General features: G+C 44.6%; 8 protein-coding genes across 15 annotated transcripts; 3 read left to right on the top strand and 5 right to left on the bottom strand.

The window, feature by feature from the left end:
* Nucleotides 1–19,100: 19,100 nt before the first annotated feature.
* LOC100284955 (pectinesterase-1) lies at nucleotides 19,101–21,103 on the bottom strand. Its single transcript, NM_001364288.1, has one exon. The coding sequence runs from the start codon at nucleotides 20,966–20,968 to the stop codon at nucleotides 19,268–19,270; it is 1,701 nt and encodes a 566-aa protein (NP_001351217.1). The 5' UTR covers nucleotides 20,969–21,103; the 3' UTR covers nucleotides 19,101–19,267.
* Nucleotides 21,104–21,456: 353 nt separating this feature from the next.
* LOC103633597 (uncharacterized) lies at nucleotides 21,457–23,281 on the top strand. The gene has a single exon (XM_008655291.2). The coding sequence runs from the start codon at nucleotides 22,143–22,145 to the stop codon at nucleotides 22,515–22,517; it is 375 nt and encodes a 124-aa protein (XP_008653513.1). The 5' UTR covers nucleotides 21,457–22,142; the 3' UTR covers nucleotides 22,518–23,281.
* On the bottom strand, nucleotides 23,217–27,407 carry LOC100273174 (putative protein phosphatase 2C family protein). The gene is given in 7 exon segments (NM_001147619.1): nucleotides 23,217–23,901; nucleotides 25,623–25,855; nucleotides 25,942–26,067; nucleotides 26,176–26,283; nucleotides 26,385–26,602; nucleotides 26,717–26,888; nucleotides 27,006–27,407. Coding segments are annotated over 7 exon segments (1,290 nt in total). The 5' UTR covers nucleotides 27,216–27,407; the 3' UTR covers nucleotides 23,217–23,678.
* Nucleotides 27,408–33,176: 5,769 nt separating this feature from the next.
* Nucleotides 33,177–40,459, top strand: LOC100216554 (BRCT domain-containing protein). 2 transcript variants are annotated; one of them, XM_020540328.3, is made up of 10 exons: nucleotides 33,177–34,237; nucleotides 34,327–34,416; nucleotides 34,533–34,637; nucleotides 35,024–35,125; nucleotides 35,558–35,642; nucleotides 36,080–36,146; nucleotides 36,257–36,301; nucleotides 36,450–39,137; nucleotides 39,256–39,472; nucleotides 39,547–40,459. In XM_020540328.3, the coding sequence occupies exons 1-10, from the start codon at nucleotides 34,139–34,141 to the stop codon at nucleotides 39,631–39,633; spliced, it is 3,585 nt and encodes a 1,194-aa protein (XP_020395917.1). In that variant the 5' UTR covers nucleotides 33,177–34,138; the 3' UTR covers nucleotides 39,634–40,459. The 2 variants fall into 2 exon arrangements, with proteins under 2 accessions (XP_020395917.1, NP_001339373.1); NM_001352444.1 differs by having other exon boundaries at nucleotides 33,895–34,237; nucleotides 39,602–40,391.
* A 1,287-nt stretch (nucleotides 40,460–41,746) lies between these two features.
* LOC103633596 (Tetratricopeptide repeat (TPR)-like superfamily protein) lies at nucleotides 41,747–44,793 on the bottom strand. Its single transcript, XM_008655289.4, has 2 exons — nucleotides 44,091–44,793; nucleotides 41,747–43,817 (listed from the first exon to the last, which is right to left on the bottom strand). Exons 1-2 carry the CDS (start codon nucleotides 44,157–44,159, stop codon nucleotides 42,225–42,227), a joined length of 1,662 nt encoding a protein of 553 aa, XP_008653511.1. The 5' UTR covers nucleotides 44,160–44,793; the 3' UTR covers nucleotides 41,747–42,224.
* A 447-nt stretch (nucleotides 44,794–45,240) lies between these two features.
* On the top strand, nucleotides 45,241–48,649 carry LOC100191180 (uncharacterized). Of its 2 annotated transcripts, none has more exons than XM_008652546.4 (6): nucleotides 45,241–45,668; nucleotides 45,773–45,858; nucleotides 45,964–46,109; nucleotides 46,218–46,267; nucleotides 47,139–47,213; nucleotides 47,316–48,649. In XM_008652546.4, the coding sequence occupies exons 1-6, from the start codon at nucleotides 45,424–45,426 to the stop codon at nucleotides 47,833–47,835; spliced, it is 1,122 nt and encodes a 373-aa protein (XP_008650768.1). In that variant the 5' UTR covers nucleotides 45,241–45,423; the 3' UTR covers nucleotides 47,836–48,649. The 2 variants fall into 2 exon arrangements, with proteins under 2 accessions (XP_008650768.1, NP_001130087.1); NM_001136615.1 differs by having other exon boundaries at nucleotides 45,269–45,668; nucleotides 47,319–48,137.
* A 2,253-nt stretch (nucleotides 48,650–50,902) lies between these two features.
* LOC100281935 (negatively light-regulated protein) lies at nucleotides 50,903–53,204 on the bottom strand. 5 transcript variants are annotated; one of them, XM_008653212.4, is made up of 7 exons: nucleotides 53,059–53,204; nucleotides 52,786–52,879; nucleotides 51,799–51,855; nucleotides 51,655–51,702; nucleotides 51,485–51,550; nucleotides 51,318–51,397; nucleotides 50,903–51,201 (listed from the first exon to the last, which is right to left on the bottom strand). In XM_008653212.4, the coding sequence occupies exons 1-6, from the start codon at nucleotides 53,121–53,123 to the stop codon at nucleotides 51,344–51,346; spliced, it is 384 nt and encodes a 127-aa protein (XP_008651434.1). In that variant the 5' UTR covers nucleotides 53,124–53,204; the 3' UTR covers nucleotides 50,903–51,201; nucleotides 51,318–51,343. The 5 variants fall into 5 exon arrangements, with proteins under 5 accessions (XP_008651434.1, XP_008651431.1, XP_008651432.1 ...); XM_008653209.4 differs by having other exon boundaries at nucleotides 52,786–52,882; nucleotides 53,053–53,189; XM_008653210.4 differs by having other exon boundaries at nucleotides 53,053–53,165.
* Nucleotides 53,205–54,412: 1,208 nt separating this feature from the next.
* Nucleotides 54,413–64,039, bottom strand: LOC732810 (LON2 protein). Of its 2 annotated transcripts, none has more exons than XM_008653663.3 (20): nucleotides 63,442–64,039; nucleotides 62,390–62,455; nucleotides 62,091–62,282; nucleotides 61,931–61,996; nucleotides 61,801–61,848; nucleotides 61,508–61,630; nucleotides 60,957–61,055; nucleotides 60,547–60,612; nucleotides 60,114–60,200; nucleotides 59,719–59,758; nucleotides 59,439–59,610; nucleotides 59,234–59,358; nucleotides 58,597–58,727; nucleotides 58,413–58,517; nucleotides 58,085–58,198; nucleotides 57,404–57,571; nucleotides 56,729–56,830; nucleotides 56,244–56,480; nucleotides 55,380–55,886; nucleotides 54,413–55,082 (listed from the first exon to the last, which is right to left on the bottom strand). In XM_008653663.3, the coding sequence occupies exons 1-20, from the start codon at nucleotides 63,751–63,753 to the stop codon at nucleotides 54,894–54,896; spliced, it is 2,949 nt and encodes a 982-aa protein (XP_008651885.1). In that variant the 5' UTR covers nucleotides 63,754–64,039; the 3' UTR covers nucleotides 54,413–54,893. The 2 variants fall into 2 exon arrangements, with proteins under 2 accessions (XP_008651885.1, NP_001105895.2); NM_001112425.2 differs by having other exon boundaries at nucleotides 54,458–55,082; nucleotides 61,801–61,842; nucleotides 63,442–63,928.
* Between the last annotated feature and the right edge of the window lie 4,835 nt (nucleotides 64,040–68,874).

The following is a 68,874-nucleotide window of genomic DNA, read 5'->3' as shown; positions in this document are numbered from 1 at the left end:
AGCTCCCCCTCAATCGTTTCCCGCTTGGTGATCTTGGTGAGCTCATCACCTTCATGCGCTGTCTTGAGTAAATCCCAAATCTCCTTGGCGCTCTTCAACCCTTGAACTTTGTTATACTCCTCTCTACTCAAAGAGGCTAGGAGTATTGTTGTTGCTTGAGAGTTGAAGTGCTCGATTTGGGCCACCTCATCCTCATCATAGTTCTCATCCCCTACGGATGGTACCTGCGCACCAAACTCAACAACATCCCATATGCTTTTGTGGAGCGAGGTTAGATGAAATCGCATTAAATCGCTCCACCTAGCGTAATCTTCACCATCAAAAGTTGGTGGTTTGCCTAATGGGACGGAAAGTAAAGGTGTATGTTTGGAGATGCGAGGGTAGCGTAGGGGGATCTTACTATACTTCTTGCGCTCTTGGCGCTTAGAAGTGACGGAGGGCGCATCGGAGTCGGAGGTCGATGTTGATGAAGTGTCGGTCTCGTAGTAGACCACTTTCCTCATCCTCTTGTGCTTGTCGCCTTTCCGATGCGGCTTGTGGGAAGAAGATTTTTCCTTCTTCTCTTTGTGGTGAGAAGAAGATTTCTTCTCCTTCCCTTTGATGGAGGAGCTCTTCTTCTTCTCCCTCCTTTTGGTGCGGGACTCTTCCGATGAAGTGCTCCCGTGGCTTGTAGTGGGCTTTTCGCCGGTCTCCATCTCCTTCTTGGCGTGATCTCCCGACATCACTTCGAGCGGTTAAGCTCTAATGAAGCACCGGGCTCTGATAGAAAATTATGACAATCAAATAGATGTGTTCAAAGCTGAAGAGCGGGTTAGAGCCACTATAGCTGAAGCAAACTATAAATAATATGTGGATAGAATTAATGATAGTCGCCTAGAGGGGGGGTGAATAGGGCGAAACTGAAATTTACAAATATAAACACAACTACAAGCCGGGTTAGCGTTAGAAATATAAACGAGTCCGAGAGAGAGAGGGCGCAAAACAAATCCCAAGCGAATAAGCAAGTGAGACACTGAGATTTGTTTTACCGAGGTTCGGTTCTTGCAAACCTACTCCCCGTTGAGGAGGCCACAAAGGCCGGGTCTCTTTCAACCCTTCCCTCTCTCAAACGGTCCCTTGGACCGAGTGAGCTTCTCTTCTCAAATCAAAGCCGGGAACAAAACTTCCCCGCAAGGGCCACCACACAATTGGTGCCTCTTGCCTTGATTACAATGGAGTTTTGATCTCAAGAACAAGTGAGAAAGAAAAGAAGCAATCCAAGCGCAAGAGCTCAAATGAACACGGCAAATCACTCTCACTAGTCACTAGGGTTTTGTGTGGAATTGGAGAGGATTTGATCTCTTTGAATGTGTCTAGAATTGAATGCCTAGCTCTTGTAAGTGGTTGAGAAGTGGGAAAACTTGGATGCAATGAATGGTGGGGTGGTTGGGGTATTTATAGCCCCAACCACCAAATGTGGCCGTTGGGAGGCTGTCTGTTCGATAGCGCACCGGACAGTCCGGTGCACACCGGACAGTCCGGTGCCCCCTGCCACGTCATCACTGCCGTTGGATTCTGACCGTTGGAGCTTCTGACTTGTGGGCCCGCCTGGGTGTCCGGTGCACACCGGACAGGTACTGTTGGATGTCCGGTGTGCCAGCATGGGCGATTCTGACTTCTGCGCGCGCAGACGGCGCATTAAATGCGCGGCAGAGAGCCGTTGGCGCGGAGATGACCGTTGCTTCGGAGTCGCACCGGACAGTCCGGTGCACACCGGACAGTCCGGTGAATTATAGCGGACTAGCCGTTGGCGTTTTCCGAAGCTGGCGAGTTCCTGAGGCCGACCTCCCTTGGCGCACCGGACACTGTCCGGTGTACACCGGACAGTCCGGTGAATTATAGCCGAGTCGCCCTGGAAATTCCCGAAGGTGGCGAGTTTGAGTCTGAGTCCCCTGGTGCACCGGACAGTCCGGTGCGCCAGACCAGGGGTGCCTTCGGTTGCCCCTTTGCTCCTTTATTGAATCCAAAACTTGGTCTTTTTATTGGCTGAGGGTGAACCTTTTACACCTGTATAATCTACACACTTGGGCAAACTAGTTAGTCCAATTATTTGTGTTGGGCAATTCAACCACCAAAATTATTTAGGAACTAGGTGTAAGCCTAATTCCCTTTCAATTAACAATAAGTAAAAATGCCCCTCAAACTGAAGAGGACCTGCAAGAATTAGCCATTGAGGCTATAACAAATAAAGAGAGATTGGAGGCTCCTGTAATTACCCAGGAAGGCCCAGGGGGGCTGAGCCTGAGAAAAATAAAAAGAAAGGGAGGCCTGGGAAACAGTCTAAAAAGGATAAATGAAATTTCTCAGTTGGAATATTAGGGGAATGGGGCAGTTAGGGAGAATCAATCAACTTAGGGAATTTCTCACTCAAGAAAGAGTGGACATAATTGGGATCCAAGAAACCATTAAGCAAGAATTTTCGGTTAGAGAGCTTAACTGGATCTCATCTAATTGTTGTTTCCAATGGAATTGGATTTCAGCGAGAGGTCATTCTGGTGGTATTTTACTAGGGGTCAAGGAAGACTCCCTGGAGGTGGAAAATTGGGAAACCTTCAATTTTGCTATTAAGGCTACGATTGGAAATAAATTCAGCAATTACCGTTAGGTGGTGTTGTGTGTTTACGGGCCTGCTCAACACCACCAGTCTGCTAGTTTTTTGCAAGAGCTGTCGAAGATATGTGAAAGGGAGACCCTTCCTGTGGTGTTGGGGGTGATATTAATCTAATGAGGAATAGGAAAGAGAAGAATTCCCAGAACATCGATCAGAACCTCATGAACATGTTCAATGAATTTATTAATCACTACAAGCTGCGAGAAATTGCCAGGGGGGCTTAGTATACTTGGACTAATAATCAAGTTAATTCGGTGCTAGTTAAGTTGGACAGGTTCCTTGTTTCTACTGAGTGGGAGGAAAGGTTCCCTCTTTGCTTCTCTAAAGGATAAACTAGAGTGGGTTCTGATCATTGTCCTATTGTGCTTGACTCTAGTGAGAATAATGTTAATAAATCCCATTATTTTTTCTTTGAGAATAACTGGCTTCTCCAACAAGGCTTCAGATCTTTGATTTCGCAAAAATGGACTAAACTTAAGGATCGTAGGCCTGAAGATTCCTACTCGATGGATGGGTGGCATGGGAGCCTGGTTTCTATCAGAAGATTTTTAAGAGGGTGGAACATACAAAAAAGAGGTGAAAAAAATAAGATTAAACATGATCTTTTATTAAAGCTGAAAAACTTGGATGCTATTTTGAACATGAATGACAAACTTCCCCTAAATTGGAACGAAAGATATAGAGTTGAGAGAGAATTAGAGCAGGTTTATCATATGGAAGAAGTGTATTGGCAACAACGGGCCGAAAAAATTGGATTCTCAAAGGTGACTCTAATTCTAGTTTTTTTTCACCTGTTTGCTAACGGGCGGAGGAGGAAAAATAATATTCTGCAGTTGGTGGCAGATTCTTGTACTTTGGTGAACCAGAAAGATATTAGCAACCACGTGGTTGATTTTTATAAAAATCTTTTTGGGCCATCTATTCCTTGTGCGATGAAGTTACACGAGGACTTCTGGGAAGGTAGAAGTGAATTATCTACTGAGGAGGCCATTCACCTGATTAGGCCCTTTGATGAAAAAAAGATAAAACAGGCGATTGACCTTATGCATGTTGACTCTGCCCCTGGTCCAATTAGGTTTGGAGTGGCCTTCTTCAAAAACTTTTGGCATTTAATCAAAGGAGATCTTATGAAAATGTTTAGAGATTTCCATAGCGGAAATTTAGATATTCGGAGGCTGAATTATGGGGTCATCTCCTTGGTTCCAAAAATTAAAGATGCCACCTCGATTAAGCAATATCGTCCAATCTGTCTTCTTAACGTCGATTTCAAAATTTTCACCAAAGTCCTTTCTAATAGGCTTTCCCAGGTAGCCAAGGTGGCTGTTGGGGGCAATCAAACGGGCTTCATAAAAAACAGAAACATTCTTGAAGGAGTAGTGATACTTCATGAGGTAATTCATGATTTGAAATTAAAAAAGAGCTCTGATTTTGAAGATTGATTTTGAGAAAGCCTATGACAAGGTTAGATGGGATTTTTTAGCAGAGGTTTTAAAATTGAAGAAGTTCCCGGACAGATGGACCAATATGGTTATGAGAACAGTGGAGAATGGGAAAGTATGTGTGAACATTAATGGTGAGAGGAGTAAATATTTCAAGACTTTTAGGGGTCTTAGGCAGGGCGACCCTCTCTCCCCTCTGCTTTTCAATTTGGTGGCTAATGCCCTTAGTGTGCTTTTGGATGTAGGGATTTCCAAAGGTCACATCTCTGGAGTTTTGAACGATGTTCTACCAGGAGGTATTTCACATATTCAATACGCAGATGACACAATGATTATGATTGACGGGTCAAAAAATCAATTTTAAATCTGAAATTAATTCTTTACTGCTTTGAATGGTTATCAGGGCTAAAAATAAATTTTCATAAAAGAGATGTCCAATATGCTTAACTGTTCCTTGGGATCCTTTCCGATGAAATATCTAGGTATATCTATCTCTAATCATAATATTAACTCGGTAATTTTGGAGCCTATTTTGGAGAAAATGAGGAAAAGGCTAGACCCATGGAAGGGCAAGCACCTCTCTTCTAGGGGGAGATTAATTCTAACTAACTCTTGTCTCAATAGTCTACCTATGTATTGCATGGGTTTTTATCTCCTCCCTAAAGAGTTTCATTATAAAATGAATTCGATTAGATCTAACTTCTTTTGGCAAGGAGCTGAAAAGAAAAAATGCTATCACATGGCAAAATGGGAGATGGTAACTAGACCAAAAGACCAAGGTGGTCTCGGCATCCTTGACAGCAGATTGATGAATTAATGTTTGTTGATAAAATGGATATGGAAAATTGCTCTGGGGTCTAATGACACTTGGTTCAAACTTATCAAAGGGAAATACATGAGCAAGGGAAATTTTTCCTGTCGTCGGATAGAGATGCGTCTCAATTTTGGAAAGGGTTGCACAAGGTTAAACACCTGTTCAAATGGGGTGCTATTAATAAAGTTAGGAACGGGGAAGGTACCCTCTTTTGGAAAGATACCTGGCGGGGGATGTGCCCCTAAAATTAGTATATCATAGATTCTTTGACATTTGCATGGACAAAGATGCCATAGTTGTAGATTATTATGAGGACGGGGAGTGGAATATCGACCTCAAGCGGCCCCTGACGATTGCTGATTTTCAGGTTTGGGATGAATTTATAACTATGCTTGACGATCAGGAGCTCACTCATGGGAGAGATGAGGTGATATGAGCCCTAGACAAATCTAAAACTTTCACAACTCAGTCTATGTATAGGTTTATGACTGATGGAGGGATTAGAAAAGATATGTATAAAAATACTTGGAAGTTAAAGGTGCCCTTGCGGATTAAAGTTTTTTTGTGGCAATTATGTAACCGGAAAATTCAGGCAGGCGCGGTGCTGAAAAAAGGGTTAGAAGGGTAGTGATCTTTGTGCATTATGTCAAAAGCAAGAAACAGTGGATCATATATTCTTTCAGTGCTCCTTGGCATATTTTGTGTGGAGTTGTTTGAGGCAAGTTTTTGGAAGGAACAATATTCCCAGCTCGTTGGAAGAGATGTTTTGCTTCTGGATTGAAGCGAAACCTAAGAGGGCTTATCTTTTTCGTTTATTTCTGCTTGCAGGCATGGTCTAGGCCTTATGGCGTAATAGAAATAAGATGGTGTTCGAGAAAGAGTTCCCATGCAGCCCTTTTGTGCTCCTCCGTGATGCTGTTCCGTTTTTGCAGAAATGGAAGGTGTTGCTATCTGAAGATGAGCAAATCATGTTGGAGAAAAAGGTAGAGGAGGTGCATTCTTGGATTTTCAGCTTCAAGAGCATCGATGGAGGATGTCGGGTACCATAATTAGGGGTACCCCCAACACTCCTAAACTCGGCTGGTAATCACCATCAGCGCAAACTGCAGAGGCTGATGGGCGCAATTCAGGTCAAGGCTTCGTCTACTCAAGGGACGCGATCTCGCCTCGCCCGAGCCCAGCCTCGGGCGGGAACAGTAGTCCCAGACGGATTCACGCCTCGCCCGAGGGCCTCCTCAAGCAACGGGCGCTCCCTCGACTCGCCCGAAGCCCAGCTCGGGCAGGCTTCGTAGTGAAGCAACCTTGGCCAAATCGCCTCACCAACCGACCGTATCGCAGGCGCATTCAATGCAAGGATCGCCTGGCGCCTTATCCTGACACGCGTGCTTCAGTCGGCAAGGTCGAAGTGAACGCAGTCACTTCTCCCTCCCACTGACTGACCTGACAGGAAGACAGCGCCGCTCGCCCCTCTCCGACTGCTCTGCCACCCGCCAAGGTGAGGCTGACAGCAGCTGAGTCCAGCCTCAGGCGCCACAGGAAGCTCCGCCTCGCCCGACCTTGGGCCTCGGCCTCAGGAGAAGTCTCCGCCTCGCCCGACCCCAGGGCTCGGCCCCCGCCTCGGCCTCAGAAGGTGGTCTCCGCCTCGCCCGACCCCAAGGCTCGGCCTCAACCTCGACCTCGGAAGGTGGTCTCCGCCTCGCCCGACCCCAAGGCTCGGCCTCAACCTCGACCTCGGAAGGTGGTCTCCGCCTCGCCCGACCCCAAGGCTCGGCCTCAACCTTGACCTCGGAAGGTGGTCTCCGCCTCACCCGACCCCAGGGCCCGGCCTCAACCTCGACCTCGGAAGGAATCGCGTCCACGCCCGACCCCGACCTCAGCCTCGGGAGGGGTCTCCGCCTCGCCCGACCTTGGGCTCGGACCGACCACGCCGCAGGGGGTACATCATCACCCTACCCCTAGCTAGCTCAGGCTACGGGGGGACAAGACCGGTGTCCCATCCAGGCTCGCCCCGGTTACAAGTAATGATGGCTCCCCGCGTGCGTCCATGACGACGGTGGCTCTCAGCCCCTTACGGAAGCAAGGAGACGTCAGCAAGGTCCCGACAGCCCCGACAGCTGTGCTTCTACAGGGCTCAAACGCTCCTCCGACGGCCACGACACCGCGTATACAGGGCTCTAGCACCTCTCCGACAGCCACGTTGGCATGTACATAGGGCTCTGGCTCCTCTCTGCCGAACACGTTAGCATATTGCTACACCCCCATTGTACACCTGGACCCTCTCCTTGCATCTATAAAAGGAAGGGTCAGGGCCCTCATACGGAGGGTGGTCGCGCGGGACTCCCTCTCTCCCTCGTGGACGCTTGTAACCCCTACTGCAAGCGCACCCACTCTGGCGCAGGATAACACGAGCCGAGGTTTTTTCCCCTTCGTATTCCGTCTCGCGCCAACCCATCTGGGCTGGGGCACGCAGCGACAATTTACTCGTCGGTCGAGGGACCCCCCGGGGTCGAAACGCCGACAGAGGAGGAAGCGACATAGTAGTGATTTGAAGTATTGGAAAAATTAATGTTGAGATTTCTCAGCGCTTTCTGGAGTGATTCAGAGTGTTCTCCTCAAGCTGGTGGTACAACTTTGCTGGAGGAAATGCTCTGGAGGTTTTGTTCTTTTTGGAGAAGTTCATGGCTCTTGTGTGAAGACCGTGTTTCTGCTAGCAGATCGGTTCACTGAATATGTTCTTGCTTTGCTAGTCTGTTTGTTTATTTTAGAAGGTCTGGTGGTTTGGCTGTCTAATGACTGTAAACTGGCATCCTCAGTGTGTGTTTGAACAAATGTTATATGCTTTCTAAAAGTAGAGTAAAATCTCGATTCAAAAAAAAATAAATTTTAGTCCAAAGTAGTCACCGGACAGTTATTGTGTGTGGACGAATTTGATACTTCACCTCAAGTATACAATCATCTCGAGTTAAATACATTACGATCGCTTGCTGATTTGATAAAAAAAAACCTTTTCGAATTGTGTAGAAGTATATATGAAATGGTTTACGAATCATTAAGATTAATGGCCACCTTTGTAGACTCAACTGGAGAGAACATTTTAGCTACAAAATTTATCAAAATACATCTACGAAATACTACGAGAAGTTACTTGATCATATATTTTGATATATAATTGGTAGATATGACTAACTCTCATGATACAATCGGATCTTTTAAGTATGCAGTGGTCCTGACACGCATGCGCCACGTGGTGGAACGAAGCAGAGGGGCCCTTGTTGTCGGACGTTCCCAGAGACTACTGTAGCCGATGTCCAAGGTCAGGTCAGGTGCGTGGAATACGTGATGCGATCGCAAGAAGCAAAGAGGTGGATGTGACATGACGCGAGCTGGTGGTCCGGCGGCCACCGCCACCAGAAACCAACACATGCACACACATGACACACCCGGGGGAGTGTCATCCGTGTGGGGGTGGGGGTGGGGGGTCCCGTCTCATCATCACCATCATCCATCTGCTGCTGCTGGATCGGGGTCGGGGGTCCCGTCCCGTCCCGTCCTCCTCCGTCGTCGTCCGGGGAGCTACGCCGCCGGCGAGAGGGCCATGCATGCAATCAGCCATCCCGATCGGCGATCGAACGAATGAAGCTGCCGCGAAGCTTCCTCCCTTGCCGATGCACATCATCATGCTTTTACGACGGGGCCGGCTGTGCCGTGCTGTTGCAATAGCGACGCCTCCTAGCATAGCAGCAGCTACCTGATGAACCGCGTGCTGCAACGTCATCATCGGCCGCCGCGGCCCGGCCATATGGAATGGAATGGATGCCAGGATGCCAGCCATTCAGACCATGATGCGTCCATGCAATCCCCCAAGCTGGCAGCTGCACACGCGTGCGTGTATCCAAATACGGATGGAACACAGGAGTATGCCAGCCGTTCAGACCTTCTCTCACGTCACCTAAAGCTCTATGTATGCATGGAACACAGGAGTAAGCAAATTGGTTCCAAGCCACATCACATGTCCGTGTGCACTCTCTCTTGTGGCTGGAGAGGATAAACACCATATTAAGGAACACAAACATATTGGGAGAGAAGCACCAAGCAGGGAAGGGAGCGTATGAGGAGCACCATATGAATATCCATACTGATATGGATGAATGTATCAATAAGTGAATGTATGGTAGAGGAGGAGCTTCGAGAAAGAGTGTCGATGGTAGAATCATCATTGAGAGGAGGAGCATACATACAATGTCGATAGAGATACAGAGGAGGAGGACATGAGTATGAAAAAAAAGGTTGTGGGGTGAGCGAGATGCGGATGGACAGAAACATCCTCCCGACAACGATGTATGGGAGGAAGGTCATCAAATAAGACCTCCCCCACACTAGTAAGTGTGTCATAAAGTTATGGAGATTTGGTCGTTGATCTAGTTAGTGAAGGTTTTAAAGTTTGGGCTCCGCTTAGGATCCATATTGAAATACAGAGTGAAAGACTAAAATATGAAGGAAGACGAGCGAAATTTAGAGTTAGTGCTCTCAATGAACCCAAACACCCCTCTATTAGTGTAACACCTCGTCCACTACCGGACCGACGATACTTACACCTAGTAGCCCTCTAGGGTCATAGATCATCCCCACATACCAACACGAGTCTTTTGTGCACACTCTGTCCTCACTCATGCGCGCCCAAGAAAACTTCCCGGTCGTTCATCCGTCCCAAAATTACTCTATGCCAAGCATGCTTAACCAGAGGTTCTTTCGAGACAAGCTTCTGAAAAAGAAGATGCGTCTTGTTGATATAAGTACTCTATTAATTCTATTAAGCCTTAGGACAGGATATCACCATCCACTAGGGCCAAGATATCTCAAATCCACCCCCTTAGAAGACTGACGTCCTCGTCGGTCAACACCAAGCCAGAAAATTTCCCCTCTTAGCCATGTCTATGTGTCCATTGTCGTCATCTTTCATGCCTTGTGACTACTCTGTGCCCACATGTACCATGCGCCATATGCCTGAACCCCTTGCCTACACAGACCTTTGGTGTCACAATGTCCTTGAACAACCCTAGGCTAAGAAACGATTCACCATTGGGGGCACCCGTCGTCGCTCTGGCTATGACGAACCTTTCTTGCCGCTGTCCCACGCTCAGTTCTAAGAACTTTGCAAATATGCTTTATTGACTATCGTTGGAGGGGTTTATTAGTAGGTCGCGGATCCGCCCCGGCCGGACATCTACTTCGGGCTCTCATCGAAAGCATTATGTTCGATGATCTCTCTGTGTCCTACCATGTGTGGCGCCCCACTCTTTTTGTCTTGTTGATGGGGTCGTAAGAGTCGGTGGTCTTCGTTCTCCTCTCCTCTAGTGTGACCAAGCGGCATATAAAAAAAGAGTGAGCTCCTTTTCAACTTATATCTTTATCAGTGTATTGGCTAAGATAAGGTGTAATAATTTTTTTATCGGTTTAATATCTGATATGTGGATCATATTGTTTAATATTAAATTTATTTTGACATATGTTCTATATTAAATTTATTTTTGATTAGTAACAAATTTGATTATGTGCCATTCCTATATAAAAAAAGATGTGCTCCTTTTGAACTAATACTTTATTTGGTATTTTGGCTAAGATAAAGTATAATATTTATTTTTATCAGTTTAATGTCTGATATGTTGACCATATATTCACTTTGATATTAAATTTATTTTTACGCGTAACAAATATAATTACATGACGTCGCAACGCATGAATATTATACTAGTATATATTTATGCACGAGGGTCCAAAATAATCCCCAAGACGTACGTAGCATTGGATCGGTCGTCGATAGCTTATTATACGTTGTAACATCCATCACACGCAAGAGATTAAAAGGTTAGCCCTTAGCCGTCGTCGGTATGCGTGCGTATGTGACTATTGTTAATGGTTAATTTTCTTCCTTGGATCAAGACTAGTACTACTACTCTACAACTACTTGTATATGTGATGTCAATCCAATGCATTGCAGTATTTCCATAATCTACTCATGTAACTTGTTTGGAACTCTTTCAGCTCCGAATTACGATATAAAATCGTTTTTATTGTTTGGAATCTAGTATCAGTATAACCAGTTAGGATAAGCTCTTCCTAACCACCAAACACTAAGAACACAACTGTCTAAGATTTACCATAATTTGATTGATACCTTTCTATAACATTTATTGCATAGGAGATATTTAGCTAGGCATACCATACATGATGGATCCTATAGTTGAAGCGAAGTAATCGTTTTCATCCTTTCTTGTTCATCAATCAATTGTCTCCTGATGTAAAAAAATTATGTCGACGTAGATTTGTGTTTACTATAGTGGTGTAAATGTATTTTGCTTAAGGATGGATGCATGTGGCACGGAACAGTTGCGTCTGGCATGACGTCCAGATCCCTTCTTGTAATTATCATGTAGTATCATGCATTGCGCGATACATGTACGTGCTTATATATATAATATATGTCGGCCGATTAGCAAAGAAGACAAGCTACTATGACACATATTATACATGACATATTGCCGGAGAGAGATCATCAGTGGATATGCAGGCGCCAATTGCATGCGTCGTCTCTTGTCCACAAGTTAGAGAGAGAGAGAGAGACTCACACGCACAAGAAATCTTCATGTTCCGAAATGTCTCCCAGCTTATCTCGTCGAACGATAAGATAAGACAAGAACTAGATCTCAATTTTAAACTAACCCATCCAGTTTTTGTGCTACCCCAACACACGTACGATTTACGATTTTATAATTTAGCATGAGCATTGAAAATTTTATGGTGTTTCGAACTAACACTCGCGAGTAAACTTGTGCGTGCGCGTTTTAGATCCAGATGATGTGCTCGGTGGGTGAAAGAGTTATACTGTTTTGGGTAGAATGTCCATACTTCTTGTCTTCGATTGCTTGCGCTACCGACACCTGATCGATAGTATTAGGCGTTAGAAACGACCAAGAGAAGGAAGGATCTCAAGTCTCTATATATTGTTCGTCTAAAGGCTACCTTGATCTCACTAGCGGTTCTATGTCCTCTTGTGTTCTTTTCTCTCGGGGGCCTCCCTCCTTGAGACCGACCCTCGACTTTTATAGATCAAAGGGAGCTATTTATAGATAGCATATCCCAGAAGGGAGCGTAACATTAGGGTGAAAGGAGCGGTTCACCCCTGGTAAAATCTTGTCGTGTGTCGATATCCTTTCCTGCGTGGGTCTCGTGCTGCGTTTCTGAGATTATCGGAGGAGTGTGTGCAACCCGTTCTGACGACGGAAGTATAAGCGTCGTCATTACTCGTTCTAGTTTGCTTATATTCCAATGTTGACCTTCTACTTTCGTAGTTTGGCTGTTGGTCTCCTCTTGTCATTATGCGGGCTCGTGGACCATCAAGGGCATCAGGCCTAGAATCCATAGGTTATGAGTGAATAATCAGTCCTAGGGCTCGTAGGATGTCGGGGGCCTCAGGCCCAGTGTCCATAGGCCATGAGTGAGGCTCAGGCCTAGGGCCCGTAGGTTTTGAGCGGGGAAGTATGGCTTTATTTGCGTCGTGTCTTGCTTTCAGTCGTAATAAATGTGACGTGTGCAGGGCAGTGGGAGCAGTTTGATGGATGCGTAGAATCCACTTGATTGGGTTCATAGCGAACCGTCTGTCCCCTCCCACTTACCTCCACTCTTCTCGGCGCATAGGGGTCGTTCGGGGGCGGGTTTACCTGAGTGGGCAGACTCAGCGTCATTCTCCCACTGATTCGTGGCCCCCGAGGTCTTAAACCATTTCTTATATTGATTTTGGTGCTTAATGACCATCATAACCTTTCAGACTAACCAGTTTACCTAGTCTTTGATTAACAGGTTTATAAATTCAACATTTCAATTTTCTAAGTCTGAATTATATCAACTTCAACCAAGGTAAAACTTGGAATAGTTGAACTATGTCTAGTTCTATACTTTGGATAAGTTCTAAACACCTCTAGGAACATATTTAGTACACTTATAGAGGTTGGGGAGCTCAGATTCATAAAGTCACACTTTTGGAGCTACTAGTTTGAGCTAAATCATTAATATGAGTTAGAGAGAGTGAAACAACCAAGTTCCATGACTTACACTAGTTGGAAAGTTACTAGATATATTTGTCTAAATCATAGAAACACCCTCAAGTACAACCAAACTCATTTAAAGAAAGCATCGGACCGTCTGACAAGGGTTGCAACTGGTTTTTTAACAGAAGAAGCGTCGGACCGGTCCAGTGTACAAGGACCCAATCCGGTGTGGCATCGAACCAAAGTTACAAAGAGGTTGTATTTTGGGCAGTCTGGAGTAAGCGCACTGGACCGTCTGACAAGGTTCAACGCCTGACTAATCTTCAAACGACTATATCAACGTGGCAGGGTCTGATGGTCACTGGACCTTCACTGTTCATGGTCTGGTGCCTCTGACCAATTGGAACGGTAACCTGCTCCAATCAGAGACAAACGGTCTGGTGTGCACCGGACCGGTACTATGAACGGTCTGGTGCACATGCAGAAAATCTGATTTTAGCCCATTCGACTCCAACGGCTATATGGGTGGTTGGGGCTATAGATACTCGTGAACCAACGCATTGAAGACACAAGAGGAACACCAAAACTCCTTACATTCAAAGCAACATCTCACACGCATTCAAAGCCATACCAATGCCGCATCCGACCGGTTCGTGTTTTAAGAGACTTAGCGGCTTGTGCATTTGAGTGTTGTAAGTTCCTATGCTCTTGTTTTGGTTTTCAATCTCGCTCTCACCCCCTTTCTCATTGTTGTAAAACTAGCAAGAGATGCCTAAGTGTATAGTGATCGTTGCGGGACTTGATGTCCCTTTGAGAAGAGAAGAAAACTCAACCGGTCTCCATGACCGATTGAGAAAGGGAAAGGGTTGAAAGAGACCCGTCCTTAGTGGACTCCTGAACCAGGACGTAGGTACTTCGGAGCCGAACCTCGGTAAATAAATCGTCGTGTTCTTGATCATACTTTGCGATTTGGTTCTTCCACTCCCCTCTCTCTTGTTCTCTTGCTTGTGATTGATCCACATCAATCTAGTTTGCTCCCAAAGTAATCCGCAACCATTTGAACAACTTGTACATGAAGAACACCTCCCTTGCTCCAATTATCTTTATTCTCGTTCTAACGCTAACCAGGGGTTTAAAGTTGTGCTTAAAGTTATTAATTTCAGATTTCGCGTATTCATCCCAGGCAACTTTCAAAGCTGCAACATCCAAAATCATTGATAACTTTAACTCCTTTGACAAACTATAAGATATATTTTATGACAACAGATGTGGCCAGATCGGTATGTGTTTCAATATGTTTTATATGTCTATTATTTCTTGACGATACGCAAAGTGTTAGTATAAGGAAGAATCTACACCCTAGATGCCTATATGTAGTGGGTTGGTGGGTTGGAAAGGGCAAGCTAAAGCATACTTTATCTGTGTAGGCTAACTTACCTTTGTCATAGACACTCACTATCTTCGTTTTGACTAAATCTCAACGCCTTTACTTTAATTTTGGATAGTGGGAGAAATTATAACATAGGCAATCACGGTCGGGTGATAATCCAATTGCACCTGAATTTGTTTATTGTGGGTGCGATGTCCTGTCTGTCTGTCTGTCTCCGTTTCCTTTTCCCCTTTCTGATGCTGGAAAAGCAAAGTGCAGTCTGACTGATACTGCATATACATACAATCTGTTCTCACTAGCAGATAGAAAGATCGAGTAGGGTCTACATGCATGAAAAAGAAAAGAAAATTAAAACAAGCTGATTCTGTAAAGTAATTAGGCCGATCATCGTAGTGTCATGAAACTGGTAGACATGCACGCCTTTAATTTCTGTCAGCCTTACGTTAGGTAAATGTCCCTATTTTATTTTCAACAAGAGAAGAAAACTATCCACCGGCGAACCTAATAACTAACACAAGTGCTCGTATTGTCATCTCGGCGAAATGATGCAAGCGCTGCAGAAATAATGCGTGCACCGTGTAGTTTCCAGGCTAGGCATAGACCATAGAATAGCAGCTACTGGCTGAGGTCGGTTTGACTCGCCGTGGGGAGTTGCTTCCGCTCTGCTCTTCTCTGCACAGCCGCACACATGGCAACGCAAGAGTAGACAACTAGAGGGTGTTTATTTTTCTTCTCGTCAATGCGGAGAGGATTTATCATTATTTATTTGCTACATATAGTTACAGTACCACTGAAGGACCGAAGAATCTGGGTTGATAGTACGGTATATAGAGAGAGAGAGTTTATGTATTTTGTCCTCTTACGCTTTATTATGTAACCGAATCCGTGGGTTGCTTGATGATTATTCACTCTTCTCTGTAATATGATAGAGAGCTAGTTTTTTCTTCTCTCCCTTCCTCTATTACTGTTGGGTCGGAGGCCGAATATGATCTCGATCACATAGCGAAGGTTCTACCTTTTGTCTTCAACTAACCAGTGAAGGGACTTTGACTCCGCGACTGACAATCGACTGTGACGAGGGCACACATCGAGCGAAAACAAGGAGGGCGGAGGGCTCCAAGGCGCGAAGGCTCCGGAGGTGGCGACGAAGACTACGCAGCGTGACCCACTCGTCACCGGTCCACTCGGAGACTCGTCCGGAGGCCCACCCGTCGGTGCAATTTGCGGGTGTATTAATTGGTGCACACCACGAGATGAAGACGAGATACTGTTATTACCCTGTTATACGAATATTCTGTGGGTGCAGTTGGTGGCCCGAGTAGGGCCGTACTTTGGGTCACCTTCCCCCGGACGGCCCTATAAGTACTCCCGTCCTATAGCGGGACGGGGCACACAGAACAAGACACTACAGTTCCCATGTAATGTCCTGTCGTGCACCGATGTTCTCTTTGGCTCTAAGTGCTTGGGCCCACCTGACCACTTGTCGGTACCCAAAATTTGGCGTCCACTGTTTGTGCGACAAAGGCTAACCCCACAATGCGTCCACACTTTGGAGTCCCTCACGCCTTACCCAAAATGATCTCGAATGAGCACAGTAGTAAGGACGGAATAGTAACACACACAAAAGCGAGTCGCAACACTAACACACACACAAGACGAGAACGGGCACACGAAAGCAGCACAGAGGAGTTACAACTCAGAAAAGTGCTCGAATCTCTACCACAGTGAATCAAATGCGCGAATATGAGATCTCGGCGTCTTAGGATGTTCAAGATGTGTTTGGTGTATTATTCCATGCGCCTAGGAGTCCCTTTTATAGCCCTAAGACAGCTAGGATCCATTGGAGCTCCATTTGAAAGGTCATAGTTGCCTTCTATTCGTGGGCGCATCAGACAGTCCGGTGCACCACCGGACAGGGAACAGTGCGTGATTCCCTTCCTTTCCTAGCGAAGCCGACCTCCCCTTGGCACACCGGACAGTCCGGTGGCCAACCGGACAGTCCGGTGCGGCCTGGTGACCATTGGCAAAGTACACGCGTCACCCGCTGATTGCGCTGCCGACCGTTGGCACGGGCGCGGCTGCCACACCGGACAGTCCGGTGAATTATAATCGTGACTCCCCCAACTTTTTCCGAGAGTAGCGAGTTCGTCGAGCACGTCGGCTTGGGCACCAGACACTGTCCGGTGTACACCGGACAGTCCGGTGCACCCGCAGGCTGGTGCAAGTTTGGCTGGGCGAAGCCAAACTTCTCCAATCCAATTTTATTTGATTTGACAAGGTTCCTATCACTTAGAGAAATATGTTAGTATAAAAAACAATTCACTAAGGCTATAGTCATACATTGATCTTTGATTTGCATCTCCTTGACACTTAGTACATATCAACCAAAACAATGTGTTGAACATCTAATCACCAAAACATTTATAGAAATGGCCCAAGGGCACATTTCCCTTTCAGCAATTCTAGGCAGAGGGACAATCAACACCTTCAAAGAAGGAATCCATGGACTCTACTTGTGTATGAAGATACCTAGGCCGCGTGCGCAGGGTCAACACAGCCTTCGGGGACCAAGAAGTGGTCCGCAACATAGAGAGGGACTTTGTCCCGGGGCAACGCTTTGTTCACTTCCTAGGCATCAATGCACAGGACAATACTCTAGAGTCGTTAGCCAAGGTTGGCAAGCAGCTGAACCCTATTCGAAGCAACAAGGGGACTAGGAAAGTACCCCTTGATATCGCTCTCCCCAATCACTCGGTACTGATCGACGAAGGGCTAACTACGCAAGTAGAGGCCAGCTTGCCCGAATGCTTGCACAGGAATAAAGACGTCTTCGCATGGTCATCATTAGACTTGGTCGGAGTAAGTCGAAGTATCATCGAGCATAGCTTACACATCAATCCCTCAGTACGTCCTAAGAAGCAAAGAATTCACAAGATATCGGATGAAAAACAAGATGCGGCCAAGGCCAAGGTCCAATGGCTTTTGGATGCAAAATTCATCAAACCGATTGATTACCCCATTTATGTAACCACCTAAATCTGGGGGTATAAAATTTCTTGGGAATGAACTGCTGCCCCTGGATCCATACAGCCCATATCGTCCTGGGCCATTGGTCTGCATGCTTGACCATGCCTGATATCGTCCTGGGCCATTTAAATTTTGGACAGAGGGAGAGTGAGTAATTTGTAACACAAAGCCAATACAAGCCCATGCCTGATCCATACATCCCATATCGTCCTGGGCCATTGGTCTGCATGCTTGACCATTTACTCAATTACTCTCATCAGCCACAGCCAGCATTTGTTGAGGAGCTACCGCTCCTTGTGGTGCTCCCCCACCTCGGTAAAAATACCAAAAAAAAAGTGGCAATCAAAATATGGCTATACTGATTGATTGTAATATGCTGACACCATGAAAAATTTGAGGTGCAACAAAAACTTAATAGCACTTAACTAGTTGCGTCGCAACCTGCTACTATGTCAAAAATGCTGATTTCATTGTTTCAAATTTCCTTATACGAGTTTTCCTAACCCAACAACATATGTGTCTCCCAGCTAAGAAAACTAGGCTTCAAGTTGGGAGATGGAGAGTATAGAGGTTGATAGAACCGTGGTGCAATCATCTATTAAAAGTAAGAATATAAACTATAGTTCTGATTTTGACCTTTTCTAATCAAGTGAAAACGAGCCTACTTGGTCTTAAGCCATGTTTGTTTATCCTATAGATTATGTAATCCAGTTTAAATAAGTCGAGGGACAAACAAATAACATGGATTGTTATGTGGATTATATAATCTAGATACCTATATTATGATTATCCATAAACAAGTTATTAGATGCTTATATAATCTATAGGTTGAATTATATAATCCTAAAAGAAAACAAAGATGGCCTTAATACTGACCTAGACACAATGATTTGTGACCCTTTATGGCAATCAGAAAAAATATCAAAATATTCTTTTCGAGTCGTTATACCTCTCTGATGATGATGTTCTACCTCTCTTCCACTAAGCTTAATAAGGACATCTGGAATGCAGGAATTTTCATGAAGTGTTAGTTCGTTTTTACAGGAAAGAAAAAAAAAACCTTGGGTCTAATTTTTCTCTAACTTTAAATCAAGCTATTGAAAAAGAATTAAAAAAAAGATACATGTACATCACCAAATTGGTTCTACTAAATCTACCAGGAAAATGTTTTGATAGTATATTCATATAAACTTGGTTAGTAAAAATTACGTAATATTGATTTTGCGAAAAAGACCAACCAACCTATATTTCAATACAGAGGCAATACCTATCGTTGTTTCAATTAAAAGTAAGAAGAAAAGATGTGTAAATTTTCAGTCTCAAAATACTTGCATAAACTGATAATTTGTAACAAAGCCAATACGAGCCCAGGCCTGATCCATACAGCCCATAACGTCCTGGGCCATTTTTACAAGATACGATAACCATTTTGAAATGCATAGAAAACTGAAAAGAGTAGCGAAGAGTACGAGTATTATGTATATTTGCCTCGTATGTTCGAGATATAAGGGATTGTTGAGTATCGTAAATGTGCCGTATATTGGAGTACTATCGTATCGTATGTGATAAAGTCGATGAATTGGGCCAACGTATATATGTGTGTGTGTGTGTGTGTGTATATATATATATATATATATATATATATATATATATATATATATATATATATATATATATATATATATATATATATATATATATAGGACTAATAATAAAAGATGTATATAATTAATAATTGACAAAAGAGAAGAGAAAAAAGATTGGGAAATCGAATACTAGAGTACAGTGGACATATTAGTGGGCTGGGCCGGGGGTGACTCGCTGCAGTGCAGGTCCAGTCCAACTGATGTTAGGTGGTAGTAGTGACTAGTGAGTGAGTGAAGGGAAGTGAAGGCTGGATGATCAGTGTGTCCTGCCTTTTTGCTCCTGCGGCAGCAATCCCGGGATGAACGGCACCCCGAACTTGGGGATGAACTGCTGCCCCTGGATGAAGGTCTCTACGGTGAACTCCTTCTGTGCCTCCTCGTAGGTGACGGTCTTGATGCCTCCCCACTTGGCGCGCTTGCTCATGTCGGCGCCGTCGCCGCGGTTGTCCACCTCCGCGTAGAAGAGTGTCTCGAGGCCGAAGTCGCCGTTCCACTCGAGCCATCCCTTGGGGTCGATGAAGCCACCAATGTCGTTCTGGATGTAGATCGTCCGGGAGTACTCCTTCCAGGGCCGCGCCAGGTACGTGCGGATCTTCCCGCCGGCTTCCTCCTTGAAGTCCGGGTGGGGCTCGATGGTGCAGTTGTGCAGCACGGTGCCGCCCACGGAGCGCTTGTCCCGCCGCCCCTGCGCCGTGATGATGTTGGCCTGGTTCTCCATGGGCTTCCGGGGCTGGATCAGGCAGTTCTGCAGCACCACCTGGGAGTTGCCGAAGATGAAGTCGATGGTGCCGGTCACCCGGCAGTCGCGGAAGAACTGCCGCTGCGCGTGCGTGTACAGCGTGTCCTGGTAGCCGTCGAAGGTGCACTGGTAGAACACGGCCAGGTCGCTCTGCACACGCAGCGCCACGGCCTGGTGGTTCTCGGGCCCCGCCGTGTTCTCCACCCGGATGTCCCGCATGAAGAAGCCGTTGCCGATCGCCTGCATGGTGGCCGTGTCCTTGGTGGTCAGGTTCATCTTGAAGTTCTTGTTCCCCGTGATGATGGTCTTCTCGGCGCCGTCGCCGATGAAGGCCACGTTCGTCTGGGGACGGCCCACGGTGACGTACTCCTTGTACGTGCCGGCCTTCACGTACACCACGTATAGGTCCGCGTTCTTGACAGGCACCTTCTCCAGCGCCTCCATGATCGTCTTGACGTCGCCGCTGCCGTCCGCCGCCACCGTGACGTTGGGCTTGAAGTCCGGGGAGCCCGCGGGGCTGTCGGCGGCCAGGAGCCGCTGCCTGGCGGGGTCGGCTGGCTCCGACACCCAGCTAGGCGTGAGCAGCAGGCGGCGGCCGATACTGAGCCCTCCCAGCGTGTCGGAGAACTGGTCCACCACCGCCAGGATGTCCTCCGTCAGCTCCTGCGACGCGTTGAGCGCCTTCTGCATCTTGGCGGAGGCCTCGGTGGTGGTGGCGTTCGCGAAGCCGTCCAGGCAGGTGTCCTGGTACGTGAGCGCGGCGCTGAGCCACGTCTTGAGGTCGTCCACGGCCTTGTTGAAGTTGGTCATCTCGAAGCCGCCCAGCTTGTCGAAGGACGACTTGAGCTCGTCGATGGCGTACCCCAGCATCTCCTTGCAGTCGTGGAGCGCGCCCGACGTGCGCGGGTCGTTCTTGAGCTCTTCCAGCGTCGCCGACTCGCTGATGGCCTTGTGGATCTTGTCGGAGGTGACCTTGAAGATGACCTTGGCCAGGTCCGACGGCGAGCTGGCGTTGCCCGCCGCCTTGGACAGCTCCGCCTCGCACGTCTCCTTGTAGTCCGCGGGCTGGCAGAAGGCCTTCACCGACTTCACCGACATGGACAGGTTCTCGTCGCCATCGCCCTTGCCGGAGTTGCCCTTGAAGGACACCACGCACACGGCCGCGACCACCGCCACCACAAGGACGGTCGACGCGCCGATGATAGCACCTTTGCTCATTACTAATTTGATTGGATTGGGTGGATGGATGGAAAGAAGAAATGGAATGAAATCAAAACGAAACTAGCTAGAGGTGGTGCATGTGTACGCGCGTACGTGGATCGATCTATCGACCGGCCGATGCATGCATGGACCTGGACCGAGAGTGGGGGAGGGAGGGATAGCCGCGACCTCTTATAGCTAGCCTAGCCAGCGTGTCGTCGTCTAGCGAAGACGTTGGCCGGCCGTTGGTTGGTTGCATGCATGCGATACGCCCACCGCACACTCGTGTGAGACTGAACGGTGGGACCTAAGAGGAGACGACGACCGGACCGACCATTGCGGCGAGGGGAGCGCACAGCCCCACCCCCACGACACGACACAATTGACGGCGGTCCTGTCCTGTCCTTGTCAACCCACGCCATCGTTTCGTTTCACCAGCTGGACAACAACGTACAAGCTGTCCAAGTATGGTCAACATGGTTCAGGCGCAGGCGTTCTGGATGCAACAAAGCCGTGCCATTCCATGGTGATCTGATGGTTTCTGAAGAAGATGGCCTCTGCTCTGAGCCGCGTCTCAACTCTGCAGCTCATTGCCGATCTCAACTATACTCTGCAACTGCGTACTACAACGACAACAATATCCTGATGAATCAACTATACTCTGCAACTAACAACATTGAATAGATCAAAACTCAAGAGCAAAAACCAACTACTACAGTAACTGTGTTACGATGGTACACAATGCGACACGAAGATCAGATAAACCAGTATGGTTGAACCTCCCTAAAAAATAAATTTAATATCAAAGTGAACATATAATCCACGTATCAGATATTAATATCGAGACAATTGCATATTTAGGACTCTAAATAATGTGCTTCGCAATAATGCCATCCGAAAGATTTAATCTGTAAAAAAGGTACTACAAATCTTCTCTAATTGATTATACTACCATTCAACGTATATTCTTCCTTTTTATAATCTGATCTCATGTATTTTCTCCACAACAAGACAATTTTACCCCTTATTACTTATACACATTTTTTATTTGGAAATCCAGAAACAACCGTTCTCTTCATCTCCATACGGTCGTCTTTTCTTCAAAGCGAACTAACAGAACCAACTTTCCTTCTCTCGCCATGGATCCCGCGAGATCTCTGGATCCCGCACTGCAGCCGCCGCCAGGGATGAGATGCATAGGACCAGCCGCACATATCTGCCGGAGCGTTGTTCCTTGGAGGAGGAGCCCCCGTGGTCCGTGCAATCCGCCCTCGCGGCGCCGTTCGCCGAGGAAGCCCTCGTCGCGCCGTCCGCGGGGCCGGAGGAGATGCTTTTTGAAGCCACGCAGTCCGCCAAGGCCGCGTCTTACGCCAAGTCCGCGCAGTCCGCCAGGGTCGCCCTCGCGGCGCTGTTCGCCGAGGACGCCCTTGTCGCGCCGTCCGCCGGGCCGGAGGAGATGCTAGCCGAAGCCGCGCAGTCCGCCAGGGATGCCCTCGTCGCGCCGTTCACTTGTGCTCATGGAGACATATGCAAAGCAGGGTATAAACGAAGAAGTATTTCTCTTTAAAACAGTTAATTACCATTCCTAAAAAAAGCTAATTACTCCAGAGAAATAAAGCATGATCTGCAATGCTTTCTTATGGATTAGCACATGATGACGAAGGAAAATGAAAAGGGTTGCCAGTTGCATGGAATGGATGTGCCCATTGAACTGCTAAAAAAGTTAGTACTTGTGCCACCTGAATCGATCCAAGCATGAATAAATCACAGCAGCAAGTCCATTTTGAATTTTGATGCACCAATTGTACACTGAGTAATTGAGTAAAGCAAGGAAGTTTGTGGCGTGACGGCATGTCAGGCAATTATAGTACTCACCAATCAGTAATGAACAACTCACAATAGCATTAATTAGCAATCCATTTCAGCATGCGTCCATGAAGGAACTAGAGGAAATGAATCTGCTAATCTAAGTCGGGTGGATGCTCACTCGTTGCTGGGACGTTGGCCAGAGGAGGGATTTATAAGGGGTAAAATTGTCTTGTTCGGAGAAAATACATGACATCAGATTATAAAAAGGAAGAATATACGTTGAATGGTAGTATAATCAATTAGAGAAGGTTTGTAGTACCTTTTTTACGGATTAAATCTTTCGGATGGCATTATTGCGAAGCACATTGTTTAGAGTCCTAAATATGCAATTGTCTCATTAATATCAGATATTAAAGAAGTAGCGTATATGGCAACCAATTCAGCAATAACAGCCATTACACAAGGAACATTTTACACATAAGTACATCTTTAGTACGTACTTCAATAACCAAAAAAAAAAAAGAACAAACCTAGTAATACGATTCACTCTCGTTCCTGCACCAGGCATGTACTTCTTTCAATCCCACCAAAAAAATAAAAACATGTCCACGATTAATCACCCTCGATAGCTATTTTATAAAAAAAAACAGCAATAGGCAGGTCAATTTTTCCCTGCACAAGGCACGCTACAGGGTACATCAAAACTACAAGCTCAAGTTATTTGAGCTATGTCCTCAACGACAACAAACTTTTCCATTCGGATTGTGCGCAGGTAACAGACTAGTTAGGTCTTACTACCAGCCAAATATGTCTTTTACCGGGCTGGCAATACAGTTAGTTTCAGCAAACAATTATACTTGGGTCCAGCAACTTATTATCCTCTCTCATCGGTTCTTTTCTGCTTGAGGCAAGGACTGTTTCACCTGCATGCTGTGGAGCAGCTAGATCTTTTACCTTCCATTGCATCTTTCTTTTTCCGACAGTCCAAACAGAGATATGGACCACCCCATGGAGCGCATGGGGAAGAGCAGTAACCACCTCCATTATCTCTCATCAAATCTTCGAAGGGCTCTTGGTCCACTTGGCAGATTGCACAGCGAAAAGGTGCTGAAACTGCTTTCAAAGACAAATTCCTGCCCAACCTGCAACGGCAAGGCTTCAATGTTAATGACACCATAGGATGATACAATCCAGCAAAAAACATAGAGGCACTGCAGTTTAGCCTTTCTCAACAAAACGCAGAACAGCGATCCAAAATGAGTATTTGAGAACCATGAAATATTTAGCAAGAGACTCGAAAGTCTGAAAGCATTCCTAAGTCCTAACCAAAACTAGACAAGGGTTCCCTAAAAAAAGAGTTTATTCATCGCAATTCCCATGTTTCGAGCTGAAACATGTTATGTAGTTACAAGTTCAAAAAGTAGGTCAGAAGTCTTCAAGTAAAAGGCCATAACCAACATGTCGGAGAATATGGCAACCTGCATTTAGAAGATGGCCTCAGAGGTATGTGGAGCAACCAAAGAGAGCGGAGGAGAAGCTAAAAATACTTGGTGGTGGAATGAGAAAGCACAAAAGTACATGGTAGCAAAGAAGACCACCAAGTGAGTGAGATGTAAGTGTGGCAAAGGGTAGGGTGCACAAGATCTTTATCAACGTTTGAGTACGAATAAAGGAGAGAAGGGCATATATAGAATGGCTAGGGTCCATAAGAGAAATACAAGGGACTTCAATCAAGCTAATTGCAGTAAGGATAAAACAAAGCCGCTCTTGGTGAAGGAGGATGAGATCGGACATAGATGACGAGAGTTTTTCGACAAATTGTTCAGTGGATCCAATAGAGATCTCCAGAGACACAAATGTGTAGTGGAATTCTAAGACATGATAGTAACAGAAAGAGAGGCGTGTGAATGCTGAAATTGACATGGGAAGAGACAATAAAAGAAGACATGAGAGGATGGAATATACTTAAAGATCTAGCCTTGAATAGGAGCAAATCAAAAACAACTATCCACATGTCTGAACCTTGATTTGTGGCTTCTCTTGGATTTCAACTCTAGCATACCCCAACCTGCTTGGGACTAAAAGGCTTTGTTATTGTTGTTGTTGAAGAGTTCAAAATGTAGAAGGGCAGGTCTAGTCACATGTTCAAAGCAATCTCTCTGCATTTGTGGGGGGAAGGCTTGACTTGGTTTACCCTTTTTCCAAACCTCACTCATGTGGGAGCCTCTGGCACTGAATCTACCCTTTTCTAGGGTTCAAAATGTAGATCTAAATCTGATAATGTATTACATATACACCTAGGTCAATTGTAATATTGTAAAGCGGATGCAAAAAAACAAAGAATGTGCATTGTTAACCTTGTATACATGTAGAGAGAAAAAATGAAAAGACAACGGAAGGAAGATAAATCATACTCCTAAGATTGATATACAGGTCATGGTTATGGTAGCACACCAAGTTCAGGTAAACACTCTTATGATTTATACATAATACGAGTAAAACTTGGTTGTGTTTGAAAGGTCTAGATTAACCTTTTTCCACGAAAATATCTCAGACATCTCAAATAAAATTGACAAGACAGGTCAATGAAAGCTTCGCAGAGCACGTATAAAAGATAATGTAAGTCGGTAGTGGGAATAGGCTTAAAAGGCAAAGCCCCTAGAAATGAAACAGCTGCCCAGATATGCTAAGAAACTAACAAGGTTTACTATGCCACACATTATATACGTTATATCAAAATCTATATAAAATCCAATATGAAAACGAGCTGAGCGAGTAGCACAAAAGAAAATTATACTGGTCATCTATGACAAAGAAATTAACACAAAGACGAATGCAGTGAGCATTAGAACAGCAGGCATACCTTTCTTCTAACATTGCAGAGCCTTCTTCAAATAACTCCTCCACAGAACCAATGGAGGCAGACTTGCCCCCGAGCTTTCCAACAGAACTATGCGACCTTCTACGAAAAAGTGACTTCAACTTGTTATGATTTTTCTTTGGAGACAATTGTGGTGATGTCAAATGATCGGATGGGATAATGTCAACTACAACACAGGTGGTGTCATCCTTTAGCCCGCTTGTTTTCAGAGCTTGCTGCATGGACATTGAAAATAGAAACTGAGCCAACCATACCTGCACCATTCAGGGCCACAAATTAATACAGCTAAATCCTGAATTACCTTAACGACAAGCTTCGCTGCCAGTTCTGCAGGCAATCCTCTGCATGCTTTTGCAGCTGCTTCATTGGATAATGCATCCCATATGCCATCGGATGCTATTATCAGCCTTCCTCCAGCGTTTGATAGCTGAAATTACAAAAAAAACACACAAAGAAGCAACTTTGACAACTCAGCATAACATGTGCCACAGAGAAACTAAAATGCAGATCCCTTCATTTCGTAATTTATATCAACCTTGACTTGCTTGACATGTGGAATGGGCACAATGTACTCCCCAACATCCATGTCCCCAATGGATCTTGAAAGGCACAAGCCACCAGGCCAGCACCGGAGAGGACCAACCTAATTTCCCAAAAAAACATACAACAGTGCATCAGCAAGATGCTCGTACGATTGATTGAGGATAAGGAAGTTACTAACTGACTCGAATTGAACTGGTTTACCTCCTGACCACCGAAGAGATTGAGCCGGCCTACTTCCCCACCGCTGGCCGTGACGCGCTCCCGCTCCTCTGCATTCTCCTCCAGGCGGTGGTCCACGGTTAGCAGCTGCAACTCGCCGCCCTGCGTGTCCAGGATGCAGCGCGAGTCTCCCACCGACGCCACTGTGACCGTGAACCCATCGATGACCACCAGTGTCGCCGTGGTTCCTGACACCTCCCCTGGATACGCACAGACAGGGACGATAATGGGCTAATGGCGTTGAACTCCAACGGTCCAACCTCAACTGCAGATGGTATTGTACGTGATCGGGGTGGCAGTGGCATGGCACTCACCCTTGCGCTGGAAATCAATGTCGGCCTTGACAAAGCCGGCGACGAGAGCGCGCGGCAGCGCCTGCAGCCAGTCGTCGCGCCCGATGTCCGGCGGCAGCGCGCTCATGACGTGCTCGAGCAGATGCTCTTTGCTATAGACCGCCGCCGACACGCCGTTGTGGCCGTCGAACACCTGCCGCGCCAGATCCAAGCAAAGGAAACGTCAGATCAGGGCACAGCAGAGAGAGAGAGAGAGAGAGGAGAAGGGACATTAGCAGTGGAGAGAGAGGGAGGGGCGGGCGGTACGTACGGCGAAAACTGAGAACGCCGATGCGGGGTCCCCGGGGACGCGGACGCAGTCGGGCTTGACGAGGAAGTAGTCCTCGCCGCGCTTGGCGAAGCCGGCGTGGCCGTAGCGCAGGGCCGGGCGCTCGGAGCCCCCCGCACGGAGCTCGCGACCGATAAGCGTGGCCAGGGGCAGCGTCGGCGGCAGGCGCCTCTCCCTCGCGGCGGTCGTCATTGCCGCCCGGTCCGGTGGTCGCCTTTAGACTTTTAGCTGGTACCTACCGCCTTGGGTTAGGTCCTCGGGAAAAGACAGCGGCCAGAGAACACCATTCGTGGCGCGGAGGAAGGCCGCGGCGATGTGCGGACGGCTAGGATCCCGAGATTGCGCGGCAGGCGATGAAAATCTCGGAGGTGATGAGGATTGGTGTGCTCTCGGTAGCGACTGGGGTTCGCGGGACAAGAGGATTAGAAGAAGCAGAAGAGACGGCAGTGGAGTGGAGTAATGATAGAGATTGGCAACGGGTAAATACCCACCGCCTATACGCGTTCTGTTTGATCATTAGTACCAAAGATTAAACACCTATCAAAATAATACATTATACAACATCGAGTATATCAATTCTAAATACCATTATAAAATTTTGAGCATCATTGAATCATTCATTCAACAACACTATAAATAATTAAATAAAGTAGCAACACTAGGATAATACTACATAACATATTACATTACATGTTCCATTATATGGTCATCAAATAGTTATTAAACATTCCATGACATTATCACCAAAAAGTTTCTTATATAGTCAAAATAGATAGATGATTGAAGCCCAAGTTCACGCTTTTTATACTGGATAATTTATACCCATGTGTTAACAGGTATGAGTGAGGGCGGGACGTTCTAATACCCATTTATCCACTGGTTGAAGGTTATCCATGGATAGAATATCGAGCTCGTACAATACCTTAATGGAGTAAATATCCATCGAGTATCGAGTCGCGGGTACTCATTGCCATCTTTAAGTACTAGAGTAGGACAGGGTCCCTTCCGGCTATCTCCAACAGTCCATCTCTCTTCCAAACTCAATACAGTAAATAGTGCAATTACAGTGCAGAATAATGCTTTACTGGTAGTCAGCGACTACTATACAAGCAACCATTACACTGTTTTCGGCAATTCACTTATATGGTCATAAAAAACATAATTTTACGCTATAGATTATATTGTTCTCAGTGGAGTTTTAATACGAGGATGTAGATAAGTAATCTGCTAGAGATAGTGTTATGTGAGAGCATGCAAGTGAGTCTTGGATCCAACCGTGAACTGTATATTATATTTAGCACTTAAACCCTTCCACCACCACCTTGTAGATTTATAAAAAAACCTAACAAACTATGGTTACATCTATAGTTGGGTCCAGATCTAATGTATTAAGAGGCTCGCTTGCATCTAATGACTGCTTGTATAGTAGTCATTACCTTACTAGTACAGTGTCGATATGTTGCGACAGCACACTAATCACATTTATAGTACATGATGCAGTGCGAAACAATGATTTACTAGTACACACCAATCAAATTTGATATTATAGTGCAACGACCGTACAACACACGAGGACCCAGTAGCAGTGTGATTGACTCTCTCAAAAAATAAATTTATAAATAAGTGGTCCATCCCTAAAAAATAAACTAAAAATTGATAAAAAAATTCAAAATGATTGTTTTTAAAATTTTGGATACATCGTGTAAAACCTGAACTATTAGGCCAACTCCAGGAACACCGTGTATGTGGGTCTGTATAACACTATTTTGCACTATATGTATTGTTTATACTGTAGAAAGGAACTTGGAATAGAAAGTGATATAAATAGTAAGATAGAAAGTCTGCTCTTAGTACTCAAATTTTTGGATAATATTTTTTAGACAAAAATTGGATGACCATTTTTAATACCTAAACTAGATATGTGCCCGTGCGTTGTCACGAGAGTTAAAAATTTGTATGAAACATATATATGTAACGATAACTGTCACTATAATATGAAAAATCTGTGTAGCAAAATATCACCTTAACACTAATATTATATTCTAAATATAGATTGAATGATTTGGTATCTATTCACAGTCGAAGATTTAACTGGGAAAACTTGATTAATCATTCACTGCCCAGATGCAACTGAGAACACAACAAGAATCCAATTTAGAAGGACGAGAAAGAACCAAATGCACACGGTTCAGCTCATCCTTCTGAATTGAACATCCATCAAAGCTAGCATAGCATAGCCATATGCATTGATAAGTACGCTAAAATAGATCAAACAATCTGGGAGATAAATAATGTACTCCTGTGAGTAGCTAACACGACATTTGGTATAAGTTTCATATCCTTACTTTTCACATATGAGCATTCATATCTGCTAGTTATAAGCAGCATGTTGTAAAAGTGTTGTGAAAATGATTAAGTAAATTTGATGGTGGTTGATAGTTAGTCACCATTTTCTATATATTGTGCACAAAGAGAAGTATGCTTAAGAAACGAGGTATATTTATTAAAAAACTTGACCAACATAGAAGGGTTTTTAATTAAGAACACATATAAAAATTTGCGTCGACAATGACTTGGACTTGAGGGATCGGGTGTGTGCGTACATGCATACTATCCAACTGAGCTACATTTAGCTTCTTCGAATTTTCATTTTAGTTAAGAACACATGTAAAAATTTGCCTCGACAAGAACACATGCGGCGTGAGCGGAGGGAGCCACAGGGCCTAGCTTCGGAGGCTAGATGCATGCAGCATGAGTGAATAAGGGGACACCCTTAGCTTGCATAGTTGCATGCTTGCATGCAGTGTGAGTGGGAGAGTAGGTGCATGGTGAGGGGGTTACGTTTTGGTCTACATTACCTTCTTAATAGTTAGTAGAGATATAAGTTTCATATCCTTACTTTTCACATATGAGCATTCATACCTGCTAGTTATAAGCAACATGTTGTAAAAGTGTTGTGAAAATGATTAAGTAAATTTGATGGTGGTTGATAGTTAGTCACCATTTTCTATATATTGTGCACAAAGAGAAGTATGCCTAAGAAACGAGGTATATTTATTAAAAAACTTGACCAACATAGAAGGGTTTTTAATTAAGAACACATATAAAAATTTGCGTCGACAATGACTTGGACTTGAGGGATCGGGTGTGTGCGTACATGCATACTATCCAACTGAGCTACATTTAGCTTCTTCGAATTTTCATTTTAGTTAAGAACACATGTAAAAATTTGCCTCGACAAGAACACATGCGGCGTGAGCGGAGGGAGCCACAGGGCCTAGCTTCTGAGGCTAGATGCATGCAGCATGAGTGAATAAGGGGACACCCTTAGTTTGCATAGTTGCATGCTTGCATGCAGTGTGAGTGGGAGAGTAGGTGCATGGTGAGGGGGGCACGTTTTGGTCTACATTACCTTCTTAATAGTTAGTAGAGATTACCCTATTTGAGTCTTTGAATAAAGATCAGGCCTACTCACACTCGCTCATAATCATAGGGAAAAGAGGTCTAGGCCAGTGGCGGACCTACGTACGTGTGAGACTCTGAGTGTTTTACCATGAAGTCACTGCCCAACTCTACTTAGATGTTTTTGTCCGTTATTTTGGTACTATCCTTGGAATTATGTTATAGGTTCGTCTCTGGTCTAGGCACGACCATCTCTACACACGGTGCAACTAGGGATTAATCAAATATCGTATCCTTCGGTGTGGGCGAACCTTAACTGTTTTATATATTTATATATTTTATATTATATATACTCAACTGTAGTATAAAATAAGGTAGATATGCATACTATATAGTACTCCCTCTCTCCCATTATATAGATAGTTTTAGATTCCGTTGTCCATGTTTAAATAAATAATAATAAATCTAGATACATGTATATATCAAATTTTGTTTGAATCTATTAACACCCTAAAAACGAATAATATTTTGGTGGCTCAAGAGAAACTTCTCCATGAGGCTTAGCCGCTTAGCCGATAGGGGCGGAGGCAAAATGATGCTAGCGAATTGCAGAGAAAGTGGCAGGCAGAACACCTGAACTGCAAAGCGTGTCAATCCATTCGTTGGTTCTGATTCGTCAGATCGGAGGAAGAATGAAAGCCAGAACCGCATGCATCATTTTTCTTCTTTTTTGATGTACATGAATGGATGGAAGTGGGTGACCATAATTTTTATATTGTTTAGATTATAGTCACGCAGAGGCGATGTAAACACCGAAATAATTTTTGATGCTATCTTAAAAAATCGACGAGACGATGTCGTCCCCGCCTCATCCTATTTTGACCTGAAACGAAACACGTCTTTAATTTGATTATCTATATAATGCACATATGCAACACCTACTCATTCCCCTCCGTGTTGATGACGATTATCTAACTGGATGGACCAGTTCATGGAGCTAGCTAGACAGCGGCTAATTGATCACTAGTCAAACTTTTAGCTCTAAACTAATGGGGCTAGCTAGCTGGAGTATGTTATTATGTTATCTGCCGGTGACACCGATAACAGGTAGTACCAGCTGATTGTCGTTGGTCACTGGTCAAACTCTAAACTAACTAATGCAATGCATGATCGTGCCATAGCTGGTTGTAGGCTGGAGGTAGACGTGTGGGACCTGGGCGGTGCCAGGACAGCGGCAGCTCTGTCCGCATTCAACATACGCCTGGCCTCCTTGGAGATTATCTTGGCTGAGAATCGCAGGCAGCTGCTCTGTGTTCTTCCTCGTCGGTTGGTTGAATCAGTAGGATCGGAGGCGAGCAGGGAGACCGCGACTCCGTTTCACCACCCAACAAATAACACATACAGTACTATATTGTAACGTGTACGATGCAACGAACGACAATCATATTTAATATCCTTATAAAATCTTAATATCAAAATAAACATATGATTCATATATCAGATTTTTAACTGGTTGTCTTATGCAAAAGTATGAGAAAGATATGAGTTAAAAATGAGCTCGACAACTTTTTTTATAGCTCGTTTGGTCATCCGTGCTCCTTCAGCTAGCGAGATGATTCTGTATGAAATCGCTATACGCTGTCGTCGTGATAAGTTTACATGGTTTCTCACGGTCCATCTATTACATACAATATAGTATTGTAGGGTCGGTGAGACGACCAGATAGAGTGAATGTGAACCACTAAAAATTCTCGTCGTGTGTGTATCCCAAAAATCAAACCGAAATGTCCTGTAGGGACTCATAGCAGCAGATCAGAGCGCAACACAAACCAATGTCGTTTGTATGTACCAAAAGCCCTAAGGGTACGACAGTGCCACACACACGGGCGACAGTGCCAGGCAAACAAAAATACTCAGAACGATCTCAAATTTGGTAGACAGTTTTGCGGGGGGGGGGGGGGGTGATAAGTTCTCTGGTGCAGTACGAACCCGAACAAACAAAAGATCAAATCGCATATCAGAATTCTCGAGATGTATGGGGTTTTGAAGGGGTTTCTCAAAACGAAGTATAAGAGGAATCTATTCGGATCACGACTAAAAACTACATCGTATGAGCGTACATAGTGATCCAGAGAGTGTACTTCTCCACAAATCAACCCCGAATAGAATCCATATAATAAAAACTCAAAGGTTTCTCCACAAAACCACAAGTTAAGAGAAAGGGAGAAACTAAAAACACGAGGCTTCAGAAATTCCAGCAAGGTTACAAACTGAGGTTTGAAACCAAGGAGCCCCGTGCCCCCGTGGGCCGGACATATGACCCTTTTTCTGATTAAACTCAAAGATTAAGAACACAGTTAAAGTACAAAATCGCCGCGGATCTCTCGGCTCAACTGGTGTCTACTTAAAGAGAAAAATAAAAGCTATAGAATAAATGTTCTGAACAAATGAGAGCCAAGAGACACTGAACCAATCAGCCACCCTCTCTATTTATAAAAGGTTATTATCACTTCCTAAACTACTTTTATTTACATAAAGCATATTCACTCCACCGAGCGAAATTGACCAACTCCTAGGTTTTCGATCCGACAGCCACATCCTTTGCACGGACTTGCTTCGCCTTGACACACCCTCCGCGACCACGCCACGTGTCGCCACCGGTTCCTCCGTAACCGCCGTCGCCGAGTTTTTAGGCCCAAACTTAGCAAAACCCGCGCATATGTAGCGTTGAGCGGTTTTGAGGCCCAAACTACCAAACATGTTGTGAGCACCACACTTATTCCTCCACAACCAGACTCGTGTCTCGCAAGTTCTCGACCACGCCGATAACACGTTCCAATCCACCACGTCCTCGCGCGAGTGCATGTCCCAGGTGTCAGCCACCATGACTGGTCACACTGTTGTTCTAGTCCGTCAGTCAAGACCTAGCACTCGCTCTTCACCGCTCCCGGTTCATCAGCACGAGCCCTGACCTTCACCTCAGGTGTCTCTGTGCTCCACACCTGTACACCATAAGCCGACCGACATGGTTGCACAAGCATAATTTCACACTCTGGTCAGTACACTGACTACCCCAAAGTGTTATCCCGTTGACAACTATTCATCATCAATGAAAACCATAATGAATAAGTCAATCTTATTTTCGTAAATATAACGGGTTAGTAGTGAATGAGTGGTAGGGAATAGGGACATATCTAGGTGACTCCTGTTCATGGCCCCTTCGAATCGCTACTGTGCGGCCGGCCGGCCGCCCGCCAGGACCATAACAGCTCCCCTGTTCGGGCTTGTTCGGTTCTACCTCAATCCATATGGATTGAGGGAGTTTCAATCCCTAGTAAGTTAAAATCTATTCTAATCTGTATCAATCCCCTCTAATCCATATGGATTGAAAATAACCGAACAAACCCTTCATGAGCCTTCACACTCACCATTGTCCCAAAGTCCCACATTTCAGGCTTGTTGCGTGGTGGTGCCCATAGTCTCGTCATCCAATCCAGCACAGTAGCTGGCGACTGGAGAGAGAAGACGCGCGCCGCGAAATCCAAAATTCCAAATCCCGGCCAGTTTCTAGCAGCAGTGTTTTCCCTCCCTCCCAAATTCCCACTCTCTCTCCTCCTCTCTCCCTCCATTTTTCGAGACAATCCAATCACCCAGCGCCAGCGATCCCAAACAAACCCTAGCCACCAATCTCCGCTCCGGCCTGCGCCCTCGCCATGCCCCCGCACGGCCCCGAAGAAGACGCCGCCGACGCGCACCTCTTCGCTGGCGTCCGCTTCGCGCTCCACGGCTTCGACCAGATCTCCGCGTCCCAGGTGCGTGTGCCGCCCTCCGAACCTCGTTTGCCCCTCCGCGTGCTCATCTCCTGCCGATGTGATTTGACGCGGTTCGATCCCGCTCGCAGTTTCGGTTGGAGATAGAGCGGTGCGGCGGCGTCCACGCGGGAGGTTGGGACGCAGACTGCACCCACGTTATAGTTTCCAACACCTTATATGTGAGTCCAACTCTACTTCTAGATGCCTTGTGCTGTTTGTTCGGTTGGTAGCTTGCTGATTTTTTTCCCCTGTCGGTCCATTTAATGAAAAAAATTTAAATAAAAAATAAACGCAGGATGATCCAGTGTGTGTGGCGGCGAGGAAGGCCGGGAAGAAGGTCGTCGTTGATCAGTGGGTGGAAGACAGCTTTGATCTCGGAGAATTGGCAGATGCAGATCGGGTCAGTCTCACTTTTCTGTCTGCATTCTGTGGTGTGCTACAGCTGTCCTAACCTTTAGGCTCTGTTTGGTTCCGAGGAACTGCAAAGTAATCTAATAATAATGATAATGAAATGGGAAGCATTTGCCAGACATTGGTTTCAATTCATGGGATCCAAACAGGCCCTAGTGGTTTCCTTCCGAACGATAAACTAGTGGTTTTCAGTGGGGTACCAGTACCAGTGTGCATAAGTGATCTTCATTTAAAAGAAAAACTTATATGCACACTGTCCGTTTCATGGGGATTAGGGTTTGGGCGGAGGACCTGTGTTTAAGGCTATCACATTCTACTATCTTCTAGTGATTAGTCCGAGGATGTGAAGATACTTTATTTTCTTTCATTTCACAGGTGCTATATGCTCCAGTCAGAGATTTTAAAGGCATTCCAGGTTGCGATAAACTTCACATTTGTTTGACAGGGTACCAGAAGAATTGGCGCGACGACATAATGGTATGTATGGTAATTGGTAAACGACGCTGCTTTGATCCCTTCCTCATGTCTCATTCAGAAACAGTGAATGGTCAAGTTATACTTTTTATTCATTCATTCACTTATTATAAATTTATTTGATCAAGATGTCATATGTTGGAGGCTTATTTTGTTGTTATCTTTGCTATTGCACTTATTTTTCTGTTGATCTCTTAACATGCTTTACTAGTACGGCTAATCTTATTTACTGGCACCAAACATCTTCCAAGCGAATATTCTCACCAAATGGCACATGTTCACTACTCTATAGCCCATAGGAGTAGATTCACATGAGACAGATGCGTGTATTTTCACTCATTTCCTTGTTGGCACTAGTTTGCTTATTTTATTGTGAGAATCAAGTCTGAATACCAAAATTTCTAGTTCTCACTATGGATCTGATACCAATTGTAGAAAATGGTTTCTTTGATGGGAGCAAACTTCTCCAAGTCTCTGGCAGCAAACATAATTACCCATCTCATTTGCTACAAATTTGAAGGTATTTCTTCCATACATTTATATACTGTACCCTGAATTTACCTTTTTAGTCTCCCTATGTCTTTTTTTTAATAATCTGTCCATTTAGACTTTAGAGGATAAAGAGCTAGTCATCTAGAGATGTCTATCTATTCATATCATTGACTTGACAATTGTGGGGCTAATTTCGCGATTATTTTCGTCTCCTTTTTCTTCTGAAAGTGCTGACATGTTGATTTATGATGGCTACTGGTAGATACTTGTATTGGCAATACAATCTGATGTTTCTTTCTAGCCTTTGGTTAGGGTTAATTTCAACAAGAATGCTATAATTAACCTAAGATTACTTTGAACGTTCTCCTGAAAAGTTTGAACCTGAAAATTCTGCTTCTTCCAATCATATGTAGCTTTTTATGAATGCCAATTTATTGATCATTTTTTTCTTCTGAATTATGATAGGTGAGAAATACGAACTTGCTAAAAGGGTGAATATAAAGCTTGTCAATCACCGGTGGCTGGAAGAATGGTATATGCATTGAAGATTGAACCAGCCTAACCCCCAAAGATAGTTGCTGTACCTTTATTTTTATTTTTATTTGCTGAACTGCTGAAGTATTGTATATGTTGTCACCGCAGCTTAAAGGCTTGGGAAATCCTTCCGGTCGACCATTATACGAAAAGGTAAGTATACCATAATATATATTTGTTTTTGATGTTTTTTTATTTTACATCTCATTCAATATACTGAGGGTCAGTTTGTGTTTATATGCCAGTAACAGTAATATAGTATATGTATTGTAATCTAACTCTGGTAATTTATTTCATTCAGTGGTTGGGAAGTAGAGATAATGGGAGCTCAAGCTAAGGACTCTGAAGATGAAACAGAATATGCTGGTACATGCTCATTAAGTAGCAGACGTATTGACAGAAGGACCCCTATTAGAGAGATCAGCACAAAATCTCATGTTGACTCTGCTCTACATGCACCCAGTGGAGGTCCTACTGTCTCTGCTAGCAATGTAGTGGGTGCTACTGGAAAACACTTGAGCACTCCAGAGCAGTTTATGAAAGCACACGATGCGAGCACAAAATCATCTGACATTAGAACTGACTCAGGAACTGCCCCTGACACAAAGTGTGCTGCAATGTCTGTTGATAATGATACTCTTAAACCTACCCGCTCTCACATTTACCACAATGAGAATGATGAGGTTCCTGCAGATAAGGCCAGTAGGGATGAAGCTAAAGATGATCACAGAAGGGAACTTGACACCAGGGATAGTACCCTTCGTACTCCCAGTGTACATAAAAGCATTGCACCCACTATTCCAGGAGACAATATAGAGAACACTAACAGGAATTGTTTCCATGGTTTCAGTCAGATCAATGTCAACAGTGATCTTCAGTTAAACTCTTCTGAAGAAAATTTCTCCAAGAAAATATTACACTCAACAAACTTGAGCAGAAAGGTAGACCAGAAGGATGACGGGCATGTACCTGATCCCAAACCCAACATTTCTCAGTCATCAGTTGAAGAAAACCTAAACATGTGTGAGTTTAATCCAAGATCAGAAGGCAATTCAGCATCAAGAAATGATCAACCCTTAGGCTATTCAAGAAGGCGATCTTCAAAGTCAGGATCACTTAATGTTCATAGGAAGAAAAGCATTCTTTCTTCAGTCAGTTCAAAGGCACCAAATGAAGCCCCAGACTCGGGAAGTGGAATATCAAGCGCAACTGCTTCTGATGTGGGTAGAAGCCCCACCGAACCTACCAAAGTTGATGGTCATGTAAACAGTGGTCCAACTATGAATTCAACAGAGAACCAGATGTCCGGTTGTAAAAGCAACCTGTTAAGTTATAGGAGAACATCTTTGAAGCTTGTAAGCTCTGCTGAAGTAGAAAAGCTTCCTGAAAATTCTGTTAATGATAAGAACATGGTGGAGCCAGATGTAGTAAAGACACCAGCACTGCACGAGGCAACAACTGAGGAGCCTTCCCCTTCCGTCTGTTCTGAAGTTAGAAAAGAAAGTTTAGGTGTTCATCAGAATAGGGACGCTGAAATGACTGATGCTCAGCTGCTAAGCAAAACTGAAGATGCAGCTCCTTGCTCAAAACCTGATAAAGTGGTTTCTTGTCAGAACTCGGGACTAGAAGGTTGTAAAGATGTCCCAGTTAACAAGATCACTGATGAACATGGAATATTTCCCTCGAAAATATCAACTTCTAGAGTGAAGAAGGTTGGTGCCAAGCGGTCTCGCAATGCCGGCAGTAAAGCTGCTAGTGAATTTACAAATAGTAGAAGTGAGGTTGCAGCTTTGAAGCCTAAGCATGATAAAGTTGCTTCTCATGAAAACGTGGAGGCACAACAGGGAGAAGGATGTTGTAGTCCAAATGCTGCTGAATGTACACCACCATCTCCTGCAGAAGCCCTGAACAACAAATCAACGAATGAAGTTCTAACCAGCTCCCAGGGCCCCAATCATAAGACAAACGAATCACTAGTGGCTTCCAAGGCGGAGTCTGTTAATATGACTCTGCAAAGAAACAAGAAGGGGAACCGCAGAAAGCTTCCAAACACTTCAAATGCAGATGAAAATCAAAGAAGTTCATCTCGGACAGTACCAAATTCCAAATCAGGTAATTTGGTTGCAAAGGGGTCTCGGACTGCTGATTTCAATATATCTGACTCACCAACTGTCGATGAAACTGAGACAGTGCCATCAAATTCGAGTTTTAATGAGGCAGTTCCTCCAGGAAATGGTGAAGAAAAACATAAAAGGCTTTCAAGCAGTGCAAACGCAGATGACCCTGAAGCATGTACAGCAAATAAAGTACCAAACAATAGAGTCCGTAAGGTCGTAGCCAAGAGGAAGCTATCTGATGTCCAAAGCCACAAATCTGGTAGTGAGCCTTGCAAGACTGCGAAGGTATTGGTATCTGAAGTTAAAGTTGTGTCACCAGCCAGAGTTGCGCAGAGTTCTAGAAATGCTAACAAGGTAACAGTGGTTCAAGACCTGCAGAACACCAATACTGGTAGGACGAACGATACAGTTGGATCATTTTGCAAAGATGTCACGGAAGACTGCTCAAAAGACATGCAGAGCTCTAAAACTAGAAGCAGCAGGAGACAAAAGATTGCAGATCTAGTGGATGGTTCAACGGACCATGACAAGGAGAACATACTAGTCGATAGTAATTTTACTTCCAATACAAAACGTGGAAATAACAGCATGAGTTCCAAATCCAACACAAAGACATTACAAAGTAGCAAAGCTGTGCTTGATGAGAGTAGTGTGATCAAAAGGAATGGTTATGGAACCTTGGATGTGCCAGAACCAACATGGTTTATTCTAAGTGGACATCGCCTGCTGAGAAAAGAGTATAGGGCTATACTTAGACGTTTGAGAGGTAGAGTTTGCAGGGATTCACATCACTGGTCTTTCCAAGCAACACACCTTGTCACCACTGAGATGCGCAGAACTGAAAAATTCTTCGCAGCTGCTGCGGCTGGCAGGTAATACCATTTGTCTTAGATGACTCTGTAGTAGGTTGCCTTTAACCTGTTTCCACTGTGTGTTTAAATGTTGAATAATCACTCCTGTTCTGATGGAATTCCTTTATTGCTAAAAAAGGTGGATACTGAAGCCTGATTACTTGACTGCTAGCAATGAGGCTGGCAAGTTCTTAGAGGAAGAGCCATTTGAGTGGCACGGTGAAGGCCTTAATATCGGTGATACGATCAGCTTGGATGCTCCAAGGAAGTGGCGCCAGCTGCGGCAGCGTACTGGCTATGGCGCTTTCTATGGGATGCAGGTCATCATATATGGGGAATGCATTGCTCCAACACTGGTAAGTCTAATCAGGCAAGTTGTGTTTTTTTATCCATTCATTCATTCATTCATTATCTGTTGTGTGTCTTGAAGCGGCGACATGTTTTCATTACCATCTGGTTGAGATGTCCTCTTTCTGTCGTGCCAGGACACGTTAAAACGCGCGATCAGGTGTGGTGATGGCACCATCTTAGCAACCTCCCCACCTTACACCCGGTTCTTTAAGTCCAGTGTTGACTTCGCTGTTGTATCCGCGGGCATGCCAAGCGCGGACGCGTGGGTGCAGGAATTCATGCGGCATAGCATCCCCTGCATCAGCGCAGATTACCTGGTGGAGTACGTGTGCAAGCCCGGGCACCCCTTGGGCAAGCACGTCCTCTTCAACATGCACGATCTGGCCGAGAGGTCCCTGCAGAAGCTCATGAAGAACCAAGAAGATGCTCCCGGGAGCTGTTCCGCTTGTGGGTCAGACAACCGGGAAGTGCCGATGCTGGTGTGCGGCGGCGACGGGAGGAGCCAGTCTTCCGGCTGTGGGGTCCGGACGCATGCCGATTGCTGCAACCCTCCCGTGGAAGGCTGCGATGGTGGCGAGTGGCTGTGCGGTAGGTGCGACCAGCAGAAATCTGCAAAGAAGGCTAAGAAGACCGCTGCGAAACCGAGGGTGCTGAAACAGAGATGATTCTGGTTTGGCCCGTACAAGCGATGCAAAAGGTCGTCTCCCAAGGTAACGACGAATGATGGCAGCGGGGGTGCTCTTGCTCTCTACAAGTTGATGACAACTAGCTCGTTGCCTTTGGAAAGCACCCGTGCATGTGATCTGATGAATGAAAACAAAGTGATGGGTGTAAACGTATAAGGACTTTAGACTGGTGCCAATAAATATTACGTATTTATGTAAATGCACGGATCTGATGGAATGCTGTGATCAACTTGAACATATATGGTGCCCATCAATCTGGGCATTGGGCGCTGTCGAATGTCCGGTAAAGCGCGCTATTTCCGGATCGTCCTTCATGGTTGTGTGCGTCCGAGTAAAGGCAATGGCCGTGCAAAAGTTTCTTCGACGGATGGTTGCAGATGTTAGCAGTACAGAATGCTTTCCTTGCAACATGCGTCGTGGTGGTGTGTGAATTGATGCATGGCCAGCTGCTTTGGTTGGCCCGGCCTCACCAGGTTCAACGTCAATTGAATTTGGTGGTGAGCTGGAGTGGGGTGAGGTCACATGTGGTACTGGGGTGTAAAAAGTTGCTAAAGAACGGGGCATTCGTGAAAAGCATAATTCTCTACACAATACCGCTAACTCCGATATTAGTTAGGTACTATAATAAAACCGTGTTAATTTTGCGTCCACTACTCCCTCGTGTTAATTATACGCTTCTTGATTTGTGCAACTACTTTAGATTAAAACCAGATGTTTAGATTAAAACCAGATGTTCGGACTGCTGCAGCTGTAATATATAAAGACAAAAACTGTACAAACAATAGAAACCGTTTGGATTAAAGTCAAGTGAACAACTTGCATGTTCAAAACGACTATTTTATGAAAACCGACTTTTTATTAAACATAATTTTTGTACATTGTGTGAGAGAAAGTAGAAGGAAAAAAAATGGTGTTCTCTCATTTTGTTTCTCCCTTACACTTCTTGCTCGGCAGTAGCGGTACTCTCCACCGACGGTCACCATCAAATCATTTTCTTATTCAGGGTTGGGTTTGACAATGTTGTGGTTGTCAGAACAGAAGACAACAGAAAAGGAATGACGACAAGGCTACGATTCTCAGCCAAGAGTGAAAAGAGTTTTGATTGTGCCCTGTAGCTGCAGTGCAGCAGATGCACAACGATGCAGAGCCACCACCACACCACCAGTCTTTGCTGCTGCTGCCACAGCCATACCATGCCATGCTCCAGTTCCACCACTGCACCACGTGACGCAGAAGTATCAGGTGCAGTGCATACGACGTGCTTCGCTGCGGCGTGATCTGATGGACGATCTGCTGCCTCTGCCTGCCTCACATCATCTTCCGTCACACAAGCATGGCCATGGCCCATGGGACGAGAGCTCAGCTTTTTTTTTATATCCGCATGTGTGTGAGTGTGACAGACTGACTGACACTACTCTCTATCCATCCGCCTTTTACCTTTACAGCCTTTCGTTGCCATTGCCTTTGCCTTTGCCTCTCTCATCGATTTTTTTTTTTTGCACAAGAAACCTCCCTGGTTAGATCTGAATGCTGCCATTGCCACCTCCCTTTCTCTTGCATTCTCCCATTGTGACCGACTTGAATATGAACGGATGCAGTCCAAACAACGAGGAAAACTTCACTATACAAGGACAACTGTACAAAATTTGCACTACCAAGGAGCATCTAGAGTACATGGCCAAGAGATGACGAGAAGCTGACCCAGTACTGCACTAAAAACGAACTCGGAAACCAAGGGCGTGTTCGGCTGGCTACAAGCCGACACTGTTGCAGCTGTTTGGACTGCTGCAGCTGCAATCCATAGAGAGAAAAATACTGTAGAAGCCGCAGCCGCAGCCGGATTGCAGCCGCAGCAAGCCGCAGCGAACAAGCTGCAAATACAAAAAAAACTGCAATCTCCCTGACGCTTCTTGCACTCGCGTTCATTCCTATTTTGTGCTCATGCATCTCTTATTCCCAAACTGTACAGCGCTTGCTACTACTACAAGCAAATTCGAACCTCCACTCCAGTCCCGCCAACTCCAGGTTCTGCTGCTGCTGCTTCACCTTCCATTGGACCCGCCTCGCGACATCAGCAGCTCATCGCCTCGCACTTCACCGGAATCGGCCGGTCGAACCCCCCTCGGGACAGCAGGGTGTCGCGGCAGAACACGAACGGTTGGCTCAATGGTGTCGCTGCAGCCACTGCCGTTCTAGGCATTGGAATCGCTTCCGGCTTCGTGGTGACCACAACGTTGCCACCGTCTTTTCGAGTGGCATTCTCTTGCACTGTTGCCACTTCTTCTTCTTGCTCTGCAATGGCAGCCGCCGCGTCCTTGGCCCTCTGCCTCTCCGCGTCCAGCACCGCCGACATGATGCACGAGTAGCCCTTCTGCAGCATCCGGTACAGGAACAGCGCCGACATGCGCGCCTGGTCGCGCACGGCCTCCAGGTCGCGGTGTTCGTCCACGAGCTCAAGCCTCTCCGCGAACGACGCCGACCGCTCGGGCTTCAGCTTCAGCGTCAGCACCAGGTGCGCGCGCTCCAGCTCCGACCGCGTGCACCCGCGCCGCACCCCGAGGAGGGCGTAGTAGTCGACGCCGCACCCCTCGCCGGCGGCGACGCGGCCGCGGAGCAGCTGGATGCGCGCCGTGAGCGTGCGGTGCGCGCCGGCGATCTCCCCGAACTGGACGCCGCCCTGCGGCCGCAGCTTGCCGCCCCGGAGCGCGGCGTCGTACAGGAGCTTGAGGTGGTCCAGGTCCCGGAGGCAGTCCGGGAGCGCCCCGACCGACTCCAGCAGGTCGGCGCGCGCTCGCAGCGCCGGGATGGAGGCCGGGTCCAGCGCCAGCGCGCGGTTGCAGTCCGCGATGGCGTCCGCGGGGCGCCCCGCCGACCGGAACGCGGCGGCGCGGCCCACCAGGCAGGCCGTGGCGAAGGGGTGCGGCAGCACGCTGCGGCGCGTGTCCAGCACCTTGTTGAAATGCCGCACTGCCTCGCCGGGGAGCCCGGCGTCCAGCGCCGCCACCGCCGCCGCGCGCCGCCGGAGGAGGAGCTTCACGTGCGCGAGCAGCTGCGACACGGACTCCGCCTCGGACGCTGCGGCGCTGTTGGCCGTCAGCGGGTTCGACGGCGAGAAGCTGTCCTCCGACCAGCACACGCTCTCGCGCCGGAACGCCGCGGTGGCGAGGCGGCGGGCGGTTTGGAGGAGCACCACCGCGTCTTCCATCAGGCCGAGGTGGAAGCAGGCTCTGCCCAGGACCAGGTACCTCCACTGCGCCTCGGTGCTCGAGCTCCTGCAGAAGCTGGCGACGAGGCGGCGCTTGAGGTCGGACACGTGGAGGCAGCAGAGGAAGCGGGCGGCGCCGGCGCAGGCGTCGGAACGGTCGCGGTCCCCGGAGGCAGACGAGCAGGACGAGGATGACGAGGCGCAGGTGGCGTCATCGTCGCCCGAGCACGACCTGGCGTAACTGGGGATGTAGTCGCGGAGCATGTCGGCGACGTCGCGGTAGCGCCTGAGCGCGAGGAGCGCGCGCGCCCGGAGCTCCAGCGCCGCCTCGGCCCGCGGCGACATCTCCAGGGCGGCCGTGACCAGGCCGAGCGCCGCCGCCGCCGCCGCCGCGTCGTCGGTGTCCTGCGCGGCCGCAGCGAGAGCCGCCCGCGCCTCGCTGAGGTACGTGTCGAACACCTGTCGCACATGGACGCATCGCCATCAGATTCCATCCAACCACCAAACCGTACGAGGAGGAAAAGGACAACGAAATAAATCAAGCCGCGTCCTCGAACAAGTCAAACAGAAAGAATGCATCACACACACGGCACGGAAGAGCCATCTGGAGACGAAAGGCGAGAGCGCCTGGTGGATGGAAACAGCAAGAGTGGCACCTCGGGCTCTCCTCTCGCTCTCGGGATTGCAAAGGCGAAATCGGGGAGAGCAATGCAATACAATGCAGGCACGAACCTTGTTGTTGCCTCTCAGCCAGTTAATGCGTTTCTTGGCCGGAGCGGAGGAAGGGGACGGCGGCGCCATTGCGTCCCGCCAGGCATCAACAGCGGATCAAAAAAAAGGGAAGAAGGGGGAGTTCTCCCCTCCGTCTGTGTCGTCTGGAGTAGATTGGGCTGAGGGATGAGTGTTTTTTTGTTGTTGTTGCTTTGAGCAGGCAGAGGCAGGTGTGCTGCTGCTGCAGTATACTAACCCTAATTCTTAATAAAGGGAAAAAAATAGAAGTGCATTGCATGGTATTCACATGTGGAGGGTAGTGTGAGCATGGTCTTTCCAGCAGAGCAGAGCAGGAGCAGGAGCAGGAGCATTATCCAGCCTAAAGCCATGTGTTTAGCAGCTCAACATCCACCACACCATCGCTCATGGGATGCTCTGCTCTCCGCCGCCATCCTGTCCTGTCCTGTCCTCTGCTCTGCTCTCCGTCTCCTCCAGTCCACCCACCATGGCAGGCGGCAGCAGTTGGCACCACCGTGTCCATGTGATGAAAATCTACAGCTACTACCAGTACTAGGACAGTGATAATGATCTAGCATTCATAATAGTACTAGGACAGGAGGTCAACGATGCTGACAGCACGTCGTCTCCTGAATCTGCACCATGTAAACGAGTAGTTAAAAGAAGTAAAACTTGATTCGTGAAACAAGAAAACTACAGCTATCTTTCACTACCCTCGGATTTGGGTGTACTGCTGTAAAAGTCTCGGTTACTAGCAGCGGTCAGTAGGCTGCCGTGGTCAGTCCCAGCAGCCAGCACGGCGGCCGGGCAAGGGCAGCATGGCGGCTGGCCGGAGCGAGCGCGAGTGAGTTTGAGCAGGCAACGATTTACGAGACAATCTAAATTAAAACGTCCCAATTACGGCATTCTATTTTTTTCGACCAAAAGCATTCAATTTAGGTTTGTACCAAAAATGTTTACAATTGTTATCGAAATGCACGGCATTTCCCGATCTTTCGACGAGAGGCGTGTTTATGTAAATTTAGATCTAAAAATAGAATATTTAGTAGGATCTATTTAGAATACAAATAATAATACTCTCTTCTATATCTTAGGTAAGATAGAACAGGTTAAACTTTAAAATAGAGGGTGTATACAAAATGATACTCCTACAAGATTATTTTGAAATTTCGACGAGATTTGTCGGAACAATGCGACTCCACTTCAGCAGTGCGCAGCAAGCCGCCGCCGCCATTTCGAAACTCCCGATCGCCGACCGTTGCTTTCTTTCCCCTCAGCCTCGCCACTTCAGAGAGAGAGAGAGAGAGAGAAGAGAGAGAGAGAGAGAGAGCTAACGATGGCGTCCAGAGACGCGGCCAGCAGCCCCAAATCAGCGCCGCGTCGCCATGGGCCGGCGGCGCCCAAGAATGGCGCCGACCTGCTCAGCCCACGGTTCCGGTCGGCTGCCGCGCTGGCCGGCTGGGACGAGGAGTCCGTCCTCCTTGCCGCGATGGTCGTCGACGACACCCCAGTCCGCGACTCCCGTCGCAAGAGGCGGGCCTCCACCTCCTCCGTCGGCGGCAGCGCCGGATCCAGCACCAGGTACGGCGGTCTACCCTCCTGATTCTGAGACCTAATTCTCCATCCTTTTCCCTTTTCACGCTCGGGTTCATCGTCCCTGACATCTGAATGCCGCCTTCTCGTAGGAAGAGGAGGCCGCGCAGGCTGTCTCCGGCCAAGATCCCGCCGGTGGTTTTCGCGCTCGACGACGAAAAGTCGGACACTGCGGCAGGTTTCTTCCTCGGATCGAATCGATTTTCTTGGGAAAATTCTTGCTATGAGTGAGTATAATATTCTTTGGAGTTCTCAATCTGGCGTTCATTTGGAAATCTCCTAGATAGCAAATCGGAAGTGAAGGCCGCCAAGGAGGAAGAGAAGCCTGTCCTTGTGGGCGACAAGGAGGCGTCCGGTTCTGGCGAGAAAGCAGTGGCCGCGGCAAACATGCCGTGCATGGATCGGCTCCGGGAGGAGCTCTCTTGCGCGGTAATGGTGCTTCTTTTCTTTTTCTTTATATGATCTGAGGTTACATCTGTGATTTTATACTAGATGCTACTGGGGATTGATTTGGGAGCTTCTTTTTTTTTTTGGCAGATTTGCCTGGACATCTGCTTTGAGCCGACCACTACGCCTTGTGGACACAGGTAATTTATTGTTTCCTTTTTTTTTAAAAAAAAATGTGGTTGCTCGAATTCTTCATGCAAAAATAAGAGATTAAAAAAATTCCTTAGTTGATTCTGTTTGTGCCCGTGTGCAACCGTAGGATTCCAGTTGCTTTCCGTGAGTGGCACAATCCATTTTGTATGCTGATTGGCTGTCGAAAGTGATTTCTTGCGTTGTCGAAACTGCAGTTTGGTTAGTGCCTGTTAATTACCACGGGAAATGGACCACAAAAGCTTCTTTGCATTGTACATGCCCGCTCCTTGCGCATTTGCAATTCCTTTATTTTCCTGATTTTGTTTATGTACAAGACTGGGAGTGCCATGATCTTCGTTGCTACTTTGACTGCTCTGAGTAAAAAAGGTTACTGAAAGCATGTGTCTGGCAGGGAACGCAGCAAGAATTACTGTATAGTTCATTTTAGTTCCTGTAACCATACAATGCAGTTGCTTTCTCAACATATTTGTTCATTTTGGTTGCTGCCTGCTATTCTGCTAAGGAATGCGAAAAGATGATAGCTTCAACTATTTGAAGTGTGCATTCTTGCTTCAAAGTTCAAACAAGGATTAGGCTGTCAGTTACACGGCAAAATTTGGGCCACTGAAACCTTGTTTACTGTGTAGACGGTCAGTTCACAAATCTTTGTTTTTTTTATTTTATATATAGAACTATGGGAACACTATTATCATTGTTAGGTTGGAGTAGAAAGAAATTACTATGGACAAAGCCTTGTATTGTTACACTGGTGTTACCTGAATTTTTTTTTGAATTGGTCATTCTTTGAGGTAGTTATGTTATTGACAATTTTAAACCGAACATTTCTGAAACTCACATTACTGCTACTCTGTTTAACAGCTTCTGCATGAGATGCTTAAGACACGCTGCAGCCAAGTGCGGGAAACGGTGTCCCAAATGCAGGCAGTTCATCAGGTAAGTCGGTTCTTGGAAGCTGTGCAATCTCGACAAAAAGATGTGTGTTTGGTGAACAGACTCTAGAGGCTTTGTTGTCTAAATGATTGGCGCACTGTGCAGCAGCAGCTCGAAATCGTGCACCATCAACACTGTGCTCTGGAACACCATTCAGCTCTTATTTCCCAGTGAGGTTGAGGCAAGAAAGGGTTCGAGCTCATCACCTTCACCATGCGACAAGGACGATGTGAGAGCTAATAGGTTCTCACAAGGTGGCCCCGGTATGAGAACTAGGAGCAGGAGCAGCGGCAGCGGCTTCATCAGCAGCGAGGGTAGGACAAGAAGCAGCTTCATCGAACCCGGCGCCAGTGCGAACTTCATCGTCAGCACATATGGCAGCGCAAGAAGCAGTAACAGCAGGAGGGGCTTCGTCCCTGCCTCGCAGCTGCTGTTGACAAGATTAGAGCAATCTGAAGATGCCGCGGCGTTGGCGTACAGGTTGCAACAGGAGGAGTTCGTGAATGCCTTTGAGGAGCCTGAGCAGGAGAGGCAGCCACGCGACGCCGTGTCCACAGCACGAGACACCCTGAGAGCCATGGCCTCCCGGGCCATCCGCCTCCGTGCTAGAGGCTGGCCTGTTTAGTACTACTATTGCTCTGCTCTGCATGGAAGTTGAGACCTCTGAACATATAGGCATCGGTGGGGTTGATAGCTCTCGACATTCACTAGGGACTCTAGAAGATGTCTGCCCCACGATTGTTCACGGGAAGGCCCAGCGACAGCTATGGGCTCCCAACTAGAGGAGAAGACGCGTAGGCTCAAAGCTGCTGTCGCCGGTGAGTTGTAAAAATGCTAAAAATCTCATTCTCTAAGTTTTCAGATGAAGTGCACCTAGTAAGACATCTCTAGCAGCTTATTCATACTCATATTTAAAATAAACTCTACAAACAATATAATCTACAGTGTAAAATAGTCCAAAATGTGTTTTTAGTGACCATATGTGTGAACTATTGTACATTGCCCTTATATGGTCACTAAAAATATCATTTTACATCGTTTTATATTGTAGATTGCACTGTTTATAAAGTATGGTTTGAATATAGATATAGGTATAGATAAGCTGCTGGTGATGGCCTAAGGCATTAGTGTTGTCAAATGCTGAGTCAGGGGGCACATGAGACTAATAGTGTAGACCTTCTCTATTTTGGTCTCGATCCTTGGTGAGACACCAGGAAACCAATGAGTGAGCTTGTCCGAAGATACCCTGAAGCCACACTTCTCTGGGTTAACCATCATGCAGATTTGATGAAGACATTAAGGGGGTGTTTGGAAACAAAGTTTTTCTGCAGTTTTGGAAGAATACTGCAGTATTATAAACAGAATGGTGTTTGACAAGCTGGCTAAAATCTCTGTTTTCAAAACTGAAGTATTGTAAATACTATAGTTGTTTTAAGGTATTCTAAACTTAGGTCTGGACATCAGTTTCCAAAACTATAGTATTATAAACTGCGGTATTGTCATGACTAAAGTATACTATAGTATTTCAAAAACTGTGGTTTTCAAAAACTTTGTTCCCAAACAGGGCCTAAAAAACGCCAGTCAAGTCATGGAGGATTGAAGCACTATGACAGGATTTAACCATGATATCATATGTATTATATTATAATGTGTAATCTTAAAAAAACTAGTCAAATTATCTTGTAAGGTAATTTTATATTTTAGCTAAAAATCAGTAAATAATTGATAATGCCTTCAAAATAAAGAAAATAACTCCCGTGTTTTAAATTTTGTTGGAAAATAGAGCTCCAAATAAATTATTCAGAGCTGTGAATACATAATTAGAAACATATAAAAAGGTTTGGATCTAGGAAAAAATAAAAAAAATACAATATAGTAAACATAGGAAATTCGTTAAATGTTACAATCAGTGTATAAATATGTAGCGTCTGGATGCTAGTTGCATATTATGTTTCCTATTGCAAAACATGTTTACATTATCTATACTATACTTAAAGCATCAGTTTCAACGGTCGTCCTGCGTCATCTTTTTATAAATAACCCCTTACAGCTATTTTAAATTAATCATTACACGCCTATAGATGACCAAACGACGGCCCGACACGGGGCAGACGCCCGCGAGTCACAACTCTAGCTCAGTCATGTCATGTCGGCCTGCTGACTGTGCCGAGCCAACCCGTTGGCCCATTTGATTAAATCAGTGTAAAATGTTAAAAAACAGTGCAAGAGGTGGGGTTCAAACCCATACCCTGATGGAAGAAGGGCGGAAGACTCTAGGTGAAACTGTCTAACCAGTAGAACATTATGCTTTGTATATATGTATATACGTTTTTTGTAAAATAAAAAAAATATAATCGTGTCGGGCCGGGTTAGCACTATGGGACAAGGCTACAACCCAAGCACGGCACAACGTTCTTGGCTCTTGCAAGCATTAGGTCGTTTTTGAGACCATATTGGCGCAATGGACTCTATGGTGTTTTGTGTTTGAGGTTGCTGAATTGGATGGAGTAACAATGATTTTTCACACTAACAGTAAAATGAAAGGTTATTTGTTGATTTTAAACGTCAATAATTGCTACAAAGTAGCATAATTTATATGGAGCGCATCCAGTTTTTATTGATGCCTGACTTTAGCAATCACTCCATATTTTGATCCATCTTTTTATAAGTTTGAGTTCATGTGACTTATTTTAGAAATTTGAGCTCACAAACTTTCTCTTATTTGGTCTCTGTATGGTGGAATTATGTCCTTTTATCATCTCTGTTCGTTTAGTCAGTCGTTGTGAACTCTCTTCTAATTGTTCACTTCATTAGTCGTGTTGTACCATGTCATATTGCATGGAGTAAACAATAACATCAGTTAGCCAAATACAAAAATATTATCTATTCTAATTGTTCACTTCATTGGTCGTGTTGTACCATGACATATTGCATGGAGTAAACAATAACATCAGTTAGCCAAATGCAAAAATATTATACGGAGAGCGGAGACAATCAATAAAAAATCTTGAATATTTTGGTGGATAGTTTACGTGGATATTGTTGTAAGCCGTCGCAATGCACGGGCAACCGACTAGTAAAGTAGAAAGTTTGAGTGTTTTCTTGACACTTTTGTAGTTTTCCTAGAGACAAATCTATTCTTTTTGAACCATCTAAAGATATTTTCACGCACTCGTTTGCACATTTTTTTTTGGAAAAGGAGGCTTTATTAAACTTAGCAAATTACATCAAGAGGATACAATTTAGAACTTTTAGGACTCCTTTCGAATACAGGAATTGCTGAGGAAGTTCACAGGAATCAGTTCATTTTTACAAGTAAAAACGCAAGAAACGGAAAAAGAATCATCCGTTCTAAAGGAGACCTTAGAGATTTAGAAACATTTTTATGGTTGAAAAACATTACCAAGTATGTACCCATTTTTAACTTAAAAAGGACAAACGATTTAAAACTACAGCAGGAAGGTAATTTGAACGATTTTGAGAGTTAATGGGTAAGGTATATGGTTTTGAAATTTAAGGAGTAAAATCATCCTACGACGAGAGTAGCATATACCGTACCATTCTCAGCTCCTCCAAAAGGATTCCCTTAATAAAAAAAATAAGCTCCTTCTAAATGATTTAGCATTTTCATCCCAAATTGGAATATCCATTCGTTCATTCTCTTTTCGGTGAATATTATATATGAGGTCTAGTAAAGAAAGGGAGAAGCCAAGTAGATAGAGAGGATACATTTCATCTGCCGACCAAAGATACATTGAAACAGATGGGTGTCATCTACCACTTCCACAATTAAGCATATAATAGCAGGAGTCTAGTTTTATCTATGTCCCCCACATGCTTAAATTAATAATTCAGCGAGTGCTGCGAACAAAGCCAAATGCAGGGCTCATCAATCCTGAATTTGCCTTCCTAACCAATGCAACCAACTAAAAAAAACTTGATAACGCTCTTCATCGTCTCTCCCAGCCAGGGAGCTTTTGTAAGCCTGGCCCTGTATCATCCATCCAAAGAAAAAATAAAGAATGACTCATCACAGATTTAAACTGAAACATCCTTGGAATTCCCAAGGTTTGCAAGTTTCAGAGACTAGACAAGAATTTCAGTCACCTTTGGATTTTCGCACTGTCTTGAGCTCAGCTGGACGCACAGGTCGGCTTGCGAGGGGGAAGCTGGTGATGGGGCGTCCTCTGCAAGCAACAATCTCAGGCTTGCTTTCACCACAATGCATTGATAAAACGTGTAGTGCATTGCAGCTGAGCTAAAAAAAAATGCACCTTTAGCTTTGGCTTCAAGAATTCGATAGCAGTCGCAGCCCGTGCGGTGCCGCTGTTTGCAGCTTGCTGAAGCAAAGCATTTCCATGTGAAAGCAAATGTTTCGTCAGTTGAGAGAGCAGTTCTCTACTGTACGTGCTTTGCATAGACAGAGAGAGAATGGATGAGATACCTTGCCAAGGACCCAGTCTGCAGAATCAAAATAGGCGCGCTCCTGATCCTGGACAAGCACAAGAAAAACACCATTAAAAAAAGGGGGGGACCATCAGAAGCAAAATGGTTCCATGCTCATCCGGTGCTGCATGTATGTATGTACCTTTGAAATCAGAGGCTTCTTAGGCACCATTCCACCATACTTGTTCTCAACGAAAGCCTGCATGCAGCTCAAAGTACATTATCATCACTATCAAGCGTTATGTGCAGTGCAGTAAAGTACATTCATATGGAATCCTTAATGTATTACACCTTGTTTCTACTTTCTTGACGCGAGGCTGCCTTATCATGGAGGCAACAAGACACAGTGCATGACCCAACAACGCAACTAACACAAACAGGCAGGGTGGGTGCATGTTTCGTGGCTACTCTACTCTACTCTATTTCGCCAAGAAGAAACAGAAACTAGCTCCTAGGGCATGTGAAACGTGCTGCTGATGAACCGGCGGCGGCCATCCCTTAACGAAGCTGTCGCTGACAGGGACAGGGATGAAGACGAATGATTGAGGGCTGGGAAATGCTGTTCACTGCTTCTGCAAGGTCCATGCAGATGGACCCCAAGAGACGTGAGATTCCAAGCTTGTGTCTAGAGTTTGTTCACGTCATTTTCGTCTTTTGGTTCATTCCAGCGATTACTTTCCCAGCAGCAGCAACAACAAAAGGTTCAGCGATTATTCAGCAGGGCACACTCTCCTGGTGGAAGTTGGAACAGAACAGCCAGACTGTTTTTTTTTCTTTTTTACTTTGAATTACTTAATCAGATAGCACGGTTATCACTGCCTGAGATGTTCAGATACCAGCCTTAGATGATCCACATTGCATCCTGCTCCAGCACGCAAAGCAGCAGCAGCAGCAGCAGCGAGAAAAAATTCAGGCAGGCCGAGAAAGTCATGAAGCATATAGAAAACTGGAGACGCGTGGTGGATCAGAAGAACGGATCAGCCGTAAATAAAAGGGTACGACTGATCGCAACAAAGAACAAACGACTATCTCGATCGATCCATTTCAGCAAGCAAGTGCAGTGCGTGATGAATTCAGAGGGGCACCATGGCTTGGCAGGGGAGTAAGTAGAGCAGAGCAGAGCAGGTACCTGCACCTCCTGTCCCATGGCCACCGACGCCGATGAGTTGCTGCTGCCGTCGGCCATCTCTTCTCGCCGCCGCCGCCGCCGTCCTCCTCGGCTCCTGCTGCTCCACAACAAGAGAGCAATTAACACGGCTCCCAGGAAGGAGAGAGAGAGAGAGAGAGAGAGAGAGAGAGAGAGAGAGAGAGAGAGAGAGGAAGTGTGCATGCAGATGAAAGAAAGGAAGTGGATTGGATTTAGGTAGGTGAGGGAGAAGCTTGGCACGGCACGCACACGTACTGTATGGATCCAAGGGAAGGGAAGGGAGACAAACAGATATGGTGATATATGTTGGCGTGTGCCATGGATATGGATTTTGGAGCTCATATATAGAGAGAGGATGGAGTGGAGCACGCGTCTTGTGATTCCGTTCCGTGTGAAACAGAGATCCAAATCCACATCCACCAATTGCCTACTGTTTGTGTTATTTTATTTACTATTTTGCTGCTTACTCAATGTATGCTATTTATTTATTTATTTATTTATTTATTTATTTCTACAGTGGATTCGCGTATTTATTGCACCACTCAATGCTTGGGGAAAAAAGGGAGGAGAAATGATAAGAGGGGTTGACGACACCTCGGAACACATACGTGTTAACACAAGCTCAACATGCGCCATTGTATTGTACGTACGTACGTTAAATAAATCTGTGATGAGTGATTGGAAGAATATAGGGTCTGTTTAGTTCGTGGCTAACTATGATATACTTTGTCTAAGATTTGTCGTTTGAATTGAAAAACTAATCTTAGATAAAAAAAATTAGTCAAAGTGTGACAATTTAGACAGCAAACTAAACAGGCCAGTTACCACCGTATAAACTAGAGTACATGCATTTGTTCCTGTGTGTGAACTGTACGTGCTGTCGTGGTCGTCTTTTCAATTCCTTGGCTGCCGATGCATGCATGCATGATGCTTGCTTTCGTCCCTTGGCCATTACATTGTTGCGGCATGCCTTTCACTCTTTCCTTGGCTGGAGATTGCTGCTTTGCCTTGCAGCTTTTCACCTTTTTTTTCTTCCCCTTCCTACTTCAAAACAACACTGGGCTTCTTTCATGTTAGGTAGCTAGGTCAAAACGACAACTTGTGGTCACCGCTCTTGCTGCTGGGTCAGGCCAAAACCCCTTTGGTGCACCTTGCTGACTGTATGTCTGTACGCTTTCTGAATCCTGATCCTTCCTTTTGTTACATACATACTGAAACCATACATGTTTTGCCTCCATACAATACAAGCACAGTGATTTTAAGTTACATACACTTTTTAAAGTTATTTTAGGATGAGTGATTATCATCTAGTATAACAAATAGCATATACATATATAATATTAAATTTTAGCTGCTAAGTGGTCACTTTTACTTCTCCTGGCACCCTAAGTTCAATCCCGAACAGCACCACACTCACGTAAATGTACAGAACGAGTTTAAACGCCCAACTGTTTTTACCACCCTCTTCTAAATTACAGATCGCCATTTTTACTAGATACATAATAAACGTTATATGTCTAAAACCATCCATAAATTGGATACATAACAATAAAAATTTATGTATAAAAAAAAACTCAAAACATCCAATAAATTGAAACAGAGGAAGGACTACAAAATCAAAATCGGCCACAAATTAGATGCATAATGATAGAAGTTTGTGTATCCAAAAAAAATCAAAACATCCTATAAATTGATGACGCACAGTACAGTATCCAAAGGTAACTAACACTCACTGAAACAAATTTAATGAATAACAACTGGGGCATACCTGCTGCTTTTAGAGAACACTCTTAAATCAATAAATATAAATAACAGATGGTGCATCCATGCTGCTTTTCTTATTCCTACTAATAATATAGGCTATACCACCTAGATGGGCAACCACACTAGTACGTACAACCTAGCCAAAAATCTCTTAAATTCAATGATGTTATATTGGGGGCAAAAAAAAAGGATTTCATTTTTCTCGTGAATATCAATTAACTCCACCCATCTTGGTTACAATGGTCTGGTTTGCCTGCCTCTTGACGGACTTGTTTCTGTCGTGGGTCTAGGGGGAAAAAATCTCAATCCCATAAAGCTAAATCATCTCAGCTTGTTTCTGTCCCGGCGTCACTCTGGAAAGCTAAATCATATATTTCACTGTATGTGTCAACAAAATGAACTTCGAGGCCTTCCTTCACATTAGAAGCAAGCTCATCGAAATCCCTTTTATTCGCTGCCGGAAATATGAGTGTCTTTATCGCACTTCTCCTTGCCGCAATTGTTTTCTCTTTTACCTGATATAGAGAGAGAAACATAATGCACAAGAGTGAGTGTGCAGTGATCGGACGCATGAGAGCATATTAATATCACCATGGCATGCTGAAGTGCATGGATGTTAACATTGTAAAGATTAAGGCAACACTGTCATCTGCTTGGATGTCACCTAGCATCTGAAAACTAAGCTTATCATTATATCAAGAGGCACGGAGAAGAAACAAGGAAACCCACTTCATATTGGCTGGTCAGGTTTGTCTAAAACAAAACATTTAAAATGTAAAGCCAAGCTTGAGTAGGGAACAAAAAAAACATACCCCGCCGATTGGGAGGATTCTTCCGGTTAGTGTTACTTCACCCGTCATTGCGAGGTCCTTCTTGACAGGCTTTCCCATAGCTAAGGACAGCATAGATGTTATCATGGTGCATCCAGCACTAGGGCCATCCTTAGGGGTGGACCCTGCAGGAACATGCAAGTGCACCTTCGAGTTTGCAAAAAAATGGTTATCTGGCTCTTTCTCCAGTAATACAGCTCTGCCAACTGTGTGCGCAATCTGAGCACTCTCTTTCATGACATCTCCAAGCTGTCCTGTAAGCACAAGTGCACCTTTCCCTTCCCTTTCCTCCACTTTTTTTGTTTCGATGTACAAAGTAGAACCACCCATAGCAGTCCAAGCTAAACCCATGACCACTCCAACTGGAGTATGCTCATATATACGCTCAGCCTGGAACACAGGTTTCCCAACAAAATCACCAAGGTTTGATGAATCGACCACAACCTTCTCAATTGCCTTGTCCGCTGCTCCATCAGTGCCCTTGTTGCCCTACAGAATACAGGAATCAGTAACAAACATCATGATACAATATTGTTTTATTTGTTTCCCAGCCTCCTGACTCTATATTACACGTTTGTTGAGTGAGCTAGCAATCGCATGAATGGTTTTCAGGCCAACACAATGGACACAGTTAGGGAACAGTGATGTCCAGTAAACTACAAAATTATGTTTGACCAACCAACAATACCCAGCTGCCATACACAAGGATAAGCAGTGTGTTAATCAGCAGAACAGATACAATGTAGAGGACCCATTTTTGCACATTAACAGGCAACAGTGCAGTACAAAATTAAATGTGGATATTTTTTTGAAAAAATAAAATAAAATCAACGAATACTACATTACCTTAGATGTGCTGTCTTCTTTTGCTGCTTCACTTGTCAAATTTTCTTCATTAGCTTCCTCGGAGGCAGGATTTGTAACATTGTTGGTGACTGAAGCATCTTCTACAGCAGGATCCTTCAAAATCTCATCTTTTGTTGTGGTGTTATCACCATTACCAGATTCCTCAGTTACAGAGGCACTGACAGACTCATGGTCTGGCTCATTCGATACTCCTTGGCGAACAAGCTGCAGAGCTATCTGCAGAGGTAAAGAGTTTGCAAGGCATTTTAAAAGTCAGTATGATTATATCGACCAGCAAAGACTGTATGACATCATTATATTGGCGAGCATAAGATATCAATGGAGGCATTGACTCTAAAACTAACAGTAACCTTTTATACCATACCAATGCCTTGAGGTTGCTTAACCATTATCAACAATCAGCCAACATTTTCCCCTTCCCTGATAGAGGGGGCAGATCAGTATGCAGAAGTTATTTTACACACCTTACGGTAAATTTTCTCAATCTGCTTTTGAAGGTTCCTCACTCCAGCTTCTCGACAGTAGTTTTCAATGAGAGCAAGAAGAGCAGTATCTGTAACTTCAACCTGTAGATGTGCACGGTTGATCAGTTAAGTACAAAATTGGTAATAACGTGGAATCAGAATTCAGAAACAAGAAGCAAGTTCACTGTCCTATTGGGACACTTCACGTACTGCTGAAACTGTGTTAGTATGATCAGGTGGTTTAAAAAAAAAAAAACTTGACCTGCGGGGGTAAGACAGCCCCCGGGCATTGTATTAAGAAGAAGACCTTCTCACACAGGTCAAGAAAACCCCCGAACCCCTGCCCCACCCATACACAGCGGCATCGAAGTCCATGTGAGAACGACCACGACCGGGGCTGAGCCTTAGACCTGTGCTTTGGCGTGGGACAGACGAGGGGATTTTTTTAACCACAGCCTGAAATTCGCTCTCACGGAGAGTCGAACCCAGGACCTGAGGAGTGCTACTCAGACCACCTAACCAACTCAGCTAGAGGCCCTTTCGCCAGGTGGTTTAAGCATACGTACATTATAAAAAGCACAGAGTTCACAACAAATTCCAAGGTTGCTTTTAAAACAATTGTTCTATTCTTATGCACATAATATTGAATGAAAGGAAGAAAACTGTTCAAGATACCTGCTCAGGCTTAATGCCACAAGCCTGTCTTGTATTCTTCTCTAGATAGTCCCGAGCAATATGCATCTTCTCATCAGTTATATACCCAGCTATAGCAATGATCTCCATCCTATCCAGTAATGGATTTGGTATCATCTCTATTACGTTTGCTGTGCAAACAAATAGAACCTAATTTCCATAAACGAAGTTTTAGAAGATAAGAATATCACAAACAGAAAGTATCATGAAATAAATAGTTAAACGCGATTGAAGGCACTCAAAACAACAGGAATATATGAAGATTGGAGAGGCTGATGATAGTGCGAAAGTTATGCACTTGAACTGTACCAAAGACCATCCTACTGCTACAGATCTCATTGTATAGAACAAAACCTAATAGTAAGGATGTTGCTTTGGTGCAACATACTAATCACAATTTACAGTAGTACATTAGCACTTAGCAGTATTGCATGTAAATCATATGATAGCACAATAACCAGCAATGTGCATACCTAATGATAATAGCAAGATGTGTGAGAATACAAGACAGGGGAGATGGCGATGACAACTATAAATCTAATAAGAATAAGCTTCTTGTATATATTTAAAAGAAAAGAATAAACATGGCAAAAAGGTTAAATTGTGAAGCCAACCACATGTATACAGTCAAACAGGAAAGTCCTGAGGGAGCAAGGGACTAACCTTGGATAGGTCAATAGGAACATCAAGGTAGTGATCTAAGAAATTAACATTCTGCTCAGGGTCAAGGAGTTCCAACAATGCACTAGCTGGATCGCCAGAATGACCCTTCCCAAGCTGCAAGCCAGTTAGCCAGACAAGTAAAAGTTAGCATTAATAAAGCATGCACACAAGTTGTCACATTGAACAAAGTAACCGTGGAAAGTCCATTCTGTGTCAGAATCAAAGTACATCACAGGTCATTATGCAAGTAAATAATGTGGGCTATTATTATCAATTTAGCATCTCAAGCAAAATAAGATCAAATGGACCATAACCGTTGTTTGAGCACCTTGTCAATCTCATCTATCAACACTAGAGGATTTGCTGTACCAACTGATTTAAGACACTGCACCATCTTCCCTGGCATTGCACCAACATATGTGCGTCGATGGCCCTGAGATTGTTGGAAAGTTACTTATACAACCAATGCATCTGTAGCCTGTACATGACATGTCAGCAATATTTTTTTGTACCTTGATTTCAGCCACATCAGCCAAACCTCCAACAGAAAACCTGTAGAACTGACGGTTCAGTGCACGTGCAATTGAACGACCAATACTGGTTTTTCCAACTCCCGGTGGCCCAGAAAGACATATGATCTTGCCTGTTGTAAAAGACGGACAGAGTTATTGGTAGAATAACCATAGATGGACTAGGTCGACCATAACATGAGCCATAATAGACCAGTAATAGCCCATCTGGCCAGCAGGTACCACCATGCTAGCCAGGCTGCACACAGGTGGAGGGGTAACCTTGCGGAGTCAGTAGGTTTGGAGGTAACAAATCTTTTCTTAAGCGAGTATCTTGATAATTTAGAAAGTAAAGGATCATGTTTGCATAGGGTGTCTTGAGTGCCAAATCAAGTCTCTATAAACAGAGATAAGATGGTGTCTCGATGTTCAATCTAGTGTTCGTGTGAGCCACCCTCTATCCCTATCCAACCAATCTAAGCGGGCCAAAGTTATGATGAATGAGACAGGATTGTCCAAATTCGACGACATTTTTTCTAATCATGGATGACGATTGAGTATGCATTACTGCAAACTGAATGACAGTACAACACACTACAAGCTCAATACAACAGATAAATCAGTCGAGTATGAATCAAACCTTGTGAAGTCCCTCTTAACTTCCCAACTGCTATGAATTCCAGTATCCTCTCTTTCACATCACTCAAACCATAATGGTCTTCATCGAGAATTTTCTGAGCATGGTGGACATCGAAGTTTTCATCACTGCAACAGAAGGATGAACACTAATGAGGTACAAACATATGGCAGACTTCTCCTCAAGGAAAAGGTTGATAAATACAAACCTATAATTTCCCCATGGCAACACTGTCAGCCAGTCCAAATAATTACGAGTTACACTGAACTCACTAGAGCTGGCTTCTAAAAGCTGAAGCTTGGTAAGCTCTTCTTCAATGACTTGTAAAACATGAGGAGGACATTTGTCCTTCTTTGATTCTATACGTTCTCTAAATTTTGCTGCAACAAATGAACAATAAGTCAACTTGAAATCTCCTATGTTCATTGTGCAGCTATTTGGTAAAAGCATATACAAAGCTCATTGAGTATCATAGTTCAAGAACACACCAGACAATGCTGTTTTGTCATCAGTCTCCAAACCCAACTCCTGAATACATGACATAGACAGAGTCAGGGATTATTGTTGGCCATCAGGCTTTTCATTAAAGACAACAGCACGAACAGATCCTACAACAGTATAGTAACTTGACTATCCCAATGTAAGTAATTTGACTAGAAGGCCAGGCCTAGTGCAGTGGTGAGAGCGGTCTGCCTGTCTCACTAAGTCACCAGGTCACGGGTTTGAAGCAGCCTCTCCGTATTTGTGTGTGTGTGGGGGGGGGGGGGGGGATTGCCTCGGTTTATCCTTTCCCCAAACCCCACTCATGTGGGAGCCTCCGGCACTAAGTCTGCAATGTAAGGAACATAGGTAACCTGTATGAGCAGCAGAAATAATGAAGTACCTTCTTGATTGCCTTAAGTTGCTCGTTCAATAAATAACGTCGCTGATCTCCACTAATCTTTTCTTCAATTGCTTTTGCTATGGATTGCTGAAACAGAAGCACATTAATCGTCAAAAAGATTGGACAAAACATGATGGCTAAGACCGGACATTAAGAAAACTCGACCTAGGGGGAACTGCGTTGAGAAGACCTTTCACAAGTCCAGGAAACCCCCGAACTTGGCACTGTAGCCCATGTGAACACGACCACAACCAGAGCCGGACCTTAGACTTGTGCTTTGGTGTGGGACAGGTTGCGGGGATTTTTTTAACCCCCAACCTAAAATTCTCTCCCATATAGAATCGAACCCAGGACCAGAAGAGTGTTACTAGAGCCACCTAAAAAACTCAGCTAGAGACCCGTTCGCAGGACCGGATGATAAGAATATGATTACCTGTAGCTTACTAATCTCCATCTCCTTTTTTACTAACTCAAGGGTCAACTTCAAACGCTTGTATACCTGTTCCAGAAACATAAATAATGGATGGAAGCATAGAACAAAAGAAAATCGTGTAGATATAAGAAATTTAGAATGCAATCAGAACAGAACGTGACTGTGTACTCCAAAATAAATTTTCTGCAGCACTTATCGGGCTCTCTTGGTCAGTTTGGAACAGCAAACTGAGAATCCAGGAATTAACAGGTATTACTGGCTACGGATGCATAATAGGTCTTCAATTGAAGTATATGAAAATATTAAATTGATAATCCTGCTCAACTGTGTTGCAATATAGACTTCGAAGTGGGCATAGTACACAACAAGAAAACATTTGAGAAGAGAGGAGTTTAAGCAAAGTTTCTTACATCCAATTCCTCAAGAACTTCCTGGCAAAGCAACTTGTTGGCACCAGAGATAGCAGCACCAAAGTCTGCTAACCGTTGGTAGTTAAAGTCACCAATGTGCTGAAACAGAGGAAAGCATTTTCAAAATTCACAGTTGCTAAGACGAAATCCAATGACAACAAAAAAATAGAATTGTCTATCAAGGCAAGTAAACAAACATATTGGTGTATATAGGGAATTTATGTTGAAATTGAAACCCTACATGGGCACTGGTTGCTAGCTTTGTTTTACTGGCAATTTTGCATTATTGGTAGGCTATATGGAACAGGCAGGCAACAAAGGGTATACCTCTAAAACTCCAGTGTTCAGTCTGGTAGTTTAGTACCTTGTCTATGATACATTCCCAGGAACACACATTGCCTAATATTAGACCATTTTACAGTGTACAAAAAACAAAACACCAAATGCAGCAAGTTTGGGAAGTTATGCTACACTGAAATAATTCCAACCTTTGAGCAAATGATTAAAAAATAGATGTGTAAAAGAGGGAGGGGAAAGTTAAAAAGTAAAACCTGTGTGTAGGTTTGCACATGATCCTTCCAAAGGGAACTTGTCCTTAGAACTTCCCTTAAAGTTGATATAACTTCGAATGATGTAGCTTTCATAACATCATCGTCCTTGTTGTAGGGCTTTTCCTGAAAAAGGCAACTTAAATAAGACATTGAAAAGTACATTCCAAAGAAAACACAGAAATCCTACACTGGATTCAAGATGAAACCATGTTCAAACAAAAGACAGTAATTCACGACAAATGGCACAAAAAAGTATGAAATATAGAATTATGAGCACAGATGAACATAACTACCTTTAGATGGTCAACTTTAACTGTAAGTGGATCCTCTTCGACCTGCAACTTTTGGCATCTTGGTGTAACAATTAAACAAATCAAGTTATACCAACACCAATTGAATGGCATGCAATCTGAAGTATCTCACCATCTCAGTTATCCGTAAACGTCGGTGACCAAGTAGAACTACATGATCCCCTTGAATGCTTGTAATCTACAGAAATAACAAAAATTAATTACAGGGCACATTTTGAAAGAGTAGGCAAGCAGAATCTTTGAAGGGAGCACTTTGAAAATGGACAAATTACCTGAGCAAGCGTCCCAACTTCATGAAGACGCTTCAGCAAGTCTTTCCCTTTGAGATCATCAATGCTTTTCGCTGAATCTGAACCAGTCACGATGTTAGGGTCAGTACCTTCTTCATCTTTCACAAGAAAGGCACCAGCATACGGAGCTGATCTTTTGCGATTTTCTATTAGGGCTTGCAGCAGCTTTTGGTCCTGAGGGATTTTAAAATAAGAGGGAAAATAGCACATCATTTTGAAGGGAAACGATGAAGTTGTGCATTAAAAAGATATGTTCAGAACCTCCAAATTGAGCAACATACCTTCACATTGATCGGCATGTAGAATCCAGGAAAGAGTGGCCGATGTGGAAGAGGTAACGCTATAACCTATTTGAACAAGTGACAAATGGACATGACAAGGACAGAAGGTTATGGTTGGCAGTATCACATCATCAGTACATCGCTAAGATATAAAGAGAAATCAGTAGTCAACTTAAAAAATTCTTATACTATCACTTCGAAGTTCAATATCGAGCTAATATGAAGTCATGAATTCAACAGATACAACTACAGTGGTTTCTGGGATAGAAGAGTTATAAAGGGGAAAGAACCACACATAACCCTTTGGAAGACTGACCCTAGCAAACCCGATTTTCATATAATGATGGCACTAACATAGCTTCAGCAACTAAAGATGAAAAAGACGAATTATGTCCCCTGATATATAAATATACCAAAAAAATATGATCACAGTCCCCAAATAAAACACTTGGATCCTAACAAACTGCATGCAGCGTTTTTCTTCACAATAGATATATGTTTTTCCTAGCAGGTCGGAGGCATTTTCCTACCAGATTGGAGACATTTTAGTTTGCATTCAATTGGAGTCATTTCTATGCGATTTGCATTATACCTCATTAATACTGTTCGCGCTTAATTGTGCAAGCAAAACCTTCCCGATCCCCTCTGCCACATGGGCAGACTCAATACGAGCCCTCAGTACTAGTTGTCTTCAAACTAGAAAATACATGGACCAAATAGTTAACCTATTTCCTTCAGAACAAAGGAAATCTGGCATTTATCCATTCATGATGTATTGTCTATTTTAGCATAAAGTTGTAATTCAAAGTTGCTTCATGCTCATATTAAAGCACGGACCTTTAAGGTGTTGAATCCAGCACGCTACTGATGCCTGACTTAATGGTTCATTTGTGTCTAAGCTAATCTGGGACTTAACGCAGAATACAGAATCTGGTACTAGCGTACTATTCATATCACATTTCCAAACGAATGGATGAGTCCCTTAAAAAGGGGGACAAACAAATGGCTGAGCCAAGCAACAAAGCAAGTGACTCTGATCCAGACGAACATACCGAGAGGCAATCATCGATATTGGTGCTGGTCGGCACGATGGCGGAAGACGCCTTGCTGTCCGCCTCACCCTCCGCAGCGGACGCATCCTCGGCCTTCGCCTCCGCCTCTGCCACCGCCGCCTCGGTGTCGCTCGCGGAAGAGTTGGAGCAGAAACGCACCCTCCTACCCAGCAGCACCGAGCCGCGGCCGTCCCTCAGCGTCCCAATGACCCTGAGCAGCGGAGACCTGAGCTCCTCCGCCGCCGCCACAGCCGGCGCGGCGGCGAACCGCGCCGGGAAGATGGCGGCTGCAGCCGCCGCCGCACGCAGCATGGTGGATGAGGGCGGTTCCGCGCTTGATTCTAGGGTTTCTCCAAGTCGGCGGATTGTTTTTGCCTTTTTCTTCTGCAATGTCTTGTTTGGAGAGGAAGAAAGGGAGAAGGCGAGGGAACGAACCTACCGAACCCTTCTAAAACCCTGGATTTTTTAATTTTGTGTTCTTGCTACCACAGAAGCTACCGAGAACGTCTACAAGGACCTCAGACCTAGTAGGCATTTAATTTAGCTTTGCCATAAAAAACCGCACGTGTTTTCTTGAAACAAAATAAATGTCATTTCTACTGTGTGTTGCGTTTTAGCTAGTAAAAAACCTTCTAATTGTTCTGAAAAGTTAGGGTCCAAATCAATTATATTCTATATAAACAAATAACACATAAAGCAAAAGTGACACAGCTATAACTTTCATCATAGAACTGTATTTTAGATTTATATTGAGTCAAAATATCCAAGATTTAACCGAATTCAAAGTACGTTTTTTGTGACACCAAATAAATATATCATGAGAAATATTTTGGAGGTGAATTCATTGACATTATTTGATATCATAAGTAATATTGTTTTCATAATTTTGATTAAATAAAAAATAATTGCATTGGTACAATGCTATAGTTAAATCTTTCAAACAAAGAGATTATTAATTACAAAAACTTATCACCAGATGGAACATCTCGTAAAATTAGATTTAAACCTGAACTTTCAAAAGTTTGAACCAATGTTTCATATGTTAAAAAAGAAAAGATAATAACATTTTTGTATTGCATTAAAAATATTTTAATATCGGTTATATCATAACTTAAGCAAAAAACAAAAAAAAACTAGAGGCAAATCACGCAGATTTCTCACCCTCTATAGCTCACTATAGGAGGATTTGGATCGATAATCTAGTGATTTTGGGTCTACTCGAAAGAGCACTATCTCTCAAATTAGAACTAAAACGCAATATCCACCGTAGAACAGCTTCACCTATCTAATTGTTGTTGAAAAAAAAGTGTATGGGAGAGTACTCTGAAAATGCTAGGCTGACCCAAAATATAACCCCGTCAGGACGAAATGCTCGTGTCTCATCGGCTCACTCGATTCGTGGTCGACTCGACTTAGCTCAGATCGACTTATTTGGATTTTTTTTTCTTTTCACAAGCTGAGCTGGCATTCTAGCTCAATTCATTAACGAGTCAGCTCGCGAGCTAAACGAGCTATCATATTTCAGCAAAACAAAATTATACACATATCATTTATGTAACAGTTGATGAATATGTTATATGTATGTGTCGTGTCTATGATCTATGAATTAAACTAATGATTGATGAATTATGTCTATGTGTTAAATTGATTTATGCAAATATAAGTGTGGGTTAAACTGTTGAACATGTGTGTGAATAGTGAATTGATGAGTTGTATTAATTCAGTGTTACATTGATGTGGTCTGTGACACTATAAGTATAATTAATATTTTATGTTGTTAAATTAGATTGAAATTAACTAGAAATTGATTATTAATTAGATACATATTATTTTTCCACTCTGGCTCACGAGCTAAACGAACCAGCTCGAGCTCGTAAACGAGGCGACCCGAGCTGACTCTGTGGCTCGCTACCTTAACAAGCTAAGCCGAGACAACTTGTTGGCTTAACGAGCCAACTTGAGCTCAGACGAGTCGAGTCGAGCTGACTCGATATCCAACCCTACCTTTTCTGAGAGGACAATGTGAGGGAAGTGGTCACGAAGCAGGAAGCACAAAATAGAGAAAAGGGGAAGGGGTGTGAACATGGGTGGGCCAAGTAAGGAAAATGGACTTTTAGTCCATCTAGCTAAGTGATTTTAGTGTTTGATGATCAACATAACTAATGTTTTTGCAAGTGTTTGTGTTTTATTTTATACTTCCCAAGTTGCAAAATGGATTGGGCTAAGGCTATAAGGATGCAACACCACTAAAGAAGACTTAAAAGACTTATAAATACTCTACACAAGTCTAAGATATAAGATCAAAAGTGCCCAAGCAAAGAAGATTGAAGAATAAGAAGATATGCTAAAATTGGGTGCATCAGACCGAGGCACCGGACCAGTTTGCCAAAGAGCTCTTCTCGGGTTTCTAGCGAGCTGACGCATTGGACCGTGTGGTTGTGCACCGGATCCATTTCAACGGTCAGCAACGACTAGTCAACCAACGACTATATGACGGGGTAGGCATCGAACCGTGCGGGTGGCACATCGGGCCGTTAATGTAGCACAATGAATCTATCAAGAGCCAACGACTAGCTGACATGGAGGCACCGATCTGGTGCGACACAGAACAGTTTGCATCCTCCAACGGCTATAAATGGGGGTGGGTTTTATATATACTCCCTTGGCTGACATCTGAGTGTGTGGAGAATTAGGCAACCTTGCTATTGAGTTGATATTCATATACATTGCTCCAAACACTCAAGTGTTTAGCGTAAGTGCTCTGTGAAGTGTTTAGGTTAGTTGGACCACTATTGTGCTTTGCTCTTGGTTTGTTCCTAGTTGATTGAGTGAGGTTAGACAACCTACAAACCCCTCAGCTATTACGTGAGCCATTGTAATATTGTATCAAGTGGGCGAGAGTCTTGTGAGACCACACCAACCGAGTTTGTAGTGTGGTCGCCACTGTGTATCGGAGGGAACAATGCCCGTGGCGTTTCGACTGGAAGCTCGATAGTGAAGGAGGCGGGGAGCGTCCGGAAGGAGGCCAGGAGCAGAGCACCAATTGCGTGTGGAGAAGGCTTGTGGCTCTCTACGGAGTTACTTCTCTCGGTGCTTGGCCCTCGTGTGGGCTTTCCTTGTGTAGGAGCACTAACAAGGATTAGTTAGGATCTTGTGTGGTTCTGGATACCTCGTTAAAAACGACACGTCCACGAGAGTTTGCTTTCTCTACCTTTGCTCTTACACTTCAACATTTATTATTTATTTAAGTTGCAATATCTCTGTTTCTAGTTTAGAATATAGAATTGGAACTTAGGTTGCTAAACTTCTTTTGCAGTAGAGATAGCAACACTTGGACAAAAAATTGTTTACACATTATCGCTTTAGTTATTTGCATATGTTTTGTTTATGAGAATTATTCGCAGCCTAGATTAGCAAGAAAAATAAAAGTCCTAATTCAACCCCCTCTTAGGCGTTCGTAGTCTTTTCAATTGGTATTGGTGCCTAGTTTGGTTCATTAGGAAACCTTTAGCGTAACCGCTAATTGAGCCGGTGCTTTTTAGAGTGAAGGGATGGATACCCATATGTCACAACACTTCGACAATGCTAACTTTTACTATTATTGTGCTAGAACGCCTTGCTACCTATAAGTTGTTGATCTAGGTGTTTGGAGAGCCACTAAAACCCCCTAAGAATCCCGAGAAGCTCACCGCGAGTGATGAAAAAGAAATTCATTTATATGCTAGAGCCAAAAGAATCTCTTAGCATGGAAATTTTGAATCAAGTTTTTACTTTGAAAATTGCTAATGAGATATGACTAAAATTGAATGAGCTCCATGACGACACATGAAATGTCTGTGAGAAAAAATATTGCCTAGTCTTGAATGAATATAATACTTTTGTCATGAAAGAAAATGAGTTTGTTATATATATGTATTCTCGTTTGAATTTTATTATCAATGAGCTCAACTCAATTGGAATTAATAAGCTAGACGATGCGGATATCGCGAGGAAGATAATCCCCCTTCTACCTCAATAAAAATACACGAGCATTATCACCATCCTTCACAATTTGGGGGGCTTAAACCAAATGAGCCCCACGCTTTTAATCATGTGGTATTTTAAATGTCACAAAAATGAGTCAAAAAGCACTGACCTCATCAACGTCGTATGCCTTCATTTGTGGTGAGCGTAAAAAGATGAAGGCCAAGAAGAAGTTGGAAAGCTCGAGTTCCTCAAGTGAAAAAGATGAAATTGAAGAAGATGATGATGATGATGATGATGATGATGACGATCAACCCTCTACATCATCCTTAGAGGATGAAGAAACAGACTGATGCGTCGAAAAGATAATGATGATGATTCGCAAGATCAATCTAATGGGTGTGCCCCTACAGGTAGAAGATCTTCTCTTTAACATTGACAGGAAAAAGGCAAAGAAAGAGAGAATGCTTCGCATGTGGGGAGAAGGGTCACTTCCGGTATTAATTGCCCAAATATGGTTGAACCCAAGAAGATGAGTAAAGGCAAGGCGCTCACAATTGTCAAGACTTGGAATGATTGTTCAAGTGAAGATGAACCTCCAAGGAGTTGTAATCATCGTTCTTTATCACGCTCACAAATGACTTATGGCAAGAGGTAACATGAGTATCCCGTCATGTAGCGATGATAGTGATAGTGATGATGAAGATAAGCCCTTCGTAAATGAACTTGCACATGTCGTTAAATTTTTTGAGGATGTTTGCCTAAAAAGCTCAATTAAAAGTGCTAAAATCTAACGAAGATGAGGGGGTGAAGTAGATTTTTCTATGAAAATGAGAGGTTATAAAGATATAGACATTTTCCTATTGTGGAAAATTATCAATTACGTGACATTTCTTTTTCCTTTTCGCAGTTCAAAGAAATGGTCTGGGTTTCCTAATTTCTTGCATGGTAGACTGGTAGTGAGTAGTGACTAGTGAGAGTGTCGAGATATCCGGAAGGAAGAACACGAACACTGAACACCTAGCAGTTTCAGTCTAAAAAATTGCTTATCTGTCATGCCGCTTCAGAGATTTGACCAACACGTGTGCTTTTCCCGTGCCAGCTCCATTGCTGGACCATCTTCCTCTGCCCCATCCCATAGGTTTCTGCATGTCTCGCGTCATCGAAGCTATTCCAGGCGCATCGGCCTCTCGTCGGAGTGCTCAACTGGTTCCCACTCCGGTCCTGCTCGGGAGGATGACGATGGAGGTGAGTTTGTGTCTGTTGTGGAAAATGACCTAAACTTTAATTAATCATTGTCACACCTTGTCTAAGAAGGAACTGTAATTCCTGCGAGGTATTCTCTGGTGATTTTGCAGTTCTCGTTGATTCGATTCAAATGGTGAAAAGGACATCTTACCTGCTCGTTTGTGTAATATTCAGAAAGTGATGTCGAATGTCTATATGCTTAGTGCAACTGTGTTCAACAGG

Source organism: Zea mays, chromosome 7 (assembly GCF_902167145.1).
Source record: "Zea mays cultivar B73 chromosome 7, Zm-B73-REFERENCE-NAM-5.0, whole genome shotgun sequence".
Classification (NCBI taxonomy): domain Eukaryota; kingdom Viridiplantae; phylum Streptophyta; class Magnoliopsida; order Poales; family Poaceae; genus Zea; species Zea mays.
This window is presented reverse-complemented; position numbering and strand designations above follow the sequence as displayed.

Bases quoted from the DNA above. Each gene is read 5' to 3' on its own strand.
- LOC100284955 (NM_001364288.1), bottom strand. From the start codon at position 20,968: ATGAGCAAAGGTGCTATCATCGGCGCGTCGACCGTCCTTGTGGTGGCG.
- LOC103633597 (XM_008655291.2), top strand. From the start codon at position 22,143: ATGCATAGGACCAGCCGCACATATCTGCCGGAGCGTTGTTCCTTGGAG.
- LOC100216554 (NM_001352444.1), top strand. From the start codon at position 34,139: ATGCCCCCGCACGGCCCCGAAGAAGACGCCGCCGACGCGCACCTCTTC. The intron at 34,238-34,326 runs GTGCGTGTGCCG...TCCCGCTCGCAG, and splicing joins ACCAGATCTCCGCGTCCCAG to TTTCGGTTGGAGATAGAGCG. The intron at 36,147-36,256 runs GTATATGCATTG...TTGTCACCGCAG, and splicing joins CACCGGTGGCTGGAAGAATG to CTTAAAGGCTTGGGAAATCC.
- LOC103633596 (XM_008655289.4), bottom strand. From the start codon at position 44,159: ATGGCGCCGCCGTCCCCTTCCTCCGCTCCGGCCAAGAAACGCATTAAC. The intron at 43,818-44,090 runs GTTCGTGCCTGC...CATGTGCGACAG, and splicing joins GGCTGAGAGGCAACAACAAG to GTGTTCGACACGTACCTCAG.
- LOC100191180 (XM_008652546.4), top strand. From the start codon at position 45,424: ATGGCGTCCAGAGACGCGGCCAGCAGCCCCAAATCAGCGCCGCGTCGC. The intron at 46,110-46,217 runs GTAATGGTGCTT...TTTTTTTGGCAG, and splicing joins GGGAGGAGCTCTCTTGCGCG to ATTTGCCTGGACATCTGCTT. The intron at 46,268-47,138 runs GTAATTTATTGT...TCTGTTTAACAG, and splicing joins ACTACGCCTTGTGGACACAG to CTTCTGCATGAGATGCTTAA.
- LOC100281935 (XM_035960583.1), bottom strand. From the start codon at position 52,986: ATGCACACTTCCTCTCTCTCTCTCTCTCTCTCTCTCTCTCTCTCTCTC. The intron at 51,856-52,785 runs GTACCTGCTCTG...AGCTGCATGCAG, and splicing joins CCATGGGACAGGAGGTGCAG to GCTTTCGTTGAGAACAAGTA. The intron at 51,398-51,484 runs GTGCATTTTTTT...TGTTGCTTGCAG, and splicing joins TCTTGAAGCCAAAGCTAAAG to AGGACGCCCCATCACCAGCT.
- LOC732810 (XM_008653663.3), bottom strand. From the start codon at position 63,753: ATGCTGCGTGCGGCGGCGGCTGCAGCCGCCATCTTCCCGGCGCGGTTC. The intron at 61,056-61,507 runs GTTTTACTTTTT...CCTCTGTTTCAG, and splicing joins ATGTGCAAACCTACACACAG to CACATTGGTGACTTTAACTA. The intron at 60,201-60,546 runs GTAATCATATTC...CTTCTGTTTCAG, and splicing joins TGGAGATTAGTAAGCTACAG to CAATCCATAGCAAAAGCAAT.